We start from the raw sequence: 72,089 nt of genomic DNA, 5'->3' as shown, positions 1-72,089 counted from the left end.
AGTTAATGAGGGTGTCATGTGGCCAGTACAACGACCGACCACCTTAATTTTTTCTCCAACCTATGTTAAGTAACTATTTGAGCTGGTCAATCAAATATCCTAAAATTTACAATTCCTCATTTCACAAGGATTCAAACCATGGATATATAGTTCTGTAGTTGAGTGTTTATCTGCTAATTAACCCCATGAATTCACTAAAAATTTTTGAAATATTTTTATTATTTTAGTGCAGCTAAATATCTTTATATCTTTTTGATTATAATAACTATTCTGTTTCAGATCAAGAAACAAGAAAGTAAAGAGGGCTCTCCAGAACTGTACATGTCATTGTGGCATTACCATTAAGGTGAAGTTATTTAAACATTATTCTTTTTTCGTATAATGTCTTGTTTTGTTTGTGAATTGTTTTGTCATGATGGCCGCCAAAAAATGTTTTCGTTTTGTCTTGTACCGTCTATTTAGTGCATGCTTTTTTTATTTTTTAAAGTTGTTTTCTTATAGTTTTTTTAAGTTTACGTTTATTCTTTCAGTATATAGTTTTTATTTAAATCTTTTGGATAAAAAGTCTAATTCTTTTAGTTATAAAGTATTTTTTTCAGAGGTTTCCAGTTCAAGAAAGTCTTATTTGGAATTAAAAAAGGTAAGATTTGTTTTGTTTAATTCCCTTTTTTTAATTTTAAAAATAATATATTTAAATATTTGTAGATGCTTGTTAGTCCCAAATTAAAATTTCCTTTTCACACCTTGATATTAATAGGGAAGATAATGTTCAAATCATCTGTATGTGTGGCCCACAGTTAATGAGGGTGTCATGTGGCCAGCACAACGACCGACCACCTTAATTTTTTCTCCAACCTATGTTAAGTAACTATTTGAGATGGTCAATCAAATATCCTAAAATTTACAATTCCTTATTTCACAAGGATTCAAACCATGGACCTATAGTTCTGTAGCCGAGTGTTTATCTTCTAATTAGCCCCATGATTTCACTAAAAATTTTTGAAATATTTTTATTATTTTAGTGCAGATAAATATCTTTATATCTTTTTGATTATAATAACTATTCTGTTTCAGATCAAGAAACAAGAAAGTAAAGAGGGCTCTCCAGAACTGTACATGTCATTGTGGCATTAGCATTAAGGTGAAGTTATTTAAACATAATTCTTTTTTTGTATAATGTCTTGTTTTGTTTGTGAATTGTTTTGTCATGACAGCTGCCAAAAAATGTTTTCGTTTTGTCTTGTACCGTCTATTTAGTGCATGCTTTTTATATTTTTTGAAGTTGTTTTCTTATAGTTTTTTTAAGTTTACTTTTATTCTTTCAGTATATAGTTTTTATTTAAATCTTTTGGAGAAAAAGTCTAATTCTTTTAGTATGAAAGTATTTTTTTCAGAGGTTTCCAGTTCAAGAAAGTCTTATTTGGAAGTAAAAAAGGTAAGATTTGTTTTGGTTGTTTCCCTTTTTTTAATTTTAGAAATAATATATTTAAATATTTGTAGATACTTGTTAGTCCCAAATAAATATTTCCTTTTCACACCTTGATATTAATAGGGAAAATAATGTTCAAATCATCTGTATGTGTGGCCCACAGTTAATGAGGGTGTCATGTGGCCAGTACAACGACCGACCACCTTAATTTTTTCTCCAACCTATGTTAAGTAACTATTTGAGCTGGTCAATCAAATATCCTAAAATTTACAATTCCTCATTTCACAAGGATTCAAACCATGGATATATAGTTCTGTAGTTGAGTGTTTATCTGCTAATTAACCCCATGAATTCACTAAAAATTTTTGAAATATTTTTATTATTTTAGTGCAGCTAAATATGTTTATATCTTTTTGATTATAATAACTATTCTGTTTCAGATCAAGAAACAAGAAAGTAAAGAGGGCTCTCCAGAACTGTACATGTCATTGTGGCATTACCATTAAGGTGAAGTTATTTAAACATTATTCTTTTTTCGTATAATGTCTTGTTTTGTTTGTGAATTGTTTTGTCATGATGGCCGCCAAAAAATGTTTTCGTTTTGTCTTGTACCGTCTATTTAGTGCATGCTTTTTTTATTTTTTAAAGTTGTTTTCTTATAGTTTTTTTAAGTTTACGTTTATTCTTTCAGTATATAGTTTTTATTTAAATCTTTTGGATAAAAAGTCTAATTCTTTTAGTTTGAAAGTATTTTTTTCAGAGGTTTCCAGTTCAAGAAAGTCTTATTTGGAATTAAAAAAGGTAAGATTTGTTTTGGTTATTTCCTCTTTTTTTTAATTTTAAAAATAATATATTTAAATATTTGTAGATGCTTGTTAGTCCCAAATAAAAATTTCCTTTTCACACCTTGATATTAATAGGGAAGATAATGTTCAAATCATTTGTATGTGTGGCCCACAGTTAATGAGGGTGTCATGTGGCCAGCACAACGACCGACCACCTTAATTTTTTCTCCAACCTATGTTAAGTAACTATTTGAGCTGGTCAATCAAATATCCCAAAATTTAAAATTCCTTATTTCACAAGGATTCAAACCTTGGACCTATAGTTCTTTAGCCGAGTGTTTATCTGCTAATTAGCCTTATGAATTCACTAAAAAATTTTTAAATATTTTTATTATTTTAGTGCAGATAAATATCTTTATATCTTTTTGATTATAATAACTATTCTGTTTCAGATCAAGAAACAAGAAAGTAAAGAGGGCTCTCCAGAACTGTACATGTCATTGTGGCATTACCATTAAGGTGAAGTTATTTAGACATTATTCTTTTTTCGTATAATGTCTTGTTTTGTTTGTGAATTGTTTTGTCATGATGGCCGCCAAAAAATGTTTTCGTTTTGTCTTGTACCGTCTATTTAGTGCATGCTTTTTATATTTTTTAAAGTTGTTTTCTTATAGTTTTTTAAAGTTTACTTATATTCTTTCAGTATATAGTTTTTATTTAAATCTTTTGGATAAAAAGTCTAATTCTTTTAGTTTGAAAGTATTTTTGTCAGAGGTTTCCAGTTCAAGAAAATCTTATTTGGAAGTAAAAAAGGTAAGATTTGTTTTGTTTAATTCCCTTTTTTTAATTTTAAAAATAATATATTTAAATATTTGTAGATGCTTGTTAGTCCCAAATTAAAATTTCCTTTTCACACCTTGATATTAATAGGGAAGATAATGTTCAAATCATCTGTATGTGTGGCCCACAGTTAATGAGGGTGTCATGTGGCCAGCACAACGACCGACCACCTTAATTTTTTCTCCAACCTATGTTAAGTAACTATTTGAGCTGGTCAATCAAATATCCTAAAATTTACAATTCCTTATTTCACAAGGATTCAAACCATGGACCTATAGTTCTGTAGCCGAGTGTTTATCTGCTAATTAGCCCCATGATTTCACTAAAAATTTTTGAAATATTTTTATTATTTTAGTGCAGATAAATATCTTTATATCTTTTTGATTATAATAACTATTCTGTTTCAGATCAAGAAACAAGAAAGTAAAGAGGGCTCTCCAGAACTGTACATGTCATTGTGGCATTACCATTAAGGTGAAGTTATTTAAACATTATTCTTTTTTCGTATAATGTCTTGTTTTGTTTGTGAATTGTTTTGTCATGATGGCCGCCAAAAAATGTTTTCGTTTTGTCTTGTACCGTCTATTTAGTGCATGCTTTTTTTATTTTTTAAAGTTGTTTTCTTATAGTTTTTTTAAGTTTACGTTTATTCTTTCAGTATATAGTTTTTATTTAAATCTTTTGGATAAAAAGTCTAATTCTTTTAGTTTGAAAGTATTTTTTTCAGAGGTTTCCAGTTCAAGAAAGTCTTATTTGGAATTAAAAAAGGTAAGATTTGTTTTGGTTATTTCCTCTTTTTTTTAATTTTAAAAATAATATATTTAAATATTTGTAGATGCTTGTTAGTCCCAAATAAAAATTTCCTTTTCACACCTTGATATTAATAGGGAAGATAATGTTCAAATCATTTGTATGTGTGGCCCAAAGTTAATGAGGGTGTCATGTGGCCAGCACAACGACCGACCACCTTAATTTTTTCTCCAACCTATGTTAAGTAACTATTTGAGCTGGTCAATCAAATATCCTAAAATTTACAATTCCTCATTTCACAAGGATTCAAACCATGGACCTATAGTTCTGTAGCCGAGTTTTTATCTGCTAATTAACCCCATGATTTCACTAAAAATTTTTGAAATATTTTTATTATTTTAGTGCAGATAAATATCTTTACATCTTTTTGATTATAATAACTATCCTGTTTCAGATCAAGAAACAAGAAATCAAAGAGGGCTCTCCAGAACTGTACATGTCATTGTGGCATTACCATTAAGGTGAAGTTATTTAAACATTATTCTTTTTTCGTATAATGTCTTGTTTTGTTTGTGAATTTTTTTGTCATGACGGCCGCCAACAAATGTTTTCGTTTTGTCTTTACCGTCTATTTAGTGCATGCTTTTTATATTTTTTGAAGTTGTTTTCTTATAGTTTTTTTAAGTTTACTTTTATTCTTTCATTATATAGTTTTTATTTAAATCTTTTGGAGAAAAAGTCTAATTCTTTTGGTTTGAAAGTATTTTTTTCAGAGGTTTCCAGTCCAAGAAAGTCTTATTTGGAAGTGAAAAAGGTAAGATTGTTTTTGGTTATTTCCCTTTTTATAATTTTAGAAATAATATATTTAAATATTTGTAGATACTTGTTAGTCTCAAATAAATATTTCCTTTTCACACCTTGATATTAATAGGGAAAATAATGTTCAAATCATCTGTATGTGTGGCCCACAGTTAATGAGGGTGTCATGTGGCCAGTACAACGACCGACCACTTTAATTTTTTCTCCAACCTATGTTAAGTAACTATTTGAGCTGGTCAATCAAATATCCCAAAATTTAAAATTCCTCATTTCACAAGGATTCAAACCTTGGACCTATAGTTCTTTAGCCGAGTGTTTATCTGCTAATTAGCCTTATGAATTCACTAAAAAATTTTTAAATATTTTTATTATTTTAGTGCAGATAAATATCTTTATATCTTTTTGATTATAATAACTATTCTGTTTCAGATCAAGAAACAAGAAAGTAAAGAGGGCTCTCCAGAACTGTACATGTCATTGTGGCATTACCATTAAGGTGAAGTTATTTAGACATTATTCTTTTTTCGTATAATGTCTTGTTTTGTTTGTGAATTGTTTTGTCATGATGGCCGCCAAAAAATGTTTTCGTTTTGTCTTGTACCGTCTATTTAGTGCATGCTTTTTATATTTTTTAAAGTTGTTTTCTTATAGTTTTTTAAAGTTTACTTATATTCTTTCAGTATATAGTTTTTATTTAAATCTTTTGGATAAAAAGTCTAATTCTTTTAGTTTGAAAGTATTTTTGTCAGAGGTTTCCAGTTCAAGAAAATCTTATTTGGAAGTAAAAAAGGTAAGATTTGTTTTGTTTAATTCCCTTTTTTTAATTTTAAAAATAATATATTTAAATATTTGTAGATGCTTGTTAGTCCCAAATTAAAATTTCCTTTTCACACCTTGATATTAATAGGGAAGATAATGTTCAAATCATCTGTATGTGTGGCCCACAGTTAATGAGGGTGTCATGTGGCCAGCACAACGACCGACCACCTTAATTTTTTCTCCAACCTATGTTAAGTAACTATTTGAGCTGGTCAATCAAATATCCTAAAATTTACAATTCCTTATTTCACAAGGATTCAAACCATGGACCTATAGTTCTGTAGCCGAGTGTTTATCTTCTAATTAGCCCCATGATTTCACTAAAAATTTTTGAAATATTTTTATTATTTTAGTGCAGATAAATATCTTTATATCTTTTTGATTATAATAACTATTCTGTTTCAGATCAAGAAACAAGAAAGTAAAGAGGGCTCTCCAGAACTGTACATGTCATTGTGGCATTAGCATTAAGGTGAAGTTATTTAAACATAATTCTTTTTTTGTATAATGTCTTGTTTTGTTTGTGAATTGTTTTGTCATGACAGCTGCCAAAAAATGTTTTCGTTTTGTCTTGTACCGTCTATTTAGTGCATGCTTTTTATATTTTTTGAAGTTGTTTTCTTATAGTTTTTTTAAGTTTACTTTTATTCTTTCAGTATATAGTTTTTATTTAAATCTTTTGGAGAAAAAGTCTAATTCTTTTAGTATGAAAGTATTTTTTTCAGAGGTTTCCAGTTCAAGAAAGTCTTATTTGGAAGTAAAAAAGGTAAGATTTGTTTTGGTTGTTTCCCTTTTTTTAATTTTAGAAATAATATATTTAAATATTTGTAGATACTTGTTAGTCCCAAATAAATATTTCCTTTTCACACCTTGATATTAATAGGGAAAATAATGTTCAAATCATCTGTATGTGTGGCCCACAGTTAATGAGGGTGTCATGTGGCCAGTACAACGACCGACCACCTTAATTTTTTCTCCAACCTATGTTAAGTAACTATTTGAGCTGGTCAATCAAATATCCTAAAATTTACAATTCCTCATTTCACAAGGATTCAAACCATGGATATATAGTTCTGTAGTTGAGTGTTTATCTGCTAATTAACCCCATGAATTCACTAAAAATTTTTGAAATATTTTTATTATTTTAGTGCAGCTAAATATGTTTATATCTTTTTGATTATAATAACTATTCTGTTTCAGATCAAGAAACAAGAAAGTAAAGAGGGCTCTCCAGAACTGTACATGTCATTGTGGCATTACCATTAAGGTGAAGTTATTTAAACATTATTCTTTTTTCGTATAATGTCTTGTTTTGTTTGTGAATTGTTTTGTCATGATGGCCGCCAAAAAATGTTTTCGTTTTGTCTTGTACCGTCTATTTAGTGCATGCTTTTTTTATTTTTTAAAGTTGTTTTCTTATAGTTTTTTTAAGTTTACTTTTATTCTTTCAGTATATAGTTTTTATTTAAATCTTTTGGATAAAAAGTCTAATTCTTTTAGTTTGAAAGTATTTTTTTCAGAGGTTTCCAGTTCAAGAAAGTCTTATTTGGAATTAAAAAAGGTAAGATTTGTTTTGGTTATTTCCTCTTTTTTTTAATTTTAAAAATAATATATTTAAATATTTGTAGATGCTTGTTAGTCCCAAATAAAAATTTCCTTTTCACACCTTGATATTAATAGGGAAGATAATGTTCAAATCATCTGTATGTGTGGCCCACAGTTAATGAGGGTGTCATGTGGCCAGCACAACGACCGACCACCTTAATTTTTTCTCCAACCTATGTTAAGTAACTATTTGAGCTGGTCAATCAAATATCCTAAAATTTACAATTCCTCATTTCACAAGGATTCAAACCATGGACCTATAGTTCTGTAGCCGAGTTTTTATCTGCTAATTAACCCCATGATTTCACTAAAAATTTTTGAAATATTTTTATTATTTTAGTGCAGATAAATATCTTTACAGCTTTTTGATTATAATAACTATCCTGTTTCAGATCAAGAAACAAGAAATCAAAGAGGGCTTTCCAGAACTGTACATGTCATTGTGGCATTACCATTAAGGTGAAGTTATTTAAACATTATTCTTTTTTCGTATAATGTCTTGTTTTGTTTGTGAATTTTTTTGTCATGACGGCCGCCAACAAATGTTTTCGTTTTGTCTTTACCGTCTATTTAGTGCATGCTTTTTATATTTTTTGAAGTTGTTTTCTTATAGTTTTTTTAAGTTTACTTTTATTCTTTCATTATATAGTTTTTATTTAAATCTTTTGGAGAAAAAGTCTAATTCTTTTGGTTTGAAAGTATTTTTTTCAGAGGTTTCCAGTCCAAGAAAGTCTTATTTGGAAGTGAAAAAGGTAAGATTGTTTTTGGTTATTTCCCTTTTTATAATTTTAGAAATAATATATTTAAATATTTGTAGATACTTGTTAGTCCCAAATAAATATTTCCTTTTCACACCTTGATATTAATAGGGAAAATAATGTTCAAATCATCTGTATGTGTGGCCCACAGTTAATGAGGGTGTCATGTGGCCAGCACAACGACCGACCACTTTAATTTTTTCTCCAACCTATGTTAAGTAACTATTTGAGCTGGTCAATCAAATATCCCAAAATTTAAAATTCCTCATTTCACAAGGATTCAAACCTTGGACCTATAGTTCTTTAGCCGAGTGTTTATCTGCTAATTAGCCTTATGAATTCACTAAAAAATTTTTAAATATTTTTATTATTTTAGTGCAGATAAATAAAATATCTTTATATCTTTTTGATTATAATAACTATTCTGTTTCAGATCAAGAAACAAGAAAGTAAAGAGGGCTCTCCAGAACTGTACATGTCATTGTGGCATTACCATTAAGGTGAAGTTATTTAAACATTATTCTTTTTTCGTTTAATGTCTTGTTTTGTTTGTGAATTGTTTTGTCATGATGGCCGCTAAAAAATGTTTTCGTTTTGTCTTGTACCGTCTATTTAGTGCATGCTTTTTATATTTTTTAAAGTTGTTTTCTTATAGTTTTTTTAAGTTTACTTTTATTCTTTCAGTATATAGTTTTTATTTAAATCTTTTGGATAAAAAGTCTAATTCTTTTAGTTTGAAAGTATTTTTTTCAGAGGTTTCCAGTTCAAGAAAGTCTTATTTGGAAGTAAAAAAGGTAAGATTTGTTTTGGTTATTTCCCTTTTTTTTTTAATTTTAAAAATAATATATTTAAATATTTGTAGATGCTTGTTAGTCCCAAATAAAAATTTCCTTTTCACACCTTGATATTAATAGGGAAGATAATGTTCAAATCATTTGTATGTGTGGCCCACAGTTAAAAAGGGTGTCATGTGACCAGCACAAAGACCGACCACCTTAATTTTTTCTCCAACCTATGTTAAGTAACTATTTGAGCTGGTCAATCAAATATCCTAAAATTTAAAATTCCTCATTTCACAAGGATTCAAACCTTGGACCTATAGTTCTGTAGCCGAGTGTTTATCTTCTAATTAGCCCCATGAATTCACTAAAAATTTTTGAAATATTTTTATTATTTTAGTGCAGCTAAATATCTTTATACCTTTTTGATTATAATAACTATTCTGTTTCAGATTAAGAAACAAGAAAGTAAAGAGGGCTCTCCAGAACTGTACTTTTTTCATATAATGTAAAATTATAATGTAAAATTTTCCTTTTACACCTTGCAATCAATAAAGTGTCATGTGGCCATCACAATTACTAACTGCTTTTACTTCCATACAGTATGCCAGGTATCCATTCGAGTTGGGTTGTCTAAGGGGTCTCCTATGTTAAAAATATGTTAAATATGTCTTTATTTTTTTTTTTACAGAAATTCCATTATTTGAAATTTATATGAAAGGATAAATGCATTCTACTATTTCAAAATAGATAGAGTTAATTGTTTAAGTAAGATTTGATATCAATTGTTTTATTTTCCTCAGAGAGAAAAAAAAATGTGAATCCTGACCATTCTTCATGTTTTATTGTTTTGAAATTGTATACAAAGTGTCAGTTGGTTCTAAAGATATTAAATTGATAAAATAAACCATCTGTTGTTTGGCTTTTTATTATATTGCTTATGTAAATATTTAAAGAAGTTGTATAAAAAGACACTATACACTAATTTGGAACAAACACAAAGAGAAAATGAAACATTTTATTTTTAAAAAATTAACATCCAAAATATGTTTACTTAGCAAGAAATATGTTTTCAATTAGGATTGTTTAAAATAAACTGATCATGGAAATATTAATAAATAGTTGTAAATTGTATTTAAACCGAATACATTGCATTTGCTACATAATAATCTATTAGTTCATAGTTTAAAAATAAACTTGTCAAAGAGGTTTTTACTGGCCTAGCTATATGGTGAACCGCATTTCCTACTTCGGAAGACCAATGTATTAATCAAAGAATAAACATCAAACCAAGTTGCATAATAACCAAAATGCAAATATGTGGTCAACGATCCTTGAACAATAACAATAACAATATTTGATACTTAATACAGATACTTAATATTCAAAATGTATACAAATCATGTGTTAATAAGTTAATGCATTATTTATTGTACAAATGAATACACCTCACGCATGCACACTCAGTTCCAACTCACAGCCTGGTATCTCTAAATACGGAGATGCAAATCTCAAACTTATCAGTGGTCAATCACGGCTCCAAGGGTGAGTTCAAAACCACACACAGTGTAGGAGAGAGCAGCGCAATATAACCATCTCAAGTAGACATAAATATACAAAACAACTTTTGTGGTCATCTTCAAGGTAAAGATGTCGAAGAAGCCGCCTATGAATTAAACCTAAAAAAAACGAGAAAATAACAGCAAGCATTATATTCAATAAGAACACGTGAAAGATAGAAAGCTTTTATTCCAGACTTCCTGTCCCCTAGAACATCTGATGTTCACAAATCTAGATGCCTGAAATTTAAAATCAACGAGGGAAAGTAACAGAGAAATAAGTGAGTCTAGTTTGACATCAGCTGAGAGATTGGAATACAAAATGACACACAGATAGTTGAGGAAATGGTCCCCATCTGAAATATTGGTGCATAAGTAACTTTACCAGCAGGAATCTTAAGCCCTCTATTGGATATTCATAAATCTAAAGCCAGATGGTCAGGCACCAATTAGTTAATTAGTCATTGGTATTTAATTTTTCTGTTTAGTATTGAAATATTGTTGAATTTATTTCTCTGTCTGTATATGTGGAATTATTCCCCTTATGTACACGTTCAAGGATCACGTTGAAAGTTTGTATTATTAAGAATAGTCAAAGACTATACATGAATCAATAAGAATAATTAATTAGATTTTGCCAGTGATTTATACAATTCTTTCGCTTAGGTTCTGGTTCTCGATGATGATCTAGTCATTCCTGCTCTGATTTTTCAATAGGAGTTCATCTCAGGTTCTCGGTGATCTGTCGTCTGGCTCCGGTTCTTCGGTGCTGTGGCGTCTGGTTCCGGTTGCTGGTTCCGAAGCAGGCACAGTTGTTCCAGGTAGTCGTCTATACAAATGAAGCTGGAACAGACCAACAGCAGATACAGCGACAAAGTCCATTGGTAGATTAACGGCTATCTGGCTATCTAGCGTGTAGCACAACTCAGCCGATCAGTAGAGCAGTATAACACTTCTGTACTTTGGCGTGTCCTCTACGGTCATCTTGGCCTTGCAGAGGTAACTTTCGTTCTTCGCTTTCAAGATGCCAGGAAGGCGTATTTGTAAAAGAAGTTTTTACACGTTGAAATGTGTAAAGAAACGGCTTAATTGAAACTATGATAACTATGAAAACATATAGCAATATGTATGATAACTATGAAAACATAGAGCAGTATGTATGATAACTATGAAAACACAGATCAATATGTATGATAACTATGAAAACACAGATCAATATGTATGAAACTATGAAAACATAGATCAATATGTATGAAACTATGAAAACACAGATCAATATGAATGAAACTATGAAAACATGATTTGTACATCCACACTTTTTGTTGTTGTTTTTAAAATCTATTTCTATAGTGACCTATAATTAACGACGAAAATGAAGAGACTGAGAATAATGTTCTCTTTAGAACTTTGTTGATAGACTATGTATAAAGTGGAATGTAATTAATAAAAAATATCAGTTTTATTTTCATATAATTCTGCTAGATATATGTATGGAATGGGTTTTAATGCAGAAGGGAAACAATAGGAAATAATAGATCAATGAAAAAATAATTAGGTCAATGTAATACTAATTAGATCTATGAAATAATAATAAGGTCAATGAAAGTTAAATCAATGGAATAATAATTAGGCTGGGAAGATTTTTTGGGGGGAGGGGGGAGGAGGGGAGAGCCTAAAGTAATGACAACATGGCCCGCAGAGGAATAGTAATATTGAGTAATATTTACGAAACTATAGTATCTTTTAGTATCTTTATTAGAACTAACCCAATACCGACCCTTTTTATATATTTAATTACTTTTTAGAACCATTAAATACACCATTCCTAATACATCCTAACCGCACACAATTAAAATTAATTGCTTTTTTTTTTTAACATTTCTTGTGAAAACCTGTGCCGGATTCGGGGTTCGTACATGAGACCCCTTAGATAGACGTCTGTTTGAGAGACAAACGATTTAACCCCTAAGCCACACATCCATGTCAGATGTGACAGAAAAATAACATAAGAAGAGATGGAATTTGAATCAGCTTGATAAAGAACAGGGGAATGATAAGCTTTCACATTTCTTTAAGAAATGAAATTATCGTGTTATAAAATCAGAGATGTTCATATTATATAACTCTGGAAATTTAAAACATTGAATTAACTATAGATCTAAGGCAAAGACTTAACCCTAACCCTAGTTTTGTAACTATCGCGAGCAAATACTCACTTAGACCTATTCGTTTGAAAAAGCAACGGCAACAGCAACAATGCAATAAAAAAATGTAACAAGATATTGTACCTTTAGTTTGATAGATTCAATATAGGGCTCAAATAGTATTGTTTCATTTATTAGATACTGCAAATTTTAATAAAAGGATTTTAGATGATGTATAGGCTATCAAGCTTGTAACTTTTCGACATTCAGTTGAAAGCTAGCTATTTAAAACAAAATATGAAAGATTTTTTTTCCCAATGGTTAACTTAATCCACTGATCTGAACTACGCTACGATCCTATCACTTTTCTGGTCTACTTGGGGCTGGGGAGAAAGGAAGGGATATCTTTAGTGGATTTTTACTAAAATTGGTTTTTGAAAGCTAAAAAAAAACAAAAAACAAAGGGTAACGACTTGAATTCGAACTCGTGGCTCACGCATCCTCGGGTCGACGTGCTAACCACTCTGCTAGTGAGGTAGTTATGACTAGAGAAGATTGTATAGTTATATATTATTTAGAGCGACGACCTATAAAGAGGACAATGAATTTTGTAAATGAAAAAACAAATTAGATTATATATATGGCATTATTAGATACATATTTTTTATTTCGGTAACAACTAAAGCAGTTCAACATTTACTTACATTACTAACTTGTAATTCAATTACAAATAATTACGCTGAACAGATGTAGGTGTTTATACTTTAGCGTGGTTTTAGAAAGTTTGGATCCATTTGTCTCATACGGTAACTTGTTTTTAGTTTCAAACACGACTCTAAATTTTCATTTGTTACTTGGCTTCTTACTCTACTTCTAATTCTATTCATGCAAGAGAACGCTTGCTCAAATGCATATGTCGTTCCAAAGATCATCAGCACTTTAAATGCCAACATCTTCACCTCACTGTAGCAATCTGGAAGATTATCCCATTCGCCGAATCTACTCGAGGCATTCATTTTAAAGCTGTGCACTTGGCTAAGGTCTTGCGTCAAAGCGAATTGAAACCTACATAGAAACATCCGACGACGGCGTCATTCGAGAGCTTCCGACGGACTGACAACACTGACGACGCGTGTAATGAGGGTGTGTGTGCTGAAAAGCGAGTACAAGTGGCTGAGAGATCGAATCGGCGCTTAATATTCGTTAAAAAGATTCATAACTTCGCATCCAAAGACCTGCATGTGCCGACCCCGGGCCTATATCACCACACTTCAGTCAAGTAAAATTACTTTCCCTTTTTCGAGATACCAAACTAAAAATTTGTTACCAATATTTAATTTGCTAGTTGATTATTTTTTTATATAAATTGATTCTTGTGTTTTCAGGTAAAAGAAATAAGTGGGCTTGATCCGAGATTCCTGATAAATCAACCCATTTACAATGCATGTAAAGAGACAAGTATTTTAGAGGTTATGGACTTACAAACTATTTATGTAATCACTAAGATCACTTACACCCAACGGACGAAACAGCCAGCGTGAAATTTGCACGGTATTCTATATGTGGAGAAAGCGTTAGCAACATTAGGTGTAAATCTTTCACCGTCCTCATAGTGTCACTCTTTTGGAAAGGTCTCAATAGAAAACAAAGAAGAGAACAGAGAAAAGGAATCATAATCACATGGGAACTTTCATGGTGCGAGAACATTGCTCGTGGTAAGGAAGAAGGAAGAGCTCCCTCGAAGGACTGTGGCCTCACTTTGGTAGAGGTTACAGAACAATAGCTAAAGGAGCCACAAGACAATATGCAGAATAGATGAGATCAAATGAGCATGTAGTTGATGACAGCGGGGCAGGGAGAGGGGGAATGGAGGTGTGAATGACCATCTCTCATTCCTAGCCTCTGGAAGGCTAACTCCTTCTCTTGGCTCCGACTCTCTCCTGTAATCTTCAGGGTTTGTTTTATTTAAACACAATTCTCATTCTCGTAAAACTTTTACGTGGAAATATTGACAAAAATGTTTCGACCCCTCAACAACCAGGCATCGTTTCTTGATTTTTTTAAAGTCAAAGTTTAATTTTATCTTTTTTAAAAAAAGATAAGTTCATTGTCACCTCAGGAGAATCAATCAGTACAAGTCAAATTTTGTTAAAAAATTAAGAATTAAATAAACGCTTATCTCCGCTCTGTGTTAAAATAATGATTGATTTCAATTTATAAGCCGCTTTCAACAACCTTCTTGCAAAATGTGCTGGACGACAATGCTTTAAAATTTCGTAACTAGATTAAAAAGTAACAAGAAAAATGTTTTCTCGTCTAGGCCTAGAAGTTTTGGACGCCATCTTGACATTTTCTGCCCATTATTAGACCATCTCGTTGAATTCCGATGTTTTAAATTTTTTTTTTTTTTGTGAGCAAATTTACTGATAAAATTTAATTCAATTTCCTACTTTCCATAGAATTGAAGTTTGAAAAAATATTTAAAAATACACCATAATTTGTCTTAAATAAATGTGCAAAACTTTTTGTCGTAGTCAATGAATCATCAGTTCATTATTAAGTTGAGTGAAAGTCCGTCTCTTCTTAAGTTTTTGTTCTGTCAGTTCTTACATGGATGTGTGGCTTAGTGGTTACATCGTTTGTCCCTCAATCAAATCTCATTATAGGGGTCACGAGTACGAATCCAGATTAGGGCAGAGTTATGTTTCATGGATCAAATAAATAGTTAATAATAATAAAAAATGTGTTTCACTCATCACTCATACGTATATCGCATATTCTTAATATTTAACATATTCATTGGTGTAATACTACCAATGATTAGTGAGAGATTAAGAATAAGATAAGAGGTTATAGAACAAAATAAAAATGAATATGATATGTCAGGATATACCTAGTATAAGGGTTAAATGAAAAAAAAAATACACCTAGCCTTGTCTTACCCATGCACATGCGCACCGTGCACATAACCACAAATACGCGCACACTACCTCACACAGGCAGGAAACACACATGCAGTCGCACACGCACACGTACCACACATGCACCACAACTAACAGCTTCACAGCTAACCGCACGTACACGCACCGCACACGCACCACATTCACCACAGCTAACCACACATACATACGCACATAACCATACGCATTTCACACACACCACAGCTTACCGCGCACATGCACCACAGCTAACCACACACATGCCCCACAGAGTCACGCACTTGCCCAACAGCTAACCACGCACCACACATGCACACGCACATCACATGCACCACAACTAACCCCGCAGATGCACCACAGCTTTCCGCGCACCATAGGTGTAAATCTTTCACCACGCACCACAGCTAACCACACACATGCCCCACAGCAAACCACGCACGACACATGCACCACCCCGCAACACACATGCACACGCACATCACATGCACCACAACTAACCCCGCAGATGCACCACACATGCACCACAGCTAACCATACATGCACTCGTATATACATAACTATACGCACAGCACATGCATGCACCACAGATGCTGTCGCACATTTTGTTTTTTTACTTACTTAAATACATATGGTATGAATAAATTTAAATGTGAAACTATTGATTTCAGATGATGTTCCTACTTCAAGTCGTATCAAGTACATGTATGAAGATGTCACCGGGACATTGAATAAGGTGGAGTTTACATGTATGAAGATGTCACCGGGACATTGAATAAGGTGGAGTTTGAATTGTAAGAAGTAGAATATTGAAAAATTGGTTTGTAAGTTCTGAAATTCTCTTGGTATGCTGAAGTTATTTTACATGTATTTCTTATACTTTCAGCATACTGACATCACATATCCACTGTGACATTCTCTACGTTGACCTGACATCACAAAGCCACTGTGACATTCTCTTTGTTGACCTGACATCACATAGCCACTGTGACATTCTCTACGTCGACCTGACATCACATAGCTACTGTGACATTCTCTTTGTTGACCAGACATCACATAGCCACTGTGACATTCTCTACGTTGACCAGACATCACATAGCCACTGTGACATTCTCTTTGTTGACCTGACATCACATAGCCACTGTGACATTCTCTATGTTGACCAGACTACATTTCCCTCGTGACTTACTTCAGATCTGGAACATTTAAGAAGACAGACTGTATATTGACAAGGGGTGTATGGTACAGGGAATGGTGAATTGACAGCCATATTCTTTAGCGTAGTCAAAAGCCTGAAAGGTGATTTGTTGACAGCTTAGTTCTTTAGAATAGTCAACAGCCTAAAATTCCCATCGACTTAGCTCACGAATGGCTCCTCGTGCCACACCCTCTTGGCTGACTGGCTGAAAACATGAGTGAAAGCACTCCAAAGCAGTTATTTGCTAAATGAAATGATAATATAAAATGCACTAACAGTGGCGTCACTAGGCAGGTGCTGGGGTGCGGGCCGCACCGGATGACACCCACTAGGGGGTGACACCCAAGTCGGAAAAATGCACTGCTCTTTAAAAATAAAAATTGCTACCTCGAATGTCTCACAATTTAGTATCAACATGTCCCAGGCCTTCTTAATTTATTTCTATTTGACTTGTAATCTTCCCATTATGAGGAAAATAATGCGTAGTAGACGCCAGAAGAAAGAGCTTCTGAAGCTAAGAAATGTAGAAAAACGATTGGCTCCCGTGGCCTCGCCCCGGACAACTCTGAGTGAGCTTATGGAGCTTTCCAAACATCTTTTCTGACCGGTTGAGTGGCGAATGTGACATTTTTTATTGTAATATGTTGATAATGTATGTATTTGTTTTAGGACAAATAAAAAAATAGCTGTTTCTTACATTTACAAATATTAATGTTACAAATATATTCTAAGGTCTTGGGTTGACTCCTGTGATGTTGCTAATTCAGGCTGTCTTGAAGTCAACCAATTACTCTGCAATCGTTTGGGTGTAATTGTTCGGGTGTATTACGTGTAGTTGAGCAACAAAACATATAGAATAAAACAACACCTGTTTTTTAACAAGTGAAGAGATGTAGTCGACTCTGATGAACAATTGTACATGGATTTATTCTGATAAAAGGCCACAGTAGAAGTCTCTGTCACTAAACACGTCGTTACCCTGGAGTGTTCTATCGCTAACTGATTTTCCGGTCTCTAACCCAACATATCCCAAACGTCACTAGTCCCGTTCAATATGCGTCATCTATGGTGCGTCGCTAAATAACTAACCTATATAAATAAGGTGTCTAACAGATTCCTCCCCCCCTTGAAAAAAAAATATGTCAATATTTTTCCACTACTGTCAAGTCTTACAAGGGCATTTTCAATTTAAGGGGAAGACAACAAACATAAAATCTAGACATCTTCATCTTGACTTGACAGTTCCTCATATTCAATGTCAATGTTCATAACATTCCAGAATCATCTTCATTAGTACACAGTTCATCATGGAGGAAAATGTGGCATCTTATGGGCACGTCATACATCACAAATGTTCTTCACTGGCAGTAATCTGATAAAATACAATATTTCAAAAAACAATTACAGACTTTATTTCCACATTCAATAAATTTTTTTTTTTCTTACCACCCTTTTATACGCTTTTGTCCATTTTTCTTTTATACTCACCCTTTTCCATAGAACTAACTTTCGTCAATGATATATGAAATGATTCACACAAAAAAAAATATCCATACTTACTTTTAAATGCTTAACATCAAATTTACTTATCTCCCTTTTCCATAACATATAAATGGTGTCAATATATTAATATATATTACATACTCAATATAATCATAGTTTATTTACAAAATTATTTCACTTCAATGTCATTCTAGACAATAGATCAGCTACAATATTCACAGATCCACTAATAGCTTTCACTTCAAATTTATACTCCTGTAGTGCTAAGAACCATCTATAAACACGACTGTTTTTCATGCTCTTTTGCTGTATATACTGAATAGGTTTATGATCAGTTAATAATATGAATTTCCTTCCTATTAAATAGCTCTCTAGCTTAGTAATTACCCATATTACAGCTAAGGCTTCTCTTTCAATGACACTATATTTTTTTTCTGCCTCTGACAATTTTCTGCTTACATATAATATAGGATGTAAGTTATCATAGTTCTGCATTAGACAACCACCAATAGCATTACCAGATGCATCAGTTGTGACATAAAATATTTTGTCTTTATCAGGTAGTCTTAATATTAATTCATGACTAAAAACATCTTTAATTCTGTCAATAGCTTTCACACATTCCTCATTACAGACTACTTTTTGAGGTTTTCCTTTTTTAAGTAAGTCATTTAATGGATTCACTATTTCTGCTAAGTTCTTTATAAACTTTCTGTAATAATTTACTATTCCCAATATACTTTTAATTTGTCTTTTTGTTGTAGGTATTTCAATATTAAGTACTTTCTTTATGTTATCTTCAATAGGGCTAATCCTGTTGTTATTTACTTTATGTCCTAAGAAAATTATTTCCTCCAATCCTATTTCTACTTTTTCTGCTTGAATTGTAAGTCCACTTTCTTTTATTATTTTGAACACTTCTTTTACATCTACCAAATGTTCCTCCCAACTATTATTAAAAATACATATGTCATCCAAATAGCAAATAACATTTTCTTTGTTTCTAATTATCATGTTCATCATTCTATTAAATGTGGCAGGTGCATTTACTAATCCAAAACTCATATAATTCCATTGAAAAATACCATATGGTGTTACAAATGCTGTGTAAGGTTTTGCATTTTCTGTTAAAGGTATTTGCCAATAACCTTTAGTTAAATCTAATTTAGTAAAAAATTTTGCTCCATTTAATTTATGTAAAATATCCTCTATATTTGGCATTGGATATGGGTCAAATTCTGTGATGTTGTTAAGTTTCCTATAATCAATACATAACCGTATATCTCCATTCTTCTTTTTGGCTATCACAATTGGTGAAGCATAAGGAGATGTTGATGGTTCAATTATACCTGATTCTAGTAAATTGTCTATTTCTTTCTTTACTTTGTCTTGTAAATGTAGCGGTATTCTATATGGCTTAAGCTTGATAGGTTTTGAGTCTGTTACTTTAATGTCATGTTTAATAATATTAGTTTTTCCTGGTATGCTGGAAAAAATTTCTTTGTATTCCTGTATTATTTTAGTTATATCTTTTGACTTTTCCTTAGTTAAATTATTAAGATTAATCTTTTGCCAAGTTTGATTCTCTTTTGTTTCTATTACAGGTATTTCCTTAATATCATTTTCATTGTGATTTTCATTTGTTATTATCATCAAGCATTCTTCTCTTTCTGAAAATTTATTTTCTATTTTCTCCTGAATGTTTTGTATCAACTCATCTTCTCTATCATGATACAGTTTTAAATTATTTATGTGATATGTTTTAATTTTCCCATTTATTTCAATTTGATAATTCACATCACTAATTTGCTTTATCACCTTAAATGGACCTTTCCATTGTTTACCAATTTTATTTTTCAGGTCATTTATCAATATTAATACATTGTTTCCTACTTCTAGTGTTTTCAATTGTCTTTTCTTATTTAGATTCTCATGAGCACTTTGTTTGTACTTCTTGTTGTTGTTATATGCTTGAGTCCATATTTCTTTCAACTCTGTTGTGATTGTTGTTTCACTGTCATTATTTAATTTATTCTCATTGTCTATTAGATTTTCTTTAAAAATATCTAATTCATCTTTGGGTTTTCTTCCATGTATTATTTCATATGGTGAAAATTGTGTTGCTTCATGGATGTTGTTTCTATGAGCAAATAGTACATAGTTAATGTAATGATCCCACTTGTTTTGATTATTCTGAATTATTTTTGTTAGTGATCTTTTTAATGAACCACCATATCGTTCACATAAACCATTACTCTCTGGGTGGTAAACCGAAGAGTATATGTGCTGTATATTGTATTGTTTAGTCCATTTCTTAAATTGTTCTGACTTAGACTGAGATCCCTGATCACTCAATATAATTTTAGGTATACCATGTCTTGTAATTACTTTTTAAGTTATGGCATTAATGATATTCTCTGCACTTGTATTTGATAATGGGATTGCCTCTGGGTATCTACTAAACATGTCTATTACTGTTAGAATGTATTTGTTATTATTTTCAGTTTGAATTAAAGGACCTATTAAATCAATAGATACTTTCTGAAATGGTGCTGTAGGTTCATCCATTTCTTGAATAGGTGCTTTATTCACTAGGCTTTTGTTAGATCTCTTTTGACATATGTCACATGAGTTTATGTATTTGTTGATTGTTGCTTTCATTTTGGGCCAAAATACTTGTTTTGACAAATTCCTATAACATTTCTTTACTCCCCTATGTGCTGCTAAATTATTATCATGTGTCATGATTAAAACATCTTTCCAATATTTCTGTGGTAAGACAAGTTGTTTTATTTTCTTGTTATCATTACTTGTTTGTCTAAATAATATTTTATTCTCTATACAAAATTTCTCCATTGGATTATTATTGTTTTTATCTGATATTCTTGAATAAATTTTCCCAATAATATTGTCATTCATTTGTTCTAATGCAAATGTGGGTGTTGTTTCTTTTTCACTTTGAGATATTTGTGTTTCAAGACTATTTTGTGTTTCATTTTCTATCTCTCTTTCCTTAACATCTGTATTTTCTATTTGTATTACATTACTGGTTTCTTTTTCTTTATCATTACTTATTACATTTATTGTATTTTCCTGTTTCTCATCTTGTTTATCCATTGATCATGTTATTACCATACTTGTTATATTTTGTGTTTCTATGTTTTCATGATTTTGTCTTATGTTTTTGTATTTGTTTTGCCAGTCTTCTAATTCTTTTCTTGAACATTCTTTAACTCCTTTTATGTTTCCTACTAACATATCATATCTCATTTCTGGTATTGCAATGCCATCACAATAACCAGTGAAAAATGGAGTTTCAATGTATACCCTTATAGCTTTAAATTCCCTTACGGTGCCATCTGCTAATTCTACTTTCCTAGTAAACCCTTTATACCAATGAGGTTTGACAAATTTAGTTTTTACTGCCAAGGTGTTACAACCTGAATCCCTGATTAATTCCACCGGAATTCTATCTACAAACCCTGGGTACACTGCAAAATTGTTCCTATTTCCTTCCATGAAATATACCCTATCTGTACCTTTATTTTTGTATTCCCTACTGTAACTCCTATTTCTATAATTTCCCCTGTCATTCCTATCTCTACTCCTATATCTACTGTTATTTTGTTCATTGTATCTATTTCTACTTCCAGACCTACTATTCCCTCTTCTACAGTTAGCTGCTATATGACCTTTTCCTTGACATTTAAAACAGGTTATTTCACTATATTTTCTATTTCCACTACTTGATCTGTTTCTATTTCTACTTCTATCAACATTTTCTTTGGTGTATCCTATTAAATCTACTTTGCTCTTATCCCTATCGGAAAATGGTTTATTTGGATAGGCATTTTTATATACTCTCATTATCTCTGTTATTTCATCTATAGTTTTTGGATTTCTTTCTCTAATAAAAGATTGTAATTGAGGATCACATTTATTTACAAAGTTGTCCACTAGAATAAAAATTTTTAATCCTTCATAAGAGTTATTCACTTTTTCTAATTTTACCCACTTATTGAAAAAATCCTTTTCCATATTAATGGTAGTTTGGGGTTCTATTCCTAATGATGGTATATTGTCAAAGTATTTCTTTCTGAATGTTGTAGCATTATGACCATAGGCATTCAATAACTCTCTTTTTAAAACCTGATAGCTATCATCAATATGATGGTCATGATTTTGGCATATTGTTAGAGCTTGACCATGAACAAAGTCTATCAGTATTTCAGACCACTCTTCTTCTGGCATATTAAATGTAGACATTTTTGCCTCATATCTTTTCAGGAAATCACCAATGTCATCCTTCTGTTCATCAAAACTTTGTATCTTTCTCTTTAGCCATGTTTGCGAATTAGGGTTGTCTCTTTGTGTGGTAATATTATTTGAGTTATTTGTGTTATTTCCTTGTTCAGTTTGAGCTCTGGCTTGTGCTGCATCCAATCTCATCTTCTCCATTTTAGCTTCATGTTCTCTCTGCCTTTCTTGGTCCTCTTTTTGCTTCTCATATTCTTCTTTTCTGATCCTATCTTGTCTCTCTATCTCTTGTCTTTGACGTTCTTCTTGTCTTTCTATCTCCTGTCTTTGACGTTCTGTTTCTTCCTTCACAACTTGCTGTACATAAGCTGCTAAGTCCTTTCCTTTTAACTCCATGGCCTTTCCATCCTGCATAGCTGTTTCCTTAACCTCCTTAAGGTCCACATATGATGATGTAGCCATTGTATTTTATATTTTATATATATTTTTACTTAGCCTATATTGGTTATGGCTATACTTTAAACTTATTTTATATTTACGTTTTTCCACACTTTTATACAAATTTTAAATGTTATGTCTCTATCTATAGATTTAGTAAATGTGTAAAACTAGTCTGAGTTATTATGGTTATATTCAAATCTGTATATATTAGGTCTAGTATCACACAAATTTAAATCTAGTATATTATAGTGTATATAATAGTACAATTTAGATCTATAGTTATCAAGAGCACTATGACTATTAGTATGAATAACTAGATCTATGATCAATTTTAAAATTTGATGTGACTGAAATGTCCAGAGTACTCAGTAGACTCTAAGACTGTCTAGAGTAGATAAGATAGATCTAGATCCAGAAATTATGGTTCTATTTAACCATGCCAAATAAATATGTGTATACAGTGTCAAATATATCTTCAACAAGATATATATATCTAGAATGTACTACCTTCATTCATCTTCCAATTAATAATATTTCAAATTAGAGTCTAGATGATTTAATTGTACCAAAGAGATGTACAATAATTTGCAGATCTAAATTTAGCCAGACGATAGTGTTTGACTACATAGCCAGTTTCGGCATTATTCTCATGGCAAAATCATATTTGATTTTAACCGCTCAAACTAAAATTATTTTAGTCTGATTCACAGTAAAAGAATCCTACCCGCACTTTCTATCATTAAGTGAAAAAAAATACAGATCTAATTAAATTAATAAAGATAAATAATTTAAAATAATATAAACAAATGAAATAATTAAAATGAGACTATCGCTATGGGTTGGGATGTGACAATATGGCACACAATGATAACGTCACGAAGTAACTAGGCAACAACGGATATGACGTTTACACAAACAAAACAAATTACAACCCTAAACGTATAATATAGCTTTTCATCTAAATTATGTCTTTACCCCGAACGGGTTTAAGGCTTCAGCACCACCTGAATTTACTCAGGCTAACATACCAAATTTAGACAAAATCTATTTCTAAGGGCAATCTAAACATATACTAATAAGAAAAATGGCACTTAGCTTTTGATAAGAAAGATCCCTTTGTTCGGACTCCCGAATATGTTAGATCACAACAAATTCCACTGCCTCTCTTCCAGTTCTGACTCTGTTCTCCGGTGCTACCAGTATCCCACGTAATGCCACAGATGTCCTGATATGCCACAGCAAAATGTTTCAGTTCCTTCGGCGACTGTTGATGACCGTATGTGTAGTTCCGACGACTTTGTGTACACAGTTACTGACGAATAGGTTAACGGTTCTTCTGGCGACGACTTGACTTGTGTAGACGACTACTGACAAATAACAGTCTCTTGACGGCAACTTGATCTGGACGACTGACGAATAACGAATTTCTTGACGATGACTTGATCTGGGCTGACGAATAACGGCTTTCTTGACGATGACTTGATCTGGGCTGACGAATAACGACTTTCTTGACGATGACTTGATCTGGGCTGACGAATAACGGTTCTCTAAAATAGTTCACTGCTTCTGCTGCTACTCTGGTAGTACGACGAAGTTTGCTGTTGTACTCTGCTTCACTAGACCAAACTGTCCAATGTAGACTAGGTGAGACCAAGGTCACCTCCGACGACGTTCCGTTAAACGATTAACGGTTTTCAACGAAATTAAGTGGGTGTAGCTGTTTCCACTACTTCAATATCAGCACGTCTAGATATCGTCTAGACCGACGAATACTAAATAAATCAATGTCCAGCAAATACGATTTTACTAACCTTCCAAAGGTTAAACACAGTGACCGTTATAAACGTGGCAAGCAACCGGTTCAATGAGCAAACTGCTCCACAAGAATCTCTCAAAGGGTAAGACGACAGAGCGATTTAGTTAGCTACCAAACTTGTAGTACTCACAATACTTCTGACAGCGGGCAAACTGTCCTTCTCGAAACTGACGAGGTAAAACTTGATACTCGATGTGGCTCCTACGACGAAGAAAAAATATGTCCAACAGGTTCACTAACGATCTCTCACCCGTTATGAACGAACGGTTTCTCTGGTTGTAGGTCGATTCAGCATATGAAGATCAGGCTTTGATAATATACTGGTTAAGTAGACCAGACGTTGCGATGATTACTGTCCTGACGAAGGTCACCCTGAGTTAACGGCTCGTTGAACGTACGATCAAACAGGCGACGACTGCTTGTAGATCTAGAACAAAGTCACTCTGCGATGATGTTGTGTTCAGCCGTACTCCGATGAAACTTTATAACTTCGAGTGCACGACCCTCACCTGAGTAAACGTTCTGCTTCGATGTCCGGTTCGATGTTCGGCTTCATCAGGGGTCCGGCTTCGAGGTTCGGGGTCGCCACTGTGATGTTGCTAATTCAGGCTGTCTTGAAGTCAACCAATTACTCTGCAATCGTTTGGGTGTAATTGTTCGGGTGTATTACGTGTAGTTGAGCAACAAAACATATAGAATAAAACAACACCTGTTTTTTAACAAGTGAAGAGATGTAGTCGACTCTGATGAACAATTGTACATGGATTTATTCTGATAAAAGGCCACAGTAGAAGTCTCTGTCACTAAACACGTCGTTACCCTGGAGTGTTCTATCGCTAACTGATTTTCCGGTCTCTAACCCAACATATCCCAAACGTCACTAGTCCCGTTCAATATGCGTCATCTATGGTGCGTCGCTAAATAACTAACCTATATAAATAAGGTGTCTAACACTCCATACAATAATAATTGTAATTCTTGAAGTTTAAAAGGTTTTTTTTCAGACAAGGAACTTTTTTTAATGAATGATGTTTTGACAAGAAGAAAAAGATGATGACCATCCATCCAAACCTTAACATGTCACTGTGACATTTTAAAAGGTGACATTTGTTTTATTTATTAGTATTTATTTCATTTTGTGTGTGTGTCCAGTTTTGATATTGCGTGTGTAAAATTTTGTCCATATCTTGTTCTGTTAAGCAAGGTAAAACTTGTTATTGTGGACATGTTTCTTTCATTCCTTTCTTGCTTTAATCTTGACTACATTTGTTGGACATTTATTTATAATGCAGACGTAATTTTATATTTTTTTTTAACATTTAGTTAAAACGTTTTTAAAAGTTTATTTAAAAATGGATTTCAAAAGTAAAAAATAAAACGCTGATTTTCAACATGTTGCTGGGACATTGTGATTGAGGTGAAGTTGCTTTATAGCTTTTAGACCATTGTGAAACATTTTCTGTTATTTGTGTTTTACTGGTAGAGGAAAAGTAGTTTTTAAAATAGTTAACTAGCCTTAGAGCTGTGGATGTTCTTTCCTATTTTTTGTCCCTGGTTAGTTCTGCTTATTTTTGTCTTTGGCATTAGCGTTGGATTGGTTGTAATTTTATAATATCAGTTTATGTGCAGGTCTGTAAACGGTATAGAGCCCCCATATGAGTTTAGAATAGAAATAACTTTTTATCTTCCTTTCTGTATTTTTGTAGGATTTAAATTTTAAGATTATCTTTTTAATGCTGTTTAATTTGGTGTATAATGTTGTGTAGTCTTTAGTAATTTGCTAGATTTTATTGTTGTGTACGGCTAGGTACAAATTACGGAAATCGGTAGTCCAGTTTAGTTATAGAAAATTAGCGTGACGTCATGCTCTCCGATATGTTTGCGCTGACCAGTTATAGCTAGCTCCGGAACTACGTTGAGCTCTCTTTTGTCTTGACCAGTGGTCAGTGCTGACAGTGGTGCCTGTATAAAGCTAATTGTGTGTTGTATAATTTCAGCTGGGACCGCCTGCTATAATTCCTGCCTAACTGCCTGTCTGCCTTACTGTCTGCCGCAGTTATTACTGTTGCCCTATAGCTGTTGTTTTATTGCTGCTGTACAGCTGCCATTATTTCTGTGTAGTAGCTTACGGCTGTAGTCCTGCCAAATAGCTGCTTTATTTGTTAGGTTCAGTTCGGTAGGTTTGATCAATCGTTTAGTAGTGTGTATATTTAGTTTCTGTAAAGTTTATTGTCATTTTCGTATTCACCTATATTTTTATTGCTTTGTAAGTTGGTTGTAAATAAACTGTATATAAGTTTTGTATTATAAATTTAGTTTAGTTTGTTCTTTTAGTTAGCTAGATTAGTTTAGTTTAGTTTAATTGTGCTGTCTGGTTGCTTAGGCGACTCTAGCCCATTGGTCGCAGATCGAGGTGCACAGATTGGGGCCACCCAGTAGAGCTACCACCTGCCTACTGTTATAAATGAATAAATATTGAGCAGCAGAACACAAAAAAGCCTCAATCAGTAGTGCCACCCTGACCTTCTCACACTAATACTACGTTTTTATGACTTTCTAAGTAGCAAAGTAGGCCTATGTGTTGACTGTGAATAAACTTTTTTTCATTAAAATTATTGTTTATCTTCAAACATCTTTTTTTTTTGCTTGTCTTTTGTTAGATCATTTCTTTCCCATTTTTATTATAATTTAATTGGCCGGTTTCAAGCATCCCATATATATAGGCCTATTATGTGATAATAGTTTCAAAAAGAAAGATGTGCTAATATTAGAAGATATTACGTCATTGTTTGTTGTTTATGTTTTATGCGAAAGAATCGGACGGAAATAAAAAGTTAGTTATATATGTCTACATTGATAAAGACAGTCTCGTTATTATAATTATTAATTAGTAACGTCTACAGTAATGTATTATTAATTTGTGACAACAGAACATATTACACGCAGCGCTATGATTTTATAAGTTTCGTATAGGCCTACTATTAGTAGGCAAATGCTACGTAAACATTAAGCAGGCTTACAAATGTAAAAGTTTGTTCCCACTTGGAGAATCTGACCATGTATTAGTCCATCTTATACCAAATTACAAACCTAATCTTAAAACTACAAAGAGAGTTATAAAAACGGTCAAGATGTGGTCTGAAGAGGCTGTAGAAAAACTACGAGGATGCATTGAGAAAACTAACTGGGAAATCTTTATTGAAAACTGTCCAGACATAAACGAACAAACAGAAACTGTTAACTCATATCTATCATTCTGCGAGGAGTTAACAATTCCAACAAAAACAATACAATTCTATGGAAACAATAAGCCCTGAATGACCAAAAAAATCAAACACCTTATTACTGAAAAGAAAACAAAGTATAAGGCTAGCAACAAAGAGTTTATTAATGCTAAAAATAAACTGAGAAAAGCAATAATTGAAAGGAAAAAAACATACAAAGAAAAAATCCTGGGAGGGATTAAAGAAAATAACAGGCTGCGCCTCAAAACGAGAACAAATTTTAGTGGCTGATGATGAGAAATTCGCCAACGAAGTAAATTATTTATATTCTCGTTTTGACAAAGAAGATTTTGTTGATCTACACAAAGAGCTTTTCAACACTCTGTCCAAAGGAAAACAAGAGCCCTACGTCAATCTTGTAACTGAGGATGAAGTGACCTTGTTATTTAAAAGAGTAGACGTAACAAAAGCTTCTGGACCAGACAAAATTAGTGGCAAGCTTATCAAGCTATGTGCCGAGCAAATCTCTTCTATCTTCTGTCATATCTTTAACCAGTCATTGCAAACGTGCGTAATTCCACACATCTGGAAAACTTCAGAAATCCAACCAGTGCCTAAGAAACCAAAAATAGATTGCTTAAATGATTTCCGCCCAGTAGCACTAACACCTATTTTTATGAAATGTTTTGAAAAATATATGCTTAAACAACTTGTAGCAAAAGTCAATAACAGCCTAGACCCTCACCAATTTGCATACACAGTAGCTAGAGGAACTGAGGATGCCATTTTTATAAGCATCTCGATATACCCAAAACATATGCACGAGTCTTCGTAGATTTCTCCTCGGCTTTCAATACCATACAGCCACATCTAATGATAAACAAACTGAGTAACTTAAATGTAAGCCCTTACTTACAAGCATGGGTTCTAAACTTTTTAACCCAACGGCCCCAGTATGTTAAAGTCAACAACACCAAATCGTCAACTCGAGTACTATGTACGGGTGCTCCACAAGGTTGTGTACTTTCTCCTGTACTATACACTCTTTACACTAATGACATAAGAAGCATCTATGACTCAGTTAAACTCATTAAATTCGCTGATGATACTGCCATAGTCGGTCTTATTTCAGGAGACGAAACATTACATCTATAGAACAAGTAAAGGCATATTTACCATCTAGGCGTTATCATCAACAACAAGCTTTCATGGGAAGACCACCTTAGAACTCTGACAAAGAAAACAGCCCAGCAACTCTTTTTTCTATACAAACTCAACAGGTTTAAATTAAACAAGAAGATCCTTGAGACATTTTACGGCGCGACTGTACAAAATCTGCTAACATACGGAATAAGTTGTTGGCAAGGCAACGCCTCATCTAAACTGTTGCAACGTCTAGAAAACATCATTAAAAAAGCATCAAAAATTACACTCACAACATTACCACATTTAAAGGAACTTTTTGAACAAACGTGCCTACGAAAAATCGAAAAAATCTTGGAAGACAACGGCCACCCGCTCCATCAGAACTACGCCAGGTCATCGCGAAGTGGGCGACTGCTGTCAATCAAAACAAGAACGGAGCGGTACAAAAACTCGTTCGTACCTCACTCGGTCAGACTCTATCACCGCCACTGCTGATCAGGGAACATGAAATGCACCAAGATACCTGTGTGTAGTCGCTGAATGAACTCTTTATGTTGTCTGTTGTATTTATGTGTATTTTTCTGTTGTGTTGTCTTTATATGAGAAACAAGTCCTTGTAATCACAACAAATTTCCGTAAGGATCAATAAAGCAGTCTTAGTCTTAGTCTTAGTAGAAATATTATTTGATTGGTAGTTGATCATTTTTTATGAGTGGGTAGTAGAAAACTATTACTCTACTGATTTTTAGCGGCCACCGAAAGGGGAAAAGACGCTATTAGTTTTGTGTAAAATGTCTGTCCGTCTGTCCCGTTTAGATCTCGTAATCTAGAAAAGAAAGTGAAAATCCGACATCACAATATTTTAAACCATTTTACTTTTGCGGATTTTTTTTTTATAACCAATTGCATCAATTATAAGACTTAAACAAAGTCATTCAAGTCTTACACTAATCACTTCATTAAGACTGAAAGCAAGGTTTGAGCTTGTAGACCTTATATATAGTAAAGAGAACATTTTGAGTGGTGACACCGCAGAATGCTTAAGAATACTACAACGGACAAATATCATAGGCAGAAAACGAGTTACAATGAGAATTTATTGAAATGCTGACATAATGTTTCTAATCTTAGAGTTACTCTTTTGAAATATTATAACTAGAAATCAAGACTTGAGTCTTTACTAGATCTATCATCCTCTTCAGATAGTAATAACCCCAACCTAGATTTAACAGATCTAGATCTATATAGATATATTCTAGATCTACCTACTGCTAGCTAGTACTAGATATCTAATAGATCTATTTACTATCAGTATTTATATCAATAGATAGATCTATATTATAATATAATACTATACGATTTTAGTTTAGTCAACGTAAAATGAAAGTAGGCCAATACCAGGTGTGGTCGACCGATATGAGGCATGCGCCAACATTGCACTATTACAACCCTAACCTTAAACTCCAGAGAAAATACACGAAAAAAAAAAGAATACAAGAATTTTAACTCATTATCAACTATGAAGCACAAATTGACCCACATGGTTTTAATACTAATAGGCTTTGTTATTGTTAGCAAGAACGTGAACAAAAGAAAAGCAGAAAGTGATAGAAAGCATCAGTGTAATGAAATGTGGAAAAGGACTTTTCTTTATTGCGATCTTAGCAGACATCTGAAAACATAAATTTCAAATAGATTTATATAGAATCTAAAAGAAAAAAGAATTTGGAAACTGGAAAATATCTGACATGATTTTCTTGAGAAGATATATGAGATACCCAAGGAAAGAGCACTTTTAATTGATGAAAAATAATTTGATTTAGCATTTTTAGTTGATGTTATAGCTATCTCAATCACGTATTAAAAATGTAAAACAGCAGTGCAAAAACAAATTATGCAAAGCTTATTATATGCTTACAGATGCGAAATACAACGAACAGCTCCCTTTTATTTTTAATTAAGGATGAATCCCTATATTAAAAGTAATACCTTCAAAAGAAAAAGAGTGATACATAGTAGGTAGCATTAAAATTTTGGATTTAATAATTATCAACTCGATTCCCTTTCAGTGCTGCTCAAAATCATGAATATAAGATACAGACACTAGGACCCATGAAATTGGCATGCATCACTGGTTAAAATTTTATTTGTTATATATGCTTATTCACACTTTATTGTTAATTATTAGATCACTATTCTAAAATATTCTACATTAGACTTTCTAAGTCATCTAAATTGGTCAGATTGTAATCGTCCGATTGGTTACCAATTTAATTTGTGTAATTTTTTCTTAACTCAATGAGTGCGGAGCGTCTATCCCATAGACCAGTGATGCCCAAAATACGGCCCGCGGGCCATATCCGGCCCGCGACATCGTTCCATCCGGCCCGCCGAAATGTCGGCACAAAGTGTAGACAGCCCCATCAATTAAAAAAAAGGTTGACTTATGTATCTTTACCTAAGTTAGGGCCCTCAATTTTTCTTTAATTGAATGGTACCATGACCTTTAACATTAGTGTGTTAATGAAATGAGAATCTACCAGACTAGGAGAACGGATCTTAACATTTTTTTGTTGAGTATGATAATAAGCCAATATATTTGATTTGTAAAGAAAGTGTGGCTGTTTTAAAAAAAGAACAACATATAAACATTCCGTATGAAACAAATATGCCGCCATTCTTGGTTTGAGCCGCGAATAAAAAGATTGTTCAACTACGCCTGGAGATTAGATTATCGATGGAAATATTTACCAAAAAGCAGCCAAAAAAAAAATGAGTCGGCGTCAAAGCTAGCTACAATGTTGCTCTTATTTTAAGTACAGAAATTATATATCCAGTCTAGATGAATTAGAACTAATCAATCAATAATTCCCAATCAGTTTGAAGATTTCATATATAAACTGACACATTTAAAGTAAAGGAACTCTGCTTTATTTATATCAGTAATATCTAATAAACATTTAAATCCTCGCGCGTCAGTGCGAACAAAAAAAAAAGTATAGGCCTATATATACTATCTCGTGGCAGATCTAATAAGAATAGTACTTCTTTTTTTTTAATTTAATTTTCTTTTTTAGAAGAATTAACTTATAAATATTAATTGCTCTTATATTCTCTCTCTTGCCTACCCCTCATCAAATTGAGTTATCATCTCTCCTTCTTGTTTTCTTTACAAATTCTTTATTCATTCTATAAAATACTATGCATATTTTTAATAATATTTATTATACACTAGCTTTACTCTATAGCCAGTTTTAGGTCATGTATTTTTAACTTTTTGTTTGACTCTTTGACTTCATATTTTGACTCATATATTTAATTCATACCTTCCTCCTCTGCTGGCGGTGTATTAAATGCTAATAAACCTAACACTCGAATCTGCAGAAGTTTTATATCATGGGCTAATGATCTTCATTAGTGAAGGAAGATCAGAAATTTATAACAATACAAATAAAACATATTTCACATATTTATGTATTTAAATAAAAAATATATAATGATTTTAATCTTTTTTTTTCCAGTTTATTTGTAGTGTACAATAATGAAGAAAATATAATTAATACTTCTAGCTCTGAATTCTGGTTGGTTGGTAAGTTAATTTTCAATATTTTATACAATGTTTATAAATTGATATATACTTAATTTTTTTTTCATTAGAATATAATACCAACTACCTATACATATGTGGTGGGTTTGGCACAGAAGACAACTAAATTTTAAATGATGAAAGGAACTCGTAGGACGATTCCAACTGTTTATTATGCATTAAAGACCTGCCAAAGGCAAACATAAAACATAATTACAAATAAACATAAACTAAACATAATTAATAGGCCTAAATACTAGATCTAACGAAAAACAAAAAGAAAATCTTATATCATCTCTTTTACAAACACAAAAATGCACCTACCCTGCCATATGCACATGCACCATTTACATATCATGCATCACTTGCATACACTATATGTATGCACCTACCCTGCCATATGCACATGCACCATTTACATATCATGCATCACTTGCATACACTATATGTATGCACCTACACTGCCATATGCACATGCACCATTTACATATCATGCATCACTTGCATACACTATATGTATGCACCTACCCTGCCATACACGCCATTTACATATCATGTATCACCATATGCACCACTTGCATGCACTTTATCTATGCACCTACCCTGCCATATCATGTATAGATATCATGTATCATGTACCATACACTATATGCCATATGCACCATATCATGCATGTGCATGCACCTACCCTGCCATACACTATGCAGGTGCACCAAACATGCAACACACCACCCGCATTTGCTCTACCCTACATGCACCATTTACATATCATCAGTTTTTACATATCCTGTATCATGTGCACCACCTGCATACACTATCATGCGCACCACCTACCCTAATATTACATGTACATACCAATTACCCAACATTTATCTACATTTCCCATCATATGTTACTGACATATTTGTGACCCATGTAATCTAACCTTATCATGATCTAATTCTAAACTAACATTTGCCCATATTCGTCTATCATATCATATAACTGATTAAATCTGATCTCGTACTAACCCTAGAGATTTATATTGTGGAAATCATGAAACATTACTGCTGAGATTCGTACCCGTGACCCCTAGATTGAGGTTTGATTGCGAGACAAACGTCTAAACCCCTAAGCCACACATCTATGCGAGAAATGACAAAACAATAACATATAAAGAGATGGACTTCGAAATTGAACTGGTGACTGATTACAAGAAAGTTTTTACATTAATTTAAAACGTGTGTTTTTTTTTTAAATGTTCCTAGTTTACAATACTATGGCAATTGCAAAATAGAATTAAAGAACAAAACAAAAAGAAAAAAAAACGAGATTCTACAAGATGGCATAATACTGGGGAGAAAATGTCAATATGGCGCCCGAAACTTTTAGGCCTAGACAACAAACCTACTTATATTATTAGTGTAGGCGAAATCCATATATATATATAGGTCTGTGACCTAGACTAAATGCTCGAGCTTGTAAAACTAATTATTACTGTTATAACAACAACAAACTAACAAGATATTTAAAATCAATCTGCACACTCAACGCATGGTATAATTAGCCCATCTATTACAGAGGTTCTCAAGCTTTTTCAGTTCGGGGACACCTTTACAATTACAAGCCATGCGATTTTAGAGGACCTCCAAATCATATATTTCTAAAGCCGCTACTTTTTGCTCTGCGCTGTTCGCATTGCCATACTAGGTCTATGTGGAGCCTTAATAGCATTTGCATTTTCTTTTGTCACATTGCTAATAATTTGATTTGATTTGCATGCACTACTTCTCGACGTTTGAGGAAATCAGCTAGTTTTTCTTTCAGTTCATTATGATTTGTTACAAGATGACGTTTTAGTTTAGAAGGTTTCTAGCTTTTGTTCCATAACACAAACACATGACACATTCAAACAAATGACACATTCAAACATCTGACACACTGTGGCTTATCGCTGTTGCATTTGTTTAGTATAAATTGGAGTAGTAAATATTCAGGAACATATTTACATAATTTTGTCTTACATAGTACGGCCTCTCTTGCAACATCTTGTCTCAATTCTTTGCCATTAGTTCCACCACCTTCTTGCTCTTCTCACGCTTCAAACATTTATCCATATTCTGTTAGATCAGGGGTTCTCAAACTGTGGGTCGCGATCCCCTTGGGGGTCGATTGACGATTTGCCAGGGGTCGCCAAAGATCATCGAAAAAAGTATATTCTTCTATTGCTGTATGTGTGTGAGCGGGGGGGGGGGTCGCGGCAGAGTGGGGGGTTTGTAAAAGGGGTCGCCGAGCTTAAAAGGTTGAGAACCGCTGTGTTAGATGAACATGCGAAAAACAATTTAACAAGCGCGAATTACCTCAGTATAAGTCAACGTAACCATGTTGATGTCGATGTGTCGTAGAGTCTAAAGATAGGCAGAACTTTAAAATGAGGTTTGGCCTTCTTCTCCGAATGGCTTGATAAACAGATACATTAAAAGAACGTCTACGATTGATTTGTAAAATAAGTCTTAGTCAATTTGATATTTATGATAAAACAGATACATTAAAAGAACGTCTACGATTGATTTGTAATATAAGTCTTAGTCAATTTGATATTTATGATAAAACAGATACATTAAAAGAACGTCTACGATTGATTTGTAAAATAAGTCTTAGTCAATTTGATATTTATGGGGCGAAATACAATTCTACCACAGAGCTGTTTACAATCATTGTTGTTTTGACAAGTAGTGAGAAGCGAGTTATTATTAGTTCGATTATCCGATCGGATAAAGTGGCTTTTAGCGAAGAATGTATTTTAATTGAATACAATTTTCATCTTTCTGCGGACCCCGTTAAGGTCCACAAACCACAGTTTGAGAACCACAGATCTCATAGGTTTAAAAAAATTTCAGTTGCACCTACGACTATTTTATGCAAGCTAAATATTATAAGTGCGAAATAGAGACATTGTATAGGATGTTATGTAATGTAATGTAGTAAAGTACGCAATGATTCTCCATTTCCTATTCTATAGAATGACTAGTTCTGCGTCAGACATGAGTGAAAAAAAACACAAATAAACAACTGGATTTCATAATTTACAAATCGTATTTTAATAGAGAAAAATGATAAAGATGTCGAAACATTAAGCGGGTCCAACTGTCTACACGCAACAGCAAAAGAGGATCAAGTAATTTATTCAACTCATTAATGTTGCTCTTAGTTTTGAAATAGTTTTGTTAATTTCTTCTTAAATACAAATACAAAATAAATATAATATTGTAATCAATAACAATGAAAAGATATCTTTAATAATCTGCCCGATAAAGCAAAGAAAATTCTACACTTTCTATTTCTACGCGTTTTTATTTGCACACCATCTTTTCCTTTGTTCCTATAAATCTTTGTTGTTATAAAGAAATACGCCGTGAGACCCACTGAGGTTTATTAGACACGTTCAAACCCATGGGAGGACAAGAACAAACTCACCAAGGAGGACAAGAACAAACTCACCAGGGAGGACAATAACAAACTCACCAAGGAGGACAATAACAAACTCACCAGGGAGGACAATAACAAACTCACCAGGGAGGACAATAACAAACTCACCAAGGAGGACAATAACAAACTCACCAAGGAGGACAATAACAAACTCACCAAGGAGGACAATAACAAACTCACCAAGGAGGACAAGAACAAACTCACCAAGGAGGACAAGAACAAACTCACCAAGGAGGACAATAACAAACTCACCAAGGAGGACAATAACAAACTCACCAAGGAGGACAATAACAAACTCACCAGGGAGGACAATAACAAACTCACCAAGGAGGACAATAACAAACTCACCAAGGAGGACAATAACAAACTCACCAAGGAGGACAAGAACAAACTCACCAAGGAGGACAAGAACAAACTCACCAAGGAGAACAATAACAAACTCACCAGGGAGGACAATAACAAACTCACCAAGGAGGACAATAACAAACTCACCAGGGAGGACAATAACAAACTCACCAAGGAGGACAATAACAAACTCACCAGGGAGGACAATAACAAACTCACCAAGGAGGACAATAACAAACTCACCAAGGAGGACAATAACAAACTCACCAAGGAGGACAAGAACAAACTCACCAAGGAGGACAAGAACAAACTCACCAAGGAGAACAATAACAAACTCACCAGGGAGGACAATAACAAACTCACCAAGGAGGACAATAACAAACTCACCAGGGAGGACAATAACAAACTCACCAAGGAGGACAATAACAAACTCACCAGGGAGGACAATAACAAACTCACCAAGGAGGACAATAACAAACTCACCAAGGAGGACAATAACAAACTCACCAAGGAGGACAAGAACAAACTCACCAAGGAGGACAAGAACAAACTCACCAGGGAGGACAATAACAAACTCACCAAGGAGGACAAGAACAAACTCACCAAGGAGGACAATAACAAACTCACCAAGGAGGACAATAACAAACTCACCAAGGAGGACAAGAACAAACTCACCAAGGAGGACAAGAACAAACTCACCAAGGAGGACAAGAACAAACTCACCAAGGAGGACAAGAACAAACTCACCAAGGAGGACAATAACAAACTCACCAAGGAGGACAATAACAAACTCACCAAGGAGGACAAGAACAAACTCACCAAGGAGGACAAGAACAAACTCACCAGGGAGGACAAGAACAAACTCACCAAGGAGGACAATAACAAACTCACCAAGGAGGACAAGAACAAACTCACCAAGGAGGACAAGAACAAACTCACCAAGGAGGACAATAACAAACTCATCAAGGAGGTCTGAAACAAATAATTAAATGTATTCCACACTTCAAAGAACAAGATTAAATTACTGAGATTAGATTAGAATAGAAATAGAAATATTATTCCGAGAAATTAATATTAATAATAAAATACTCTAAATCATCGCTTAACACTTTGCCTGGGCATTGTATACAACAACTAGGCATTCTCACTTGCCCGGACGTTCTGGGCATTCTAAAGAATTTTGCACTTTGCCTGTCTCACGCCTCCTTGGGTCCAAGGCTTAGCCACTCTGCTAGTGAGGTACTTATGATTAGAGAAGATAAGAGAACTGCGACCTATAAAGAGGACTTATTCAGCCTAAACTTTCTTGTGGTATTCAGTTCATTATCAATGAGATTCAAAATTCCATCTCTTCTTATGTTTACCTTCTGTCAGTTCTCTCATGGATGTGTGGCTTAGGGGTAAATCATGTGTCTCGCAATGAAATCTCTATCAAAGGGTCACGGGTACGAATCCCAATTTGAACATAGGGGAATTTCATGGTTTTCACGATATAAAATAAATAAATAAATAAACTTCATAAAATATAGAAAAAAAAACGAAAAAAAAAACAATAAATAAACCAGATATGTAATTTTAAGAGAATAGAAGCCAGCAGAATCAGAGACCTTTGATGTGCAAAAACGATGTGGTTACGTATAGTATTTAGAGCAGCATGTACTAACTAAAAAAAAAAAAGAACAAGTGCGGCCCAAATGTCCACAACGAGAGCCCAATCGGTGCATATGTTAGGTGTGCACACCTAATGGTTCTGGTGGCGGAGTGCGTGCATGTGGCGGTAGGCGTGCATGTGTGCAGGGGTGGGGGTAGGTGTGCATGTATACTGGTGGCGGTGTGGGAGTATGTGTGCATGTGTGCGGTAGGCGTGCATCTGTGCATGTGTACTGGTGGCGGTAGGCGTGCATGTGTGCATGTGGGAGTAGGTGTGCATGTGTGCGGTAGCCGTGCATCTGTGCATGTGGGAGTAGGTGAGCATTTGTACTGGTGGCGGTAGGCGTGCATGTGGGGGTAGGTGTGCATGTATACTTGTGGCGTTGTGCGTGCATCTGTGCATGTGGGGGTAGGTGTGCATGTATACTGGTGGCGGTGTGCGTGTATGTGGGGGTGTGGGAGTAGGTGTGCATGTGTGCGGTAGGCGTGCATCTGTGCATGTGTACTGGTGGCGGTAGGCGTGCATGTGGGGGTAGGTGTGCATGTATACTTGTGGCGTTGTGCGTGCATGTGTGCGGTAGGCGTGCATGTGTGCTGGTGGAGGTAGGCGTGCATTTGGTGGGGGGTTTGTGTGCTTGTGGCGGTACGTGTGCATGTATGCTAGATGATCATGAGTGCATGTGGGGTTATGTGTGCGTTAGTGCTGGTGGCTGTGTGCCCTGCATGTAGGGGTAGGTGAGCATGTGTGCATGTGGAGGTAGGTGTGCATGTGTGCTAGTTGCAGTAGGTGAGCATATGTGCATGTGGAGGTATGTGTGCGTAGGTGTGCATGTGTGCTGGTTGCAGTAGGTGTGCATGTGGAGGTATGTGTGCATGTTGCGGTAGGGTTAGGGTTAGGTGGCGGTGTGCGTGCATTTGGGGGGGTAGGTGTGCATGTGTGCTGGTAGCGGTATCTGTGGTACGAATATGCGCAGATGTGTGGTAAGTGTGATGCATATCATATGTGCACATCCTATGTAGTCACATACCTTGTACAATCCCTAGCTACGAGCACATTTGAACTTATCAATGCCCTCCCATAAGCACTTAACATCTATTTAGCAACCTACTTTTAGCATGCACAGACTCGTATATTTAATATATTTTGTATTTATTGGTAGTATTAAATATGACCTTTATTTATTTGTAACCATGAAACATAACTCTGCCCTAATCTGGATTAGGGACAAACGATGTATCCACTAAGCCACACATCCATGAAAGATTTGACAGAACAAAACATAAGAAGAGGCGGACTTTTAATCATCATAATGAACCGGTGACTGACTACGACAAAACGTTTTGCACATTTATTTAAGGCAAATCAAACTCATAGGTCTAGTAGTTTTTGTTTGTTTGCAAATTTACTGATTAGATTTAGATCTATAGTTAATTCCATTTCCAGAGTTATATAATATGAACATCTCTGATTTTATAACACGTTAATTTCATTTCTTAAATAAATATGAAAGCTTATCACTTCCCTGTTCATTATCAAGTTGATTCAAATCCCTTCTCTTCTTATATTATTTCTCGTTGACGTCTCGCATGGATGTGTGGCTTAGGGGTTAAATTGTTTGTCTCTCGATCAAATGTCTAATCCCAAATCGGGCTCAGTTTTTCACAACAAATAAAAAACAAAATTCTCATTCCAAGGTGTGTGAGGGTTAGTATTAGGGTTAGGTCGTAGTAGTTCACGGGGTGGGTTGATGTGGAGTTCTTAAAAATATACTAAAATAAATAGTACTTAACTAATAGTTGTAGTTTGCAAGTGTGTGAGATGTGTAGGTATAGTTCACATGTGCGTATGGAGTTGGGGTAGGTGTGGTGCGTACATGTGCGTATGGAGTTCGGTGTTGGGCTTCTCTGTGCCTATTTGGGGTAGGTGTGTAGAGGTGTGATGCGAACATGTGCGTAAGTGAGGAGTTAGGTGTGGTGCATGCATTGTACATATGCCGGTGTGCGTAATGCAAGCTCAAGATATCATCCTATTTCAATTTTTATTTTTGTGTCCTTTGTGTCAAACATTTATATTCTTCATTCCTGGCATTCTATACCATTCACTGAATACCCTATACCATTGGCAGATTTTTTCTCATATTATGGTTTGGGTATGAGTCAGAGTTTCACAGAATTTCTTTCAGGCTGTCGGTGATCAGTGTAAGCCGTGAAATTTCGTCAATTAAATTAATGTTGAAACGAGAAAACTTGTTTACTGGAAAATTTTATTCAGTGCCTTGTTCATTGTATGTTTTAGTTCGGATTGAGTTTTACAGTCTCCTTTCATTTTATTCAGTGCCTTGTTCATTGTATGTTTTAGTTCGGAATGAGTTTTACAACCTCCTTTCATTTTATTCAGTGCCTTGTTCATTGTATGTTTTAGTTCGGAATGAGTTTTACAGTCTCCTTTCATTTTATTCAGTGCCTTGTTCATTGTATGTTTTAGTTCGGAATGAGTTTTACAGCCTCCTTTCATTTTATTCAGTGCCTTGTTCATTGTATGTTTTAGTTCGGAATGAGTTTTACAGTCTCCTTTCATTTTATTCAGTGCCTTGTTCATTGTATGTTTTAGTTCGGAATGAGTTTTACAGTCTCCTTTCATTTTATTCAGTGCCTTGTTCATTGTATGTTTTAGTTCGGAATGAGTTTTACAGCCTCCTTTCATAGTTATAGTTTTGGGCATCTCTACGTTTTCATCGTTTCTTACATATTATTCTATAATGCAATTACAGACAGACAGGCTTTGTAAAAATACTTTTTTAAAAAGAAAATAAAGCTTAATGTGAAAGAATCGCAAACTCACGGACACATATATCAATACTGCAATACTACTAATTGGTTAATTTTTCTTTATATTTTGGTTTGCTGTTATTCTTTAATACATTGGTCTTCCGAGGCCAGTAAATCCCACTGGGTGCAATGATGTAATACATTATTATTATGTAGCAAATACAATGTATATGATTGAAATATAATTTAAAATATTTAGTAATATTTATTAATATTTCAAAATCAGTTTATTTAAACAATCATAATTGAATACATGTTTATTGCTTAGTAAAAAGTGACATGTTGTATGTTAAATTTTTGAATTAAATGTTTCAATTTTGTTTTGTGTTTGTATTAGGGTATATTTTTATACAACTTCTTTAACTATTTACATATGTAATATAATTAAATGCCAAACAACATATAGGTTATTTTATCAATTTAATATCTTTAAGACTAATTGACACTTTGTATACAGTTACAAAACAATCAAACATGTAGAGTAGCCAGGATTCACATTTTTTGTTCTCTTGTTATCATTGTGGCCTGAGGAAAACAAAACAATTGATATCAAATCTTATTACAAAATGGAGAGAGTTAATTGTTTAAGTATGTTTGTAGAATGCATTTGATTTATCCTTTATAACAATTTATTGAAAAGATTGCTGGTATATTCCAGACTTTTTCATATAATTTGAATTTCTGTAGAAATATAAATGAAGGCATATTTAACAGATTTTGAATTTTTTTTTAGGAGACCACTGAGTCAACCCAACTCTAATGGGTATCTAACATACTCTCTGGGAAGTACATTTTAGCCAAAGAAACAGATGAGCTTTACATTCTATCTACTCTCATAGATCAAAAGGTCTGAAAGGGGCAAACCATTTTTAAAACAAATATTTACCAGAAACTATCTATTTTTTACAGAAATACATTTAGATTCAATAAGATATAAACTAATAAACATTTAAATATACCATGATAGGCAGTCTCAGTTGTTTTTTTTAGCATAAGTAACATCAAACTTTACAGCAGTCAACGAGTAATATACAGTATCCTGAAATATCCAGTTCATTATAAATACAAAATTTACTTTGAAAAAAAAATTATTAGGACATTATGCATTAATCAGAACATTACGTAAATAACTGCTTTCACTTATTTAATCAGCCTGTCAGCCAAGACTGTTACCCAGGATGAATAATGTTTAAATAACTTTACCTTAATTGTAATGTTACAATGAAAATGAACTAGAGGTCCAAGGTTTAAATCCAGCTCTAATTGTTAGTTAACATAAGCTGGAGAAAAATAAAGGTGGTTGATCGTTGTGCTGGCCACATGACACCCTCATTAACTATGGGCCACAGAAAATTATCTTCCCTATTGATTGCAAGGAGTGAAAGGGACAAACTAGTATCAACAAATATTTAAATATTTCTAAAATTAAAAAAAAGGGAAATAACCAAATGATATTTTCTTTTTCACTTCCAAATAAGACAGAAAGTATAGTTTTCGGAGACTTCCAGTTCAAAAACTATATACTGAAAAAGTAAAAGTAAACTTAAAAAACTATAAGAAAACAACTTCAAAAAATATATAAAGCATGTACTAAATAGACGGTACAAGACAAAGATTTAATAACATTTGTTGTCAGCCATCATGACAAAACAATTCACAAATAAAACAAGAGATTATATGAAAAAAAGAATAATGCTTAAATAACCCTTGTTTCTTGATCTTAAACCTTTTTACCTTTTACCTATCCCTTAGTCTGTCGGACCGTTGGGGCACCAGGTAAGACTTGTCGACATTCTTTCTCCATTCCTCTCTGTCCTTTGCCCTGTTTAGAACCTCTTTCAATAGCAGGCCTGTCCATTCTTTAATGTCCTCTTCCCATCGCTTTTTCTATCTGCCTCTTCTTCTTTTTCCTGGCACTGTTCCCTCTGTCTTAGCGAGCCCCGTAGATCTTGTAATGTGGCCAATAGGTTTTAAGCTTTCGTCTTTTTACTTAATGTGTCATCATGGGCTCCGATCGCTGCAGTAATCCTGTCTCTGGTTTCTAGGTTTGTGATGCGGTCTTTGAATGTGATGCCTAGGATCTTTCTGTAGCATCTCAATTCCATTGCTAGGATCCTCCTCTCTAGCTCTGCATTCAACGTCCACGACTCGCAAGCACATAAAAATGTGGCCATGACGAGGGAGTGCATCAGTCTGATTTTGGTGCCGAGGGCTAAGCTCTTGTCTTTCCATATTATTTTAAGTTTGGAAAGGGCTGCTGTGGATTGTGCTATTCGGGCCAATAGTTCGGGTTTTGTTACCTCATCTGAGACAATAGCTCCGAGGTATTTGAAGTGTTAACACTAGTTAGCTTTTCACCTCAAATACTGATGCCTCTCTTAAAGCCCTGATGGCTATTGGTCATAATTTGTTTTGTTTTTTTCGGCATTTATTTGCATGCCATATGCTGCGGAAGTCTTGTCAATGCGCATCATCAGGTCAGCTAGTTCTTCTTCTGTCACTGCTAGGCCGTCATTGTCATCTGCGAAGTGCAAGTTAGTAATTCTTCTTCCTCCAACGCTAACAGTACCTTCATAGCCCTAGAGGGCATCTTCCATTATCCTTTCAAGGAAGATATTGAAGAGTGTTGGTGAAAGTAGGCAGCACTGTGGTTTTGAACCAGTCCCCATTATTATTGTTGAAGTACACCGCACTGGTGGCATCCTTGTAGAGGTTCTAGATAACTTTTATTATGTTTTTATTAATGTTGTACTTTTATATTGTCGCCCAGAGTGCCTCGTGCCATACTCGATTGAAAGCTTTCTTGAAATCAATAAAGACATGGAAAAGATTCTCTTGGTGTTGGAGATATTTCTCACAGAGTATTCTGAGGTTTAGGATTTGCTCTGTTGTGCTTCGACCTTGTCTAAAACCCACTTGTTCTTCTGATATGATGTTGTCTGCTATCGGTTTTAGCCGGTTTAATATAATTTTTAACAGTTCTTTGCTGGGATGACTTATGAGGCTGATGGTGCGATAGTTTTGACAGAGTTGTAAGTTGCCTTTCTTTGGAAGGGTTATTATGAGTGATTGGGTCCAGGGTTTGGGCCTTTCTCCTGATTGCCAGATCTGTTGCAAATCATATAGAGTGCGTTTATCACAGTTTCTTCTCCCGCCTGAAGAAGTTCACCAGGAATGTTGTCAACTTCGGCCAATTTTCCCTTTTTCAGGGCTTTTACTGCTGCTGCTACTTCCGAGCAAGGAATCGGATAGTCATCAATGTTGGAGACTGCCGGGACATTTAGTACCTCTGTATCTCCTTAGATTTCAAAGTTTTACAACATTGAATAGTATTTCGTCCAACCACAACTCTCCACCGAAATCGGTTCTGAGCAGCTTTCTTCATCTGCTCCCATGTCATTACAGTACCCTCAGCTTCACTGATGACTGACCTCTTCCAGGTTTGCTTGGGTCTGCCTACTTTCCTCTTTCCTTGTGGGTTCCAGTCAAGTGCCTGCCTTCCAACATTGGTAGCTAGTATTCCCAGGGTGTGTCCTATCCAGCTCCATTTTCATTTTGTGATGTCTTGGGATATGGGCTTTTGTCTGGTTCTCTCCCACAAATCGATAATAGTTATCTTTTCTGGCCACCTAATTCCTAATATCCGACGTAGGCATCTGAACTATAGGTTCTGGAGAGCTCTCTTCACTTCCTTGTTTCTTGACCTTAAACAGAATAGTTATTGTGTTGAAATTAATATAAAAATATTCATCTGCACTTACAGAATAAAATTATTTAAAAAAATTCTTTGTGAATTCATGGGGCTAATTAGATGGTTTGGTGGCTGAGCAGTTAAACACCCGGCTTCTGAACTATAGGTCCAAAGTTTGAATCCTTGTGAAATGAGGGATTTTAAATTTTGAGATCTTTCATTGCTTCTAAGTCCACCCAGCTCTTTTAGTTACTTAACAAAAAAAGGAGAAAAATAAAGGTGGTCGGTCGTTGTGCTGGCCACATGACACCCTCATTAACTGTGGGCCACAGAAACAGATGACTTAAATATTATCTTCCCTATTGGTTGCAAGTTGTGAAGGGAAATTTTACTTTGTGACTTACTAGTATCTACAAATATTTAAATATATTATTTCTTAAATTAAAAAAAAAAGGGAAATAACCAAAAGATCTCACCTTTTTCACTTCCAAATAAGACTGTCTTTGACTGGAAACCTCTGAAAATAATACTTTCAAACTAAAAGAATTAGACTTTTTCTCCAAAAGATTTAAACAAAAACAATATACTGAAAGAATGAAAGTAAACTTTAAAAAAAAAATTTTTTTAAAGTTTAAAAAGCATGCACTAAATGGACGATAGAAGACAAAACAAAAACATTTGTTGACGGCCGCCATGACAACACAATTCACAAACAAAACAATTTATTATATGAAAAAAGAATAATGTTTAAATAACTTCACCTTAATGGTAATGTCACAATGACATGTACAGTTCTGGAGAGCTCTCTTCACTTCCTTGTTTCTTGATCTTAAACAGAATAGTTATTGTGTTGAAATTAATATAAAAATATTCATCTGCACTTACAGAATAAAATTATTTTAAAAAATTCTTTGTGAATTCATGGGGCTAATTAGATGGTTTGGTGGCTGAGCAGTTAAACACCCGGCTTCTTGTCTATAGGTCCAAAGTTTGAATCCTTGTGAAATGAGGGATTTTAAATTTTGAGATCTTTCATTGCTTCTAAGTCCACCCAGCTTTTATAGTTACTTAACAAAAAAAGGAGAAAAATAATGGTAGTTGGTCATTGTGCTGGCCATATGACACCCTCATTAACTGTGGGCCACAGAAACAGATGACTTGAACATTATCTTCCCTATTGGTTGCAAGGTGTGAAGTTAAATTTTACTTTGGGACTAACTAGTATCTACAAATATTTAAATATATTATTTCTTGAATTTAAAAAAAAAGGGAAATAACCAAAAGATCTCACCTTTTTCACTTCCAAATAAGACTGTCTTTGACTGGAAACCTCTGAAAATAATACTTTCAAACTAAAAGAATTAGACTTTTTCTCCAAAAGATTTAAACAAAAACTATATACTGAAAGAATGAAAGTAAACTTTAAAAAAAACAATTTTAAAAAGTATAAAAAGCATGCACTAAATGGACGATAGAAGACAAAATGAAAACATTTGTTGACGGCTGCCATGACAACACAATTCACAAACAAAACAATTTATTATATGAAAAAAGAATAATGTTTAAATAACTTCACCTTAATGGTAATGTCACAATGACATGTACAGTTCTGGAGAGCTCTCTTCACTTCCTTGTTTCTTGATCTTAAACAGAATAGTTATTGTGTTGAAATTAATATAAAAATATTCATCTGCACTTACAGAATAAAATTATTTTAAAAAATTCTTTGTGAATTCATGGGGCTAATTAGATGGTTTGGTGGCTGAGCAGTTAAACACCCGGCTTCTTGTCTATAGGTCCAAAGTTTGAATCCTTGTGAAATGAGGGATTTTAAATTTTGAGATCTTTCATTGCTTCTAAGTCCACCCAGCTCTTATAGTTACTTAACATAAGGAGAAAAATAAAGGTGGTCGGTCGTTGTGCTGGCCACATGACACCCTCATTAACTGTGGGCCACAGAAACAGATGACTTGAACATTATCTTCCCTATTGGTTGCAAGGTGTGAAGTTAAATTTTACTTTGGGACTAACTAGTATCTACAAATATTTAAATATATTATTTCTTGAATTTAAAAAAAAGGGAAATAACCAAAAGATCTCACCTTTTTCACTTCCAAATAAGACTGTCTTTGACTGGAAACCTCTGAAAATAATACTTTCAAACTAAAAGAATTAGACTTTTTCTCCAAAAGATTTAAACAAAAACAATATACTGAAAGAATGAAAGTAAACTTTAAAAAAAAAATTTTTTTAAAGTTTAAAAAGCATGCACTAAATGGACGATAGAAGACAAAACAAAAACATTTGTTGATGGCTGCCATGACAACACAATTCACAAACAAAACAATTTATTATATGAAAAAAGAATAATGTTTAAATAACTTCACCTTAATGGTAATGTCACAATGACATGTACAGTTCTGGAGAGCTCTCTTCACTTCCTTGTTTCTTGATCTTAAACAGAATAGTTATTGTGTTGAAATTAATATAAAAATATTCATCTGCACTTACAGAATAAAATTATTTTAAAAAATTCTTTGTGAATTCATGGGGCTAATTAGATGGTTTGGTGGCTGAGCAGTTAAACACCCGGCTTCTTGTCTATAGGTCCAAAGTTTGAATCCTTGTGAAATGAGGGATTTTAAATTTTGAGATCTTTCATTGCTTCTAAGTCCACCCAGCTCTTATAGTTACTTAACAAAAAAAGGAGAAAAATAAAGGTGGTCGGTCGTTGTGCTGGCCACATGACACCCTCATTAACTGTGGGCCACAGAAACAGATGACTTAAATATTATCTTCCCTATTGGTTGCAAGTTGTGAAGGGAAATTTTACTTTGTGACTTACTAGTATCTACAAATATTTAAATATATTATTTCTTAAATAAAAAAAAAAGGGAAATAACCAAAAGATCTCACCTTTTTCACTTCCAAATAAGACTGTCTTTGACTGGAAACCTCTGAAAATAATACTTTCAAACTAAAAGAATTAGACTTTTTCTCCAAAAGATTTAAACAAAAACTATATACTGAAAGAATGAAAGTAAACTTTAAAAAAAACAATTTTAAAAAGTATAAAAAGCATGCACTAAATGGACGATAGAAGACAAAATGAAAACATTTGTTGACGGCTGCCATGACAACACAATTCACAAACAAAACAATTTATTATATGAAAAAAGAATAATGTTTAAATAACTTCACCTTAATGGTAATGTCACAATGACATGTACAGTTCTGGAGAGCTCTCTTCACTTCCTTGTTTCTTGATCTTAAACAGAATAGTTATTGTGTTGAAATTAATATAAAAATATTCATTTGCACTTACAGAAAAAAAATATTTCAACATTTTTTTTGTGAATTCATGGGGCTAATTAGAAGGTATGGTGGCTGAGCAGTTAAACACCTGGCTTCTGAAATATAGGTCCAAAGTTTGAATCCTTGTGAAATGAGGGATTTTAAATTTTGGGATCTTTCATTGCTTCTAAGTCCACCCAGCTCTTATAGTTACTTAACATAAGGAGAAAAATAAAGGTGGTCGGTCGTTGTGCTGGCCACATGACACCCTCATTAACTGTGGGCCACAGAAACAGATGACTTGAACATTATCTTCCCTATTGGTTGCAAGGTGTGAAGTTAAATTTTACTTTGGGACTAACTAGTATCTACAAATATTTAAATATATAATTTCTTGAATTTAAAAAAAAAGGGAAATAACCAAAAGATCTCACCTATTTCACTTCCAAATAAGACTGTCTTTGACTGGAAACCTCTGAAAATAATACTTTCAAACTAAAAGAATTAGACTTTTCTCCAAAAGATTTAAACAAAAACAATATACTGAAAGAATGAAAGTAAACTTTAAAAAAAAAATTTTTTTAAAGTTTAAAAAGCATGCACTAAATGGACGATAGAAGACAAAACAAAAACATTTGTTGATGGCCGCCATGACAACACAATTCACAAACAAAACAATTTATTATATGAAAAAAGAATAATAATTAAAAAACATTACCTTAATGGTAATGTCACAATGACATGTACAGTTCTGGAGAGCTCTCTTCACTTCCTTGTTTCTTGATCTTAAACAGAATAGTTATTGTGTTGAAATTAATATAAAAATATTCATCTGCACTTACAGAATAAAATTATTTTAAAAAATTCTTTGTGAATTCATGGGGCTAATTAGATGGTTTGGTGGCTGAGCAGTTAAACACCCGGCTTCTTGTCTATAGGTCCAAAGTTTGAATCCTTGTGAAATGAGGGATTTTAAATTTTGAGATCTTTCATTGCTTCTAAGTCCACCCAGCTCTTATAGTTACTTAACAAAAAAAGGAGAAAAATAAAGGTGGTCGGTCGTTGTGCTGGCCACATGACACCCTTATTAACTGTGGGCCACAGAAACAGATGACTTAAATATTATCTTCCCTATTGGTTGCAAGTTGTGAAGGGAAATTTTACTTTGTGACTTACTAGTATCTACAAATATTTAAATATATTATTTCTTAAATAAAAAAAAAAGGGAAATAACCAAAAGATCTCACCTTTTTCACTTCCAAATAAGACTGTCTTTGACTGGAAACCTCTGAAAATAATACTTTCAAACTAAAAGAATTAGACTTTTTCTCCAAAAGATTTAAACAAAAACTATATACTGAAAGAATGAAAGTAAACTTTAAAAAAAACAATTCTAAAAAGTATAAAAAGCATGCACTAAATGGACGATAGAAGACAAAATGAAAACATTTGTTGACGGCTGCCATGACAACACAATTCACAAACAAAACAATTTATTATATGAAAAAAGAATAATGTTTAAATAACTTCACCTTAATGGTAATGTCACAATGACATGTACAGTTCTGGAGAGCTCTCTTCACTTCCTTGTTTCTTGATCTTAAACAGAATAGTTATTGTGTTGAAATTAATATAAAAATATTCATTTGCACTTACAGAAAAAAAATATTTCAACATTTTTTTTGTGAATTCATGGGGCTAATTAGAAGGTATGGTGGCTGAGCAGTTAAACACCTGGCTTCTGAACTATAGGTCCAAAGTTTGAATCCTTGTGAAATGTGGGATTTTAAATTTTGGGATCTTTCATTGCTTCTAAGTCCACCCAGCTCTTATAGTTACTTAACATAAGGAGAAAAATAAAGGTGGTCGGTCGTTGTGCTGGCCACATGACACCCTCATTAACTGTGGGCCACAGAAACAGATGACTTAAATATTATCTTCCCTATTGGTTGCAAGTTGTGAAGGGAAATTTTACTTTGTGACTTACTAGTATCTACAAATATTTAAATATATTATTTCTTAAATAAAAAAAAAAGGGAAATAACCAAAAGATCTCACCTTTTTCACTTCCAAATAAGACTGTCTTTGACTGGAAACCTCTGAAAATAATACTTTCAAACTAAAAGAATTAGACTTTTTCTCCAAAAGATTTAAACAAAAACTATATACTGAAAGAATGAAAGTAAACTTTAAAAAAAACAATTTTAAAAAGTATAAAAAGCATGCACTAAATGGACGATAGAAGACAAAATGAAAACATTTGTTGACGGCTGCCATGACAACACAATTCACAAACAAAACAATTTATTATATGAAAAAAGAATAATGTTTAAATAACTTCACCTTAATGGTAATGTCACAATGACATGTACAGTTCTGGAGAGCTCTCTTCACTTCCTTGTTTCTTGATCTTAAACAGAATAGTTATTGTGTTGAAATTAATATAAAAATATTCATTTGCACTTACAGAAAAAAAATATTTCAACATTTTTTTTGTGAATTCATGGGGCTAATTAGAAGGTATGGTGGCTGAGCAGTTAAACACCTGGCTTCTGAACTATAGGTCCAAAGTTTGAATCCTTGTGAAATGAGGGATTTTAAATTTTGGGATCTTTCATTGCTTCTAAGTCCACCCAGCTCTTATAGTTACTTAACATAAGGAGAAAAATAAAGGTGGTCGGTCGTTGTGCTAACCACATGACACCCTCATTAACTGTGGGCCACAGAAACAGATGACTTGAACATTATCTTCCCTATTGGTTGCAAGGTGTGAAGTTAAATTTTACTTTGGGACTAACTAGTATCTACAAATATTTAAATATATTATTTCTTGAATTTAAAAAAAAAGGGAAATAACCAAAAGATCTCACCTTTTTCACTTCCAAATAAGACTGTCTTTGACTGGAAACCTCTGAAAATAATACTTTCAAACTAAAAGAATTAGACTTTTCTCCAAAAGATTTAAACAAAAACAATATACTGAAAGAATGAAAGTAAACTTTAAAAAAAAAATTTTTTTAAAGTTTAAAAAGCATGCACTAAATGGACGATAGAAGACAAAACAAAAACATTTGTTGATGGCCGCCATGACAACACAATTCACAAACAAAACAATTTATTATATAAAAAAAGAATAATGTTTAAATAACTTCACCTTAATGGTAATGTCACAATGACATGTACAGTTCTGGAGAGCTCTCTTCACTTCCTTGTTTCTTGATCTTAAACAGAATAGTTATTGTGTTGAAATTAATATAAAAATATTCATCTGCACTTACAGAATAAAATTATTTTAAAAAATTCTTTGTGAATTCATGGGGCTAATTAGATGGTTTGGTGGCTGAGCAGTTAAACACCCGGCTTCTTGTCTATAGGTCCAAAGTTTGAATCCTTGTGAAATGAGGGATTTTAAATTTTGAGATCTTTCATTGCTTCTAAGTCCACCCAGCTCTTATAGTTACTTAACAAAAAAAGGAGAAAAATAAAGGTGGTCGGTCGTTGTGCTGGCCAAATGACACCCTCATTAACTGTGGGCCACAGAAACAGATGACTTAAATATTATCTTCCCTATTGGTTGCAAGTTGTGAAGGGAAATTTTACTTTGTGACTTACTAGTATCTACAAATATTTAAATATATTATTTCTTAAATAAAAAAAAAAGGGAAATAACCAAAAGATCTCACCTTTTTCACTTCCAAATAAGACTGTCTTTGACTGGAAACCTCTGAAAATAATACTTTCAAACTAAAAGAATTAGACTTTTTCTCCAAAAGATTTAAACAAAAACAATATACTGAAAGAATGAAAGTAAACTTTAAAAAAAAAATTTTTTTAAAGTTTAAAAAGCATGCACTAAATAGACGATAGAAGACAAAACAAAAACATTTGTTGATGGCCGCCATGACAACACAATTCACAAACAAAACAATTTATTATATGAAAAAAGAATAATGTTTAAATAACTTCACCTTAATGGTAATGTCACAATGACATGTACAGTTCTGGAGAGCTCTCTTCACTTCCTTGTTTCTTGATCTTAAACAGAATAGTTATTGTGTTGAAATTAATATAAAAATATTCATTTGCACTTACAGAAAAAAAATATTTAAACATTTTTTTTGTGAATTCATGGGGCTAATTAGATGGTTTGGTGGCTGAGCAGTTAAACACCCGGCTTCTTGTCTATAGGTCCAAAGTTTGAATCCTTGTGAAATGAGGGATTTTAAATTTTGAGATCTTTCATTGCTTCTAAGTCCACCCAGCTCTTATAGTTACTTAACAAAAAAAGGAGAAAAATAAAGGTGGTCGGTCGTTGTGCTGGCCACATGACACCCTCATTAACTGTGGGCCACAGAAACAGATGACTTAAATATTATCTTCCCTATTGGTTGCAAGTTGTGAAGGGAAATTTTACTTTGTGACTTACTAGTATCTACAAATATTTAAATATATTATTTCTTAAATTAAAAAAAAAAGGGAAATAACCAAAAGATCTCACCTTTTTCACTTCCAAATAAGACTGTCTTTGACTGGAAACCTCTGAAAATAATACTTTCAAACTAAAAGAATTAGACTTTTTCTCAAAAAGATTTAAACAAAAACAATATACTGAAAGAATGAAAGTAAACTTTAAAAAAATTTTTTTTTTAAAGTTTAAAAAGCATGCACTAAATGGACGATAGAAGACAAAACAAAAACATTTGTTGACGGCCGCCATGACAACACAATTCACAAACAAAACAATTTATTATATGAAAAAAGAATAATGTTTAAATAACTTCACCTTAATGGTAATGTCACAATGACATGTACAGTTCTGGAGAGCTCTCTTCACTTCCTTGTTTCTTGATCTTAAACAGAATAGTTATTGTGTTGAAATTAATATAAAAATATTCATTTGCACTTACAGAATAAAATTATTTTAAAAAATTCTTTGTTAATTCATGGGGCTAATTAGATGGTTTGGTGGCTGAGCAGTCAAACACCCGGCTTCTTGTCTATAGGTCCAAAGTTTGAATCCTTGTGAAATGAGGGATTTTAAATTTTGAGATCTTTCATTGCTTCTAAGTCCACCCAGCTCTTATAGTTACTTAACAAAAAAAGGAGAAAAATAAAGGTGGTCGGTCGTTGTGCTGGCCACATGACACCCTCATTAACTGTGGGCCACAGAAACAGATGACTTAAATATTATCTTCCCTATTGGTTGCAAGTTGTGAAGGGAAATTTTACTTTGTGACTTACTAGTATCTACAAATATTTAAATATATTATTTCTTAAATAAAAAAAAAAAGGGAAATAACCAAAAGATCTCACCTTTTTCACTTCCAAATAAGACTGTCTTTGACTGGAAACCTCTGAAAATAATACTTTCAAACTAAAAGAATTAGACTTTTTCTACAAAGGATTTAAACAAAAACTATATACTGAAAGAATGAAAGTAAACTTTAAAAAAAACAATTTTAAAAAGTATAAAAAGCAAGCACTAAATGGACGATAGAAGACAAAATAAAACATTTGTTGACGGCTGCCATGATAACACAATTCACAAACAAAACAATTTATTATATGAAAAAAGAATAATGTTTAAATAACTTCACCTTAATGGTAATGTCACAATGACATGTACAGTTCTGGAGAGCTCTCTTCACTTCCTTGTTTCTTGATCTTAAACAGAATAGTTATTGTGTTGAAATTAATATAAAAATATTCATTTGCACTTACAGAAAAAAAATATTTCAACATTTTTTTTGTGAATTCATGGGGCTAATTAGAAGGTATGGTGGATGAGCAGTTAAACAGATGGCTTCTGAACTATAGGTCCAAAGTTTGAATCCTTGTGAAATGAGGGATTTTAAATTTTGGGATCTTTTATTGCTTCTAAGTTCACCCAGCTCTTATAGTTACTTAATATAAGGAGAAAAATAAAGTTGGTCGGTCGTTGTGCTGGCCACATGACACCCTCATTAACTGTGGGCCACAGAAACAGATGACTTGAACATTATCTTCCCTATTGGTTGCAAGGTGTGAAGTTAAATTTTACTTTGGGACTAACTAGTATCTACAAATATTTAAATATATTATTTCTTAAATTTAAAAAAAAAGGGAAATAACCAAAAGATCTCACCTTTTTCACTTCCAAATAAGACTGTCTTTGACTGGAAACCTCTGAAAATAATACTTTCAAACTAAAAGAATTAGACTTTTTCTCCAAAAGATTTAAACAAAAACTATATACTGAAAGAATGAAAGTAAACTTTAAAAAAAACAATTTTAAAAAGTATAAAAAGCATGCACTAAATGGACGATAGAAGACAAAATGAAAACATTTGTTGACGGCTGCCATGACAACACAATTCACAAACAAAACAATTTATTATATGAAAAAAGAATAATGTTTAAATAACTTCACCTTAATGGTAATGTCACAATGACATGTACAGTTCTGGAGAGCTCTCTTTACTTCCTTGTTTCTTGATCTTAAACAGAATAGTTATTGTGTTAAAATTAATATAAAAATATTCATTTGCACTTACAGAATAAAAATATTTCAACATTTTTTTTGTGAATTCATGGGGCTAATTAGAAGGTATGGTGGCTGAGCAGTTAAACACCCGGCTTCTGAACTATAGGTCCAAAGTTTGAATCCTTGTGAAATGAGGGATTTTAAATTTTGGGATCTTTCATTGCTTCTAAGTCCACCCAGCTCTTATAGTTACTTAACATAAGAAGGAGAAAAATAAAGGTGGTCCGTCATTGTGCTGGCAACATGACACCCTCATTAAATGTGGGCCACAGAAACAGATGACTTGAACATTATCTTCCCTATTGGTTGCAAGGTGTGAAGGGAAATTTTACTTGGGGACTAACTAGTATCTACAAATATTTAAATATATTATTTCTTAAATTTAAAGAAAAAAGGAAATAACCAAAAGATCTCACCTTTTTCACTTCCAAATAAGACTGTCTTTGACTGGAAACCTCTGAAAATAATACTTTCAAACTAAAAGAATAAGACTTTTTCTCCAAAAGATTTAAACAAAAACTATATACTGAATGAATGAAAGTAAACTTTAAAAAAAACAATTTTAAAAAGTATAAAAAGCATGCACTAAATGGACGATAGAAGACAAAATGAAAACATTTGTTGACGGCTGCCATGACAACACAATTCACAAACAAAACAATTTATTATATGAAAAAAGAATAATGTTTAAATAACTTCACCTTAATGGTAATGTCACAATGACATGTACAGTTCTGGAGAGCTCTCTTCACTTCCTTGTTTCTTGATCTTAAACAGAATAGTTATTGTGTTGAAATTAATATAAAAATATTCATTTGCACTTACAGAAAAAAAATATTTCAACATTTTTTTTGTGAATTCATGGGGCTAATTAGATGGTTTGGTGGCTGAGCAGTTAAACACCCGGCTTCTGAACTATAGGTCCAAAGTTTGAATCCTTGTGAAATGAGGGATTTTAAATTTTGGGATCTTTCATTGCTTCTAAGTCCACCCAGCTCTTATAGTTACTTAACATTAGAAGGAGAAAAATAAAGGTGGTTGGTCGTGGTGCTGGCCATATGACACCCTCATTAACTGTGGGCCACAGAAACAGATGACTTGAACATTATCTTCCCTATTGGTTGCAAGGTGTGAAGTTAAATTTTACTTTGGGACTAACTAGTATCTACAAATATTTAAATATATTATTTCTTATATTAAAAAAAAAAGGGAAATAACCAAAAGATCTCACCTTTTTCATTCCCAAATAAGTTTGTCTTTGACTGGAAACATCTGAAAATAATACTTTCAAACTAAAAGAATTAGAATTTTTCTCCAAAAGATTTAAACAAAAACTATATACTGAAAGAATGAAAGTAAACTTTAAAAAAAACAATTTTAAAAAGTATAAAAAGCATGCACTAAATGGACGATAGAAGACAAAATGAAAACATTTGTTGACGGCCGCCATGACAACACAATTCCCAAACAAAACAAGATAGTATATGAAAAAAGAATAATGTTTAAATAACTTCACCTTAATGGTAATGTCACAATGACATGTACAGTTCTGGAGAGCTCTCTTCACTTCCTTGTTTCTTGGTCTTAAACAGAATAGTTATTGTGTTGAAATTAATATAAAAATATTCATCTGCACTTACAGAATAAAAATATTTCAACATTTTGTTTGTGAATTCATGGGGCTAATTAGAAGGTATGGTTGCTGAGCAGTTAAACACTCGGCTTCTAAACAATAGGTCCAAAGTTTAATCCTTGTGAAATGAGGGATTTTAAATTTTGGGATCTTTCATTGCTTCTAAGTCCACCCAGCTCTTATAGTTACTTAACATTAGAAGGAGAAAAATAAAGGTGGTTGGTCGTTGTGCTGGCCATATGACACCCTCATTAACTGTGGGCCACAGAAACAGATGACTTGAACATTATCTTCCCTATTGGTTGCAAGGTGTGAAGTTAAATTTTACTTTGGGACTAACTAGTATCTACAAATATTTAAATACATTATTTCTTGAATTGAAAAAAAAAGGGAAATAACCAAAAGATCTCACCTTTTTCACTTCCAAATAAGACTGTCTTTGACTGGAAACCTCTGAAAATAATACTTTCAAACTAAAAGAATTAGACTTTTTCTCCAAAAGAATTAAACAAAAACTATATACTGAAGGAATGAAAGTAAACTTTAAAAAAAACAATTTTAAAAAGTATAAAAAGCATGCACTAAATGGGCGATAGAAGACAAAATGAAAACATTTGTTGACGGCCGCCATGACAACACGATTCACAAACAAAACAAGATATTATATGAAAAAAGAATAATGTTTAAATAACTTCACCTTAATGGTAATGTCACAATGACATGTACAGTTCTGGAGAGCTCTCTTCACTTCCTTGTTTCTTGATCTTAAACAGAATAGTTATTGTGTTGAAATTAATATAAAAATATTCATCTGCACTTACAGAATAAAATTATTTTAAAAAATTCTTTGTGAATTCATGGGGCTAATTAGATGGTTTGGTGGCTGAGCAGTTAAACACCCTGCTTCTGAACTATAGGTCCAAAGTTTGAATCCTTGTGAAATGAGGGATTTTAAATTTTGGGATCTTTCATTGCTTCTAAGTCCACCCAGCTCTTATAGTTACTTAACAAAAAAAGGAGAAAAATAAAGGTGGTCGGTCGTTGTGCTGGCCACATGACACCCTCATTAACTGTGGGCCACAGAAACAGATGACTTAAATATTATCTTCCCTATTGGTTGCAAGTTGTGAAGGGAAATTTTACTTTGTGACTTACTAGTATCTACAAATATTTAAATACATTATTTCTTAAATTTAAAAAAAAAGGGAAATAACCAAAAGATCTCACCTTTTTCACTTCCAAATAAGACTGTCTTTGACTGGAAACCTCTGAAAATAATACTTTCAAACTAAAAGAATTAGACTTTTTCTCCAAAAGAATTAAACAAAAACTATATACTGAAGGAATGAAAGTAAACTTTAAAAAAAACAATTTTAAAAAGTATAAAAAGCATGCACTAAATGGGCGATAGAAGACAAAATGAAAACATTTGTTGACGGCCGCCATGACAACACGATTCACAAACAAAACAAGATATTATATGAAAAAAGAATAATGTTTAAATAACTTCACCTTAATGGTAATGTCACAATGACATGTACAGTTCTGGAGAGCTCTCTTCACTTCCTTGTTTCTTGATCTTAAACAGAATAGTTATTGTGTTGAAATTAATATAAAAATATTCATCTGCACTTACAGAATAAAATTATTTTAAAAAATTCTTTGTGAATTCATGGGGCTAATTAGATGGTTTGGTGGCTGAGCAGTTTAACACCCAGCTTCTGAACTATAGGTCCAAAGTTTGAATCCTTGTGAAATGAGGGATTTTAAATTTTGGGATCTTTCATTGCTTCTAAGTCCACCCAGCTCTTTTAGTTACTTAACAAAAAAAGGAGAAAAATAAAGGTGGTCAGTCGTTGTGCTGGCCATAAGACACCCTCATTAACTGTGGGCCACAGAAACAGATGACTTAAATATTATCTTCCCTATTGGTTGCAAGTTGTGAAGGGAAATTTTACTTTGTGACTTACTAGTATCTACAAATATTTAAATACATTATTTCTTAAATTTAAAAAAAAAGGGAAATAACCAAAAGATCTCACCTTTTTCACTTCCAAATAAGACTGTCTTTGACTGGAAACCTCTGAAAATAATACTTTCAAACTAAAAGAATTAGAATTTTTCTCCAAAAGATTTAAACAAAAACTATATACTGAAAGAATGAAAGTAAACTTTAAAAAAACAATTTTAAAAAGTATAAAAAGCATGCACTAAATGGACGATAGAAGACAAAATGAAAACATTTGTTGACGGCCGCCATGACAACACAATTCACAAACAAAACAAGATATTATATGAAAAAAGAATAATGTTTAAATAACTTCACCTTAATGGTAATGTCACAATGACATGTACAGTTCTGGAGAGCTCTCTTCACTTCCTTGTTTCTTGGTCTTAAACAGAATAGTTATTGTGTTGAAATTAATATAAAAATATTCATCTGCACTTACAGAATAAAAATATTTCAACATTTTGTTTGTGAATTCATGGGGCTAATTAGAAGGTATGGTTGCTGAGCAGTTAAACACTCGGCTTCTGAACTATAGGTCCAAAGTTTAATCCTTGTGAAATGAGGGATTTTAAATTTTGGGATCTTTCATTGCTTCTAAGTCCACCCAGCTTTTATAGTTACTTAACATAAGAAGGAGAAAAATAAAGGTGGTTGGTCATTGTGCTGGCCATATGACACCCTCATTAACTGTGGGCCACAGAAACAGATGACTTAAACATTATCTTCCCTATTGGTTGCAAGGTGTGAAGTTAAATTTTACTTTGGGACTAACTAGTATCTACAAATATTTAAATACATTATTTCTTGAATTGAAAAAAAAAGGGAAATAACCAAAAGATCTCACCTTTTTCACTTCCAAATAAGACTGTCTTTGACTGGAAACCTCTGAAAATAATACTTTCAAACTAAAAGAATTAGACTTTTTCTCCAAAAGAATTAAACAAAAACTATATACTGAAAGAATGAAAGTAAACTTTAAAAAAAACAATTTTAAAAAATATAAAAAGCATGCACTAAATGGGCGATAGAAGACAAAATGAAAACATTTGTTGACGGCCGCCATGACAACACGATTCACAAACAAAACAAGATATTATTCGAAAAAAGAATAATGTTTAAATAACTTCACCTTAATGGTAATGTCACAATGACATGTACAGTTCTGGAGAGCTCTCTTCACTTCCTTGTTTCTTGATCTTAAACAGAATAGTTATTGTGTTGAAATTAATATAAAAATATTCATCTGCACTTACAGAATAAAATTATTTTAAAAAATTCTTTGTGAATTCATGGGGCTAATTAGATGGTTTGGTGGCTGAGCAGTTAAACACCCGGCTTCTGAACTATAGGTCCAAAGTTTGAATCCTTGTGAAATGAGGGATTTTAAATTTTGGGATCTTTCATTGCTTCTAAGTCCACCCAGCTCTTATAGTTACTTAACAAAAAAAGGAGAAAAATAAAGGTGGTCGGTCGTTGTGCTGGCCACATGACACCCTCATTAACTGTGGGCCACAGAAACAGATGACTTAAATATTATCTTCCCTATTGGTTGCAAGTTGTGAAGGGAAATTTTACTTTGTGACTTACTAGTATCTACAAATATTTAAATACATTATTTCTTAAATTTAAAAAAAAAGGGAAATAACCAAAAGATCTCACCTTTTTCACTTCCAAATAAGACTGTCTTTGACTGGAAACCTCTGAAAATAATACTTTCAAACTAAAAGAATTAGACTTTTTCTCCAAAAGAATTAAACAAAAACTATATACTGAAGGAATGAAAGTAAACTTTAAAAAAAACAATTTTAAAAAGTATAAAAAGCATGCACTAAATGGGCGATAGAAGACAAAATGAAAACATTTGTTGACGGCCGCCATGACAACACGATTCACAAACAAAACAAGATATTATATGAAAAAAGAATAATGTTTAAATAACTTCACCTTAATGGTAATGTCACAATGACATGTACAGTTCTGGAGAGCTCTCTTCACTTCCTTGTTTCTTGATCTTAAACAGAATAGTTATTGTGTTGAAATTAATATAAAAATATTCATGGGGCTTCTGAACTATAGGTCCACAGTTTGAATCCTTGTGAAATGAGGGATTTTAAATTTTGGGATCTTTCATTGCTTCTAAGTCCACCCAGCTCTTATAGTGACTTAACATAAGAAGGAGAAAAATAAAGGTGGTCCGTCGTTGTGCTGGCCACATGACACCCTCATTAAATGTGGGCCACAGAAAGAAATGACTTGAACATTATCTTCCCTATTGATTGCAAGGTGTGAAGGGAAATTTTACTTGGGGACTAACTAGTATCTACAAATATTTAAATATATTATTTCTTAAATTTAAAAAAAAAAGGAAATAACCAAAAGATCTCACCTTTTTCACTTCCAAATAAGACTGTCTTTGACTGGAAACCTCTGAAAATAATACTTTCAAACTAAAAGAATTAGACTTTTTCTCCAAAAGATTTAAACAAAAACTATATACTGAAAGAATGAAAGTAAACTTAAAAAAAAACAATTTTAAAAAGTATAAAAAGCAGGCACTAAATGGACGATAGAAGACAAAATAAAAACATTTGTTGACGGCCGCCATGACAACACAATTCACAAACAAAACAAGATATTATATGAAAAAAGAATAATGTTTAAATAACTTCACCTTAATGGTAATGTCACAATGACATGTACAGTTCTGGAGAGCTCTCTTCACTTCCTTGTTTCTTGATCTTAAACAGAATAGTTATTGTGTTGAAATTAATATAAAAATATTCATTTGCACTTACAGAATAAAAATATTTCAACATTTTGTTTGTGAATTCATGGGGCTAATTAGAAGGTATGGTTGCTGAGCAGTTAAACACCTGGCTTCTGAACTATAGGTCCACAGTTTGAATCCTTGTGAAATGAGGGATTTTAAATTTTGGGATCTTTTATTGCTTCTAACTCCACCCAGCTCTTATAGTTACTTAACAAAAAAAGGAGAAAAATAAAGGTGGTCGGTCGTTGTGCTGGCCACATGAAACATTCATTAAATGTGGGCCACAGAAATAGATGACTTGAACATTATCTTCCCTATTGATTGCAAGGTGTGAAGGAAAATTTTACTTGGGGACTAACTAGTATCTACAAATATTTAAATATATTATTTCTTAAATTAAAAAAAAAGGGAAATAACCAAACGATCTCACCTTTTTCACTTCCAAATAAGACTGTCTTTGACTGGAAACCTCTGAAAATAATACTTTCAAACTAAAAGAATTAGATTTTTTTTCCAAAAGATTTAAACAAAAACTATATACTGAAAGAATGAAAGTAAACTTTAAGAAAACAATTTTAAAAAGTATAAAAAGCATGCACTAAATGGGCGATAGAAGACAAAATGAAAACATTTGTTGACGGCCACCATGACAACACAATTCACAAACAAAACAAGATATTATATGAAAAAAGAATAATGTTTAAATAACTTCACCTTAATGGTAATGTCACAATGACATGTACAGTTCTGGAGAGCTCTCTTCACTTCCTTGTTTCTTGATCTTAAAGAGAATAGTTATTGTGTTGAAATTAATATAAAAATATTCATTTGCACTTACAGAATAAAAATATTTCAACATTTTTTTTGTGAATTCATGGGGCTAATTAGAAGGTATGGTTGCTGAGCAGTTAAAAACCCGGCATCTGAACTATAGGTCCAAAGTTTAATCCTTGTGAAATGAGGGATTTTAAATTTTGGGATCTTTCATTGCTTCTAAGTCCACCCAGCTCTTATAGTTACTTAACATTAGAAGGAGAAAAATAAAGGTGGTTGGTCGTTGTGCTGGCCATATGACACCCTCATTAACTGTGGGCCACAGAAACAGATGACTTGAACATTATCTTCCCTATTGGTTGCAAGGTGTGAAGTTAAATTTTACTTTGGGACTAACTAGTATCTACAAATATTTAAATACATTATTTCTTGAATTGAAAAAAAAAGGGAAATAACCAAAAGATCTCACCTTTTTCACTTCCAAATAAGACTGTCTTTGACTGGAAACCTCTGAAAATAATACTTTCAAACTAAAAGAATTAGACTTTTTCTCCAAAAGATTTAAACAAAAACTATATACTGAAAGAATGAAAGTAAACTTTAAGAAAACAATTTTAAAAAGTATAAAAAGCATGCACTAAATGGGCGATAGAAGACAAAATGAAAACATTTGTTGACGGCCACCATGACAACAAAATTCACAATCAAAACAAGATATTATATGAAAAAAGAATAATGTTTAAATAACTTCACCTTAATGGTAATGTCACAATGACATGTACAGTTCTGGAGAGCTCTCTTCACTTCCTTGTTTCTTGATCTTAAACAGAATAGTTATTGTGTTGAAATTAATATAAAAATATTCATTTGCACTTACAGAATAAAAATATTTCAACATTTTGTTTGTGAATTCATGGGGCTAATTAGAAGGTATGGCTGCTGAGCAGTTAAACACCCGGCTTCTGAACTATAGGTCCACAGTTTGAATCCTTGTGAAATGAGGGATTTTAAATTTTGGGATCTTTTATTGCTTCTAACTCCACCCAGCTCTTATAGTTACTTAACAATAAAAGGAGAAAAATAAAGGTAGTCGGTCGTTGTGCTGGCCACATGAAACCCTCATTATATGTGGGCCACAGAAAGAGATGACTTGAACATTATCTTCCCTATTGATTGCAAGGTGTGAAGGAAAATTTTACTTGGGGACAAACTAGTATCTACAAATATTTAAATATATTATTTCTTAAATTTAAAAAAAAGGGAAATAACCAAAAGATCTCACCTTTTTCACTTCCAAATAAGACTGTCTTTGACTGGAAACATCTGAAAATAATACTTTCAAACTAAAAGAATTAGACTTTTCTCCAAAAGATTGAAACAAAAACAATATACTGAAAGAATGAAAGTAAACTTTAAAAAAAAAATTTTTTTAAAGTTTAAAAAGCATGCACTAAATGGACGATAGAAGACAAAACAAAAACATTTGTTGATGGCCGCCATGACAACACAATTCACAAACAAAACAATTTATTATATGAAAAAAGAATAATGTTTAAATAACTTCACCTTAATGGTAATGTCACAATGACATGTACAGTTCTGGAGAGCTCTCTTCACTTCCTTGTTTCTTGATCTTAAAGAGAATAGTTATTGTGTTGAAATTAATATAAAAATATTCATTTGCACTTACAGAATAAAAATATTTCAACATTTTTTTTGTGAATTCATGGGGCTAATTAGAAGTTATGGTTGCTGAGCAGTTAAACACCCGGCTTCTGAACTATAGGTCCAAAGTTTAATCCTTGTGAAATGAGGGATTTTAAATTTTGGGATCTTTCATTGCTTCTAAGTCCACCCAGCTCTTATAGTTACTTAACATTAGAAGGAGAAAAATAAAGGTGGTCGGTCGTTGTGCTGGCCACATGAAACCCTCATTAAATGTGGGCCACAGAAATAGATGACTTGAACATTATCTTCCCTATTGATTGCAAGGTGTGAAGGAAAATTTTACTTGGGGACTAACTAGTATCTACAAATATTTAAATACATTATTTCTTGAATTGAAAAAAAAGGGAAATAACCAAAAGATCTCACCTTTTTCACTTCCAAATAAGACTGTCTTTGACTGGAAACCTCTGAAAATAATACTTTCAAACTAAAAGAATTAGACTTTTTCTCCAAAAGAATTAAACAAAAACTGTATACTAAAAGAATGAAAGTAAACTTTAAAAAAAACAATTTTAAAAAGTATAAAAAGCATGCACTAAATGGGCGATAGAAGACAAAATGAAAACATTTGTTGACGGCCGCCATGACAACACGATTCACAAACAAAACAAGATATTATATGAAAAAAGAATAATATTTAAATAACTTCACCTTAATGGTAATGTCACAATGACATGTACAGTTCTGGAGAGCTCTCTTCACTTCTTTGTTTCTTGATCTTAAACAGAATAGTTATTGTGTTGAAATTAATATAAAAATATTCATCTGCACTTACAGAATAAAATTATTTTAAAAAATTCTTTGTGAATTCATGGGGCTAATTAGATGGTTTGGTGGCTGAGCAGTTAAACACCCGGCTTCTGAACTATAGGTCCAAAGTTTGAATCCTTGTGAAATGAGGGATTTTAAATTTTGGGATCTTTCATTGCTTCTAAGTCCACCCAGCTCTTATAGTTACTTAACAAAAAAAGGAGAAAAATAAAGGTGGTCGGTCGTTGTGCTGGCCACATGACACCCTCATTAACTGTGGGCCACAGAAACAGATGACTTAAATATTATCTTCCCTATTGGTTGCAAGTTGTGAAGGGAAATTTTACTTTGTGACTTACTAGTATCTACAAATATTTAAATACATTATTTCTTAAATTTAAAAAAAAAGGGAAATAACCATAAGATCTCACCTTTTTCACTTCCAAATAAGACTGTCTTTGACTGGAAACCTCTGAAAATAATACTTTCAAACTAAAAGAATTAGAATTTTTCTCCAAAAGATTTAAACAAAAACTATATACTGAAAGAATGAAAGTAAACTTTAAAAAAAACAATTTTAAAAAGTATAAAAAGCATGCACTAAATGGACGATAGAAGACAAAATGAAAACATTTGTTGACGGCCGCCATGACAACACAATTCACAAACAAAACAAGATATTATATGAAAAAAGAATAATGTTTAAATAACTTCACCTTAATGGTAATGTCACAATGACATGTACAGTTCTGGAGAGCTCTCTTCACTTCCTTGTTTCTTGATCTTAAACAGAATAGTTATTGTGTTGAAATTTATATAAAAATATTCATCTGCACTTACAGAATAAAAATATTTCAACATTTTTTTTGTGAATTCATGGGGCTAATTAAGAAGGTATGGTGGCTGAGCAGTTAAACACCCGGCTTCTGAACTATAGGTCCAAAGTTTGAATCCTTGTGAAATGAGGGATTTTAAATTTTGGGATCTTTCATTGCTTCTAAGTCCACCCAGCTCTTATAGTGACTTAACATAAGAAGGAGAAAAATAAAGGTGGTCCGTCGTTGTGCTGGCCACATGACACCCTCATTAAATGTGGGCCACAGAAAGAAATGACTTGAACATTATCTTCCCTATTGATTGCAAGGTGTGAAGGGAAATTTTACTTGGGGACTAACTAGTATCTACAAATATTTAAATATATTATTTCTTAAATTAAAAAAAAAAGGAAATAACCAAAAGATCTCACCTTTTTCACTTCCAAATAAGACTGTCTTTGACTGGAAACATCTGAAAATAATACTTTCAAACTAAAAGAATTAGATTTTTTTTCCAAAAGATTTAAACAAAAACTATATACTGAAAGAATAAAAGTAAACTTTAAGAAAAAATTTTAAAAAGTATAAAAAGCATGCACTAAATGGGCGATAGAAGACAAAATGAAAACGTTTGTTGACGGCCACCATGACAACACAATTCACAAACAAAACAAGATATTATATGAAAAAAGAATAATGTTTAAATAACTTCACCTTAATGGTAATGTCACAATGACATGTACAGTTCTGGAGAGCTCTCTTCACTTCCTTGTTTCTTAATCTTAAACAGAATAATTATTGTGTTGAAATAATTATAAAAATATTCATCTGCACTTACAGAATAAAATTATTTCAAATTTTTTTTTGTGAATTCATTGGGCTAATTAGAAGGTATGGTGGCTGAGCAGTTAAACACCCGGCTTCTGAACTATAGGTCCAAAGTTTGAATCCTTGTGAAATGAGGGATTTTAAATTTTGGGATCTTTCATTGCTTCTAAGTCCACCCAGCTCTTATAGTTACTTAACATAAGAAGGAGAAAAATAAAGGTGGTTGGTCGTTGTGCTGGCCATATGACACCCTCATTAACTGTGGGCCACAGAAACAGATGACTTGAACATTATCTTCCCTATTGGTTGCAAGGTGTGAAGTTAAATTTTACTTTGGGACTAACTAGTATCTACAAATATTTAAATATATTATTTCTTAAATAAAAAAAAAAGGGAAATAACCAAAAGATCTCACCTTTTTCACTTCCAAATAAGACTGTCTTTGACTGGAAACCTCTGAAAATAATACTTTCAAACTAAAAGAATTAGACTTTTCTCCAAAAGATTTAAACAAAAACTATATACTGAAAGAATGAAAGTAAACTTTAAGAAAACAATTTTAAAAAGTATAAAAAGCATGCACTAAATGGACGATAGAAGACAAAATGAAAACATTTGTTGACGGCCACCATGACAACACAATTCACAAACAAAACAAGATATTATATGAAAAAAGAATAATGTTTAAATAACTTCACCTTAATGGTAATGTCACAATGACATGTACAGTTCTGGAGAGCTCTCTTCACTTCCTTGTTTCTTGATCTTAAACAGAATAATTATTGTGTTGAAATTAATATAAAAATATTCATCTGCACTTACAGAATAAAATTATTTCAAAATTTTTTTTGTGAATTCATTGGGCTAATTAGAAGGTATGGTGGCTGAGCAGTTAAACACCCGGCTTCTGAACTATAGGTCCAAAGTTTGAATCCTTGTGAAATGAGGGATTTTAAATTTTGGGATCTTTCATTGCTTCTAAGTCCACCCAGCTGTTATAGTTACTTAACATAAGAAGGAGAAAAATAAAGGTGGTTGGTCGTTGTGCTGGCCATATGACACCCTCATTAACTGTGGGCCACAGAAACAGATGACTTGAACATTATCTTCCCTATTGGTTGCAAGGTGTGAAGTTAAATTTTACTTTGGGACTAACTAGTATCTACAAATATTTAAAATATATTATTTCTTAAATTAAAAAAAAAAGGAAATAACCAAAAGATCTCACCTTTTTCACTTCCAAATAAGACTGTCTTTGACTGGAAACATCTGAAAATAATACTTTCAAACTAAAAGAATTAGACTTTTCTCCAAAAGATTTAAACAAAAACAATATACTGAAAGAATGAAAGTAAACTTTAAAAAAAAAATTTTTTTAAAGTTTAAAAAGCATGCACTAAATGGACGATAGAAGACAAAACAAAAACATTTGTTGATGGCCGCCATGACAACACAATTCACAAACAAAACAATTTATTATATGAAAAAAGAATAATGTTTAAATAACTTCACCTTAATGGTAATGTCACAATGACATGTACAGTTCTGGAGAGCTCTCTTCACTTCCTTGTTTCTTGATCTTAAAGAGAATAGTTATTGTGTTGAAATTAATATAAAAATATTCATTTGCACTTACAGAATAAAAATATTTCAACATTTTTTTTGTGAATTCATGGGGCTAATTAGAAGGTATGGTTGCTGAGCAGTTAAACACCCGGCTTCTGAACTATAGGTCCAAAGTTTAATCCTTGTGAAATGAGGGATTTTAAATTTTGGGATCTTTCATTGCTTCTAAGTCCACCCAGCTCTTTTAGTTACTTAACATTAGAAGGAGAAAAATAAAGGTGGTTGGTCGTTGTGCTGGCCATATGACACCCTCATTAACTGTGGGCCACAGAAACAGATGACTTGAACATTATCTTCCCTATTGGTTGCAAGGTGTGAAGTTAAATTTTACTTTGGGACTAACTAGTATCTACAAATATTTAAATACATTATTTCTTGAATTGAAAAAAAAAGGGAAATAACCAAAAGATCTCACCTTTTTCACTTCCAAATAAGACTGTCTTTGACTGGAAACCTCTGAAAATAATACTTTCAAACTAAAAGAATTAGACTTTTTCTCCAAAAGAATTAAACAAAAACTGTATACTGAAAGAATGAAAGTAAACTTTAAAAAAAACAATTTTAAAAAGTATAAAAAGCATGCACTAAATGGGCGATAGAAGACAAAATGAAAACATTTGTTGACGGCCGCCATGACAACACGATTCACAAACAAAACAAGATATTATATGAAAAAAGAATAATATTTAAATAACTTCACCTTAATGGTAATGTCACAATGACATGTACAGTTCTGGAGAGCTCTCTTCACTTCCTTGTTTCTTGATCTTAAACAGAATAGTTATTGTGTTGAAATTAATATAAAAATATTTATCTGCACTTACAGAATAAAATTATTTTAAAAAATTCTTTGTGAATTCATGGGGCTAATTAGATGGTTTGGTGGCTGAGCAGTTAAACACCCGGCTTCTGAACTATAGGTCCAAAGTTTGAATCCTTGTGAAATGAGGGATTTTAAATTTAGGGATCTTTCATTGCTTCTAAGTCCACCCAGCTCTTATAGTTACTTAACAAAAAAAGGAGAAAAATAAAGGTGGTCGGTCGTTGTGCTGGCCACATGACACCCTCATTAACTGTGGGCCACAGAAACAGATGACTTAAATATTATCTTCCCTATTGGTTGCAAGTTGTGAAGGGAAATTTTACTTTGTGACTTACTAGTATCTACAAATATTTAAATACATTATTTCTTAAATTTAAAAAAAAAGGGAAATAACCAAAAGATCTCACCTTTTTCACTTCCAAATAAGACTGTCTTTGACTGGAAACCTCTGAAAATAATACTTTCAAACTAAAAGAATTAGAATTTTTCTCCAAAAGATTTAAACAAAAACTATATACTGAAAGAATGAAAGTAAACTTTAAAAAAAACAATTTTAAAAAGTATAAAAAGCATGCACTAAATGGACGATAGAAGACAAAATGAAAACATTTGTTGACGGCCGCCATGACAACACAATTCACAAACAAAACAAGATATTATATGAAAAAAGAATAATGTTTAAATAACTTCACCTTAATGGTAATGTCACAATGACATGTACAGTTCTGGAGAGCTCTCTTCACTTCCTTGTTTCTTGATCTTAAACAGAATAGTTATTGTGTTGAAATTTATATAAAAATATTCATCTGCACTTACAGAATAAAAATATTTCAACATTTTTTTTGTGAATTCATGGGGCTAATTAAGAAGGTATGGTGGCTGAGCAGTTAAACACCCGGCTTCTGAACTATAGGTCCAAAGTTTGAATCCTTGTGAAATGAGGGATTTTAAATTTTGGGATCTTTCATTGCTTCTAAGTCCACCCAGCTCTTATAGTTACTTAACATAAGAAGGAGAAACATAAAGGTGGTTGGTCGTGGTGCTGGCCATATGACACCCTCATTAACTGTGGGCCACAGAAACAGATGACTTGAACATTATCTTCCCTATTGGTTGCAAGGTGTGAAGTTAAATTTTACTTTGGGACTAACTAGTATCTACAAATATTTAAATATATTATTTCTTAAATTAAAAAAAAAAGGGAAATAACCAAAAGATCTCACCTTTTTCATTTCCAAATAAGTTTGTCTTTGACTGGAAACATCTGAAAATAATACTTTCAAACTAAAAGAATTAGATTTTTTTTCCAAATGATTTAAACAAAAACTATATACTGAAAGAATGAAAGTAAACTTTAAGAAAACAATTTTAAAAAGTATAAAAAGCATGCACTAAATGGGCGATAGAAGACAAAATAAAACATTTGTTGACGGCTGCAATGACAACACAATTCACAAACAAAACAAGATATTATATGAAAGAATAATGTTTAAATGACTTCACCTTAATGGTAATGTCACAATGACATGTACAGTTCTGGAGAGCTCTCTTCACTTCCTTGTTTCTTGATCTTAAACAGAATAGTTATTGTGTTGAAATTAATATAAAAATATTTATCTGCACTTACAGAATAAAATTATTTTAAAAAATTCTTTGTGAATTCATGGGGCTAATTAGATGGTTTGGTGGCTGAGCAGTTAAACACCCGGCTTCTGAACTATAGGTCCAAAGTTTGAATCCTTGTGAAATGAGGGATTTTAAATTTAGGGATCTTTCATTGCTTCTAAGTCCACCCAGCTCTTATAGTTACTTAACAAAAAAAGGAGAAAAATAAAGGTGGTCGGTCGTTGTGCTGGCCACATGACACCCTCATTAACTGTGGGCCACAGAAACAGATGACTTAAATATTATCTTCCCTATTGGTTGCAAGTTGTGAAGGGAAATTTTACTTTGTGACTTACTAGTATCTACAAATATTTAAATACATTATTTCTTAAATTTAAAAAAAAAGGGAAATAACCAAAAGATCTCACCTTTTTCACTTCCAAATAAGACTGTCTTTGACTGGAAACCTCTGAAAATAATACTTTCAAACTAAAAGAATTAGAATTTTTCTCCAAAAGATTTAAACAAAAACTATATACTGAAAGAATGAAAGTAAACTTTAAAAAAAACAATTTTAAAAAGTATAAAAAGCATGCACTAAATGGGCGATAGAAGACAAAATGAAAACATTTGTTGACAGCCGCCATGACAACACAATTCACAAACAAAACAAGATATTATATGAAAAAAGAATAATGTTTAAATAACTTCACCTTAATGGTAATGTCACAATGACATGTACAGTTCTGGAGAGCTCTCTTCACTTCCTTGTTTCTTGATCTTAAACAGAATAGTTATTGTGTTGAAATTTATATAAAAATATTCATCTGCACTTACAGAATAAAAATATTTCAACATTTTTTTTGTGAATTCATGGGGCTAATTAAGAAGGTATGGTGGCTGAGCAGTTAAACACCCGGCTTCTGAACTATAGGTCCAAAGTTTGAATCCTTGTGAAATGAGGGATTTTAAATTTTGGGATCTTTCATTGCTTCTAAGTCCACCCAGCTCTTATAGTTACTTAACATAAGAAGGAGAAACATAAAGGTGGTTGGTCGTGGTGCTGGCCATATGACACCCTCATTAACTGTGGGCCACAGAAACAGATGACTTGAACATTATCTTCCCTATTGGTTGCAAGGTGTGAAGTTAAATTTTACTTTGGGACTAACTAGTATCTACAAATATTTAAATATATTATTTCTTAAATTAAAAAAAAAAGGGAAATAACCAAAAGATCTCACCTTTTTCATTTCCAAATAAGTTTGTCTTTGACTGGAAACATCTGAAAATAATACTTTCAAACTAAAAGAATTAGATTTTTTTTCCAAATGATTTAAACAAAAACTATATACTGAAAGAATGAAAGTAAACTTTAAGAAAACAATTTTAAAAAGTATAAAAAGCATGCACTAAATGGGCGATAGAAGACAAAATAAAACATTTGTTGACGGCTGCAATGACAACACAATTCACAAACAAAACAAGATATTATATGAAAGAATAATGTTTAAATGACTTCACCTTAATGGTAATGTCACAATGACATGTACAGTTCTGGAGAGCTCTCTTCACTTCCTTGTTTCTTGATCTTAAACAGAATAGTTATTGTGTTGAAATTTATATAAAAATATTCATCTGCACTTACAGAATAAAAATATTTCAACATTTTTTTTGTGAATTCATGGGGCTAATTAGAAGGTATGGTGGCTAAGCAGTTAAACACCCGGCTTCTGAACTATAGGTCCACAGTTTGAATCCTTGTGAAATGAGGGATTTTAAATTTTGGGATCTTTCATTGCTTCTAAGTCCACCCAGCTCTTATAGTGACTTAACATAAGAAGGAGAAAAATAAAGGTGGTCCGTCGTTGTGCTGGCCACATGACACCCTCATTAAATGTGGGCCACAGAAAGAAATGACTTGAACATTATCTTCCCTATTGATTGCAAGGTGTGAAGGGAAATTTTACTTGGGGACTAACTAGTATCTACAAATATTTAAATATATTATTTCTTAAATTAAAAAAAAAAGGAAATAACCAAAAGATCTCACCTTTTTCACTTCCAAATAAGACTGTCTTTGACTGGAAACATCTGAAAATAATACTTTCAAACTAAAAGAATTAGATTTTTTTTCCAAAAGATTTAAACAAAAACTATATACTGAAAGAATAAAAGTAAACTTTAAGAAAACAATTTTAAAAAGTATAAAAAGCATGCACTAAATGGGCGATAGAAGACAAAATGAAAACGTTTGTTGACGGCCACCATGACAACACAATTCACAAACAAAACAAGATATTATATGAAAAAAGAATAATGTTTAAATAACTTCACCTTAATGGTAATGTCACAATGACATGTACAGTTCTGGAGAGCTCTCTTCACTTCCTTGTTTCTTGATCTTAAACAGAATAATTAATGTGTTGAAATAATTATAAAAATATTCATCTGCACTTACAGAATAAAATTATTTCAAATTTTTTTTTGTGAATTCATTGGGCTAATTAGAAGGTATGGTGGCTGAGCAGT

The 72,089-nt window shown here is 32.7% G+C and overlaps 1 protein-coding gene across 1 annotated transcript; it reads left to right on the top strand.

Annotated features, from left to right (window-relative positions):
- Window positions 1-34,804: 34,804 nt before the first annotated feature.
- Window positions 34,805-37,183, top strand: LOC129923448 (immunoglobulin G-binding protein A-like). The gene is made up of 2 exons (XM_056014357.1): window positions 34,805-34,809; window positions 35,878-37,183. The coding sequence occupies exons 1-2, from the start codon at window positions 34,805-34,807 to the stop codon at window positions 37,181-37,183; spliced, it is 1,311 nt and encodes a 436-aa protein (XP_055870332.1).
- Window positions 37,184-72,089: the final 34,906 nt, after the last annotated feature.

This window comes from Biomphalaria glabrata, chromosome 16, assembly GCF_947242115.1.
Source record: "Biomphalaria glabrata chromosome 16, xgBioGlab47.1, whole genome shotgun sequence".
Lineage (NCBI taxonomy): Eukaryota > Metazoa > Mollusca > Gastropoda > Planorbidae > Biomphalaria > Biomphalaria glabrata.
This window is presented reverse-complemented; position numbering and strand designations above follow the sequence as displayed.